At 33.3% G+C, this 72,089-nt stretch overlaps 1 protein-coding gene and 1 long non-coding RNA gene across 2 annotated transcripts; one reads left to right on the top strand and one right to left on the bottom strand.

Annotated features, from left to right (window-relative positions):
- The first annotated feature begins 24,142 nt into the window (after positions 1-24,142).
- LOC148782773 (uncharacterized) lies at positions 24,143-35,987 on the top strand. The gene is made up of 2 exons (XR_016050803.1): positions 24,143-25,495; positions 35,377-35,987. It is a non-coding gene; the product is annotated as an uncharacterized LOC148782773 (long non-coding RNA).
- Positions 35,988-42,816: 6,829 nt separating this feature from the next.
- LOC18430861 (putative F-box protein At4g22030) lies at positions 42,817-43,296 on the bottom strand. The gene has a single exon (XM_020665180.1). The coding sequence runs from the start codon at positions 43,294-43,296 to the stop codon at positions 42,817-42,819; it is 480 nt and encodes a 159-aa protein (XP_020520839.1).
- Positions 43,297-72,089: the final 28,793 nt, after the last annotated feature.

Raw genomic sequence — 72,089 nt, 5'->3', positions numbered from 1 at the left:
CTCCAGAACAAAGTCTAACTATTAAAGGAGTTAGTAAACAACTCTTCGAAAAAGATATAGAGGAATCAAGTACTTCTACTCAAATAGTTGTATATGAAACAACAACATTCCCATATAATCTAACTACTTCAGATGTCACAAGATTTGACTTACTTCCTCATATAATTGAACAAAACAATTATACGAAGCTTTACCTACAAACAATAGGCAAACAAACAGTATGAATTGAAAATCTTTTATCTTCAGCTCCATCCATTCCTGTATCAAAACAGTTACTATTCAAACCTCCTCTTGCGTTAAATAAAGAAAAATTTCTTATCGGAGATGATAATAAAACATTAATGGATCAATTAATATCAAAATTATCTAAACTTGATATTACAAATAAAGCCAAAGAAATGGTTCTTGAACATGAAACCTTAATGCTTCAGGAAGAATTTGATGAATCTATGAATGATACAATTGAAAATAGAGTACAAGCATTTAATCAGTCTATGACATCTAGTCCACATATAGATGAAATCCAAAGAATTGCATATTCCAAAAATTAGAAACCTGCAACAACCTTACCATATCATAGAAGACCAACACCTGTTGATATCCAATTTGAAGAGGCTTTCATATCCAATACTTCCTATTTAGGAAGAACTTTAGTAAACTGGAATATAAATGGAATATCTAAACATCAAATCTTAGATACCACGAGACATATGACTATGTATGCATCTGCATGCAAAATGGTAGGAACCCATGATCTAGAAATAGCAAAAGCTATAATCTGTGGTTTTACAGGATGGTTACGTGGATGGTGGGATTTTCACCTCCCAGAATCTATTAAAAAACAAATATTAAATAATACAAGACAATGGACTGCCAAAAATGAACAAAACCAAGATGTCCTTTATACAGAAAGTGATGCAGTCAATACATTAATTTATACTATTACCCTTCATTTTATAGGAAATACTGTTGTCTTAGCATCTAGATCTGAAGATCTTTTATCTAATTTAAGATGTCCAACTCAATCCCATTACAAATGGTACAAAGATGTATTCTTTTCCCGTTTATTACTAAGAGAAGATAGCCAGCTTGAACATTGGAAAGAAAAATTCATAGCTGGATTACCTTATTTATTAGTTGAGAAGGTAAAAAAACGTCTTAAAAACAAAAATGGTGGTATAATAAATTATTCTAAATATACGTTAGGAGAATTATCTGTTGAAATATGTGCTGAAGTATTAGCATTATGCACAGATATGAAATTAAAAAAACAACTTGATAAACAAAAAATGACTGGTATAAAAGAATTAGGTGATTTTTGTGAACAATTTGGCTACCATATAGGAAAAGATAAAATTCATAAATCTCATAAAAAAATACATAGATCTAACCAAAAAGAAAAATATCATTTTAAGAAATATAAACATAAAGAGAAAAGAGATAAATTTATCAAATGATTTGCTCATAAATATTCTGCTTTTAAGAAAAAGGGCAAAAGAAAATTACCTGTCTGTTATAAATGTGGTAAAATTGGCCATTATAAAGCCAATGTAAAGTCAAAAAGAAAATTGAAACTCTTATATTAGATGAATCCTTAAGAAATAATCTATTTGATCTAATACAAATATATAATTCCTATACTAGTTCTGATACGGATTCTCAATCCAGTAGCGATATGTCATTACTAGGAAATATACCAGATGAAAATCTTATTTGGTCAGATACATCAGATGAATCTGATAATGAGCAATGCGCACAATGCTCTGGCAAAACTCCAACTTAGTATGGAAAATTCCAACCCATAATCTTCATACCCTGACAAAAGAAGATAATTTTATTCTAGATCTGATAAAGAAAATATCTGATCCAGATGACATAAGGCAGGTTATTACACAATTTATTAATTTAACTAAAGAAAAACCTAAACCAGTTACGTGGATCAAACCTCCAGATGAATACAACTTCTTTACTATAATGAAAAGAATCTGTCAACATGAAGCTATTCATAAAAAACCCACTATTGCTGAACTCAAAACATAGGTGAATAATATTAAACTTGAAGTATCCCAATTAAAAAAGAGGATACAAATTTTAGAATTACAAAATAACATTTCGGATGCAGTAACTGAAAATGATGATATTGAATTTGATAATTTAGTCCATACTTATAATCTTAAAAATAAACCTGAAACTTCAGGAGTCAAAATAAAGGAAGACGATACTACATCTTTAAATTTAATTAATAAAGTAATTACTCAAAAATGGTTTGTATTAGTCAAAATTGTAGTCAATAATAAGTATGACTTCCAATCTTTAGCCTTAATAGACTCTTGAGCAGATTTAAATTGTCTCAATGAAAGATTAGTACCTACTAAATACTTTGATAAAACAATTCAAATATTAAACACTGCTGATGGTAGTAGATTATATATTAAATATAAATTATCAAATACTATGATCTGCAATAACGGAGATTGTTTTCCAACCCCTTTTATCATGGTTAAAGGGTTAAGTCAAGTTGTTATCCTTGGTGTACCCTTTCTGACTTTACTTTATCCCATGACAATTACTCATACAGGAATAGAAACACAAATAAATAATACTACAATCCAATTTGAATTCTTAAATAAACCTAAAATCAAAGAAATCAATACTGTCAAAACAATTATTAAACAAAAGGAACATTTTCTATGTTCTTTACAAACAGAAATCAAACATAAAATAATATGTGAAAAATTACAAACCTTTGAATTAATACAAAAAATACAGTCCTTTAAGACATTAACTGAAAAAGAAATATGTAATGATTTACCTAATGCATTCTGGAATAGGAAACAATATATATATTAGTGATTTCTATAAAAATCTATAATAATTCTCCGAGTATTGAGGTTAGAGACGTTAAGACACCCAGTCTAAAGACCGTTAAGGCCAAGAGAGCCGCTGAGGTCGAAACATACATAAGAGGTAGTCAAGGAGGACTATCCAGATAACACTCATCCGCAATCTAATAATGGAAAATTTTCTTAGATTTCCTATGATGAAGTTCTTAAAACTAGTGATTCTCTACTAAGATAGTGAACAGGTGTGAACTGGGGTGGCTCTGATACCATAAATGCGCCAAGATCTACCCTAATTAATTTTGTATAAATCTTAACTTTAATTGTTATTATTGTCTTAAAAACATGAATAAAGCATAATTATAGTTAATTAATTGTCGTAAAATTCCTATATAATAGAGGAATAAAAATATTATGAAGATAGTTGAAATAAAAGAAACATCTAAGATAATCCAAGAGGCATGAGTTGAATTTCTAATTTTAATACTGAAAACTAATTTTAATTGCATTTCATAACTATAATACAAACATCAATATAATGAAATAGTAAATGTTTACATGAAACTTACTGTTGACATATACAGTAGCTATTAAATAACTTCCATTCTGATGGACAATAAGTAGGGAGAAAAGAGAAATTACAATCACACATGAAGAAAAGTAAGAATAAAAATTATCGACTTTGTAGTAGACGGTGTATATAGGACTATGAGAAAGCTAACCTACTGTAGTAGAAAAGAAAGAGAGGATATCAAAGAAGAATAAGAGAGGGGTGACTCAGAGAGGAGTGATGAAGAAGGTCTTCTCGTATGGCTTCCTTGAAATTTGACCTGTGTTGTATATCTGGGGAAGATGTATTTATAGGCGTAGGTTTGTGTAGATGGTTGCCAAGTGGACGACTGCTGGCATGCTGCTGTTACTTATCTTTATCTCAAGGGATCTAGCTAAGATAGATGAATCATGCGGTTGGATAAGGTGATAATCGATGGAGGCGACTTGTCGATTGATGGAGCGTGGCGATTGGGCGACGTGGCAGTTGATGGTGCGGGAGGAGCAATCGTATAATGTACAAGGGAATAATGTTCACTGTAGTTGGGGTATCATCAAACACGTGGCAATGGTGCATTATGCAAGGGAATAATATGCACTGTAGTTGGGGTCTCGTCAAACAAAATAAATCTACTTTGGGTCATATCGGAATAAAGTAAAGATAAGGAATCTACTTTGAGTCATATCATAATAAAGGATAAGGATGAGTTTTTCCAATGGGCCGGGTCGTCAGTTTTCGGGCCTTTGGTTAAATTCTTCGAGGAGAGAATTACCAGATTGGACAGTTTCTTCTGATGTTGTAGGTAATGTCGAAGGGTCAGCAAATATTGCAAAAAGTTGGTTTTCTATTTCTTCTAGTGTAGCATGGGGATGAGCTTGTTTTATCTTTTTCATATAAGAAGAAAATGTATTAAGAGTAACAATATTATTCTCAGTAGTATTATGACAGAACTCCGAGGAAGGAGGAATCCTCTTGAGTGAAAAGGATTGTGGGTCAGTGCTATATATATCCCACCATTTAATTTTATCTTTTTCCCCAAACAGGGAATGTATTCATAAGTATTCGAAGTATTTTCATTAATAACATACTCCCATTTACAATCCATGGGATCTGATAAATGGCCATGAAGTACAGATGGTAGTCTATTTGGTCTGAACAAGTATTATATTCACAGAATTTTTGTTGGAAAGCTTGGAAGGAATCAGGTAGTATTTGGGTGTAGGATCCCCAAATAAGGAACCAATGACAAAACCAACTGGGAAATCTTTCAATTATAGGCATTTTAAACTGGATGTACCAAGAGTGAGAATTATTTGGATTTTGGTAGAAGAATATTTTATGCCAAGCTTCAAGATATTCAGTATATCTGTAATATTTGTATTGGTATTCTGTATTTAATAAATTTTTTCCCTGAGTGGAGTTATTACTTCAATCTTCATATGTCAACAACTTTTTTATTTGTAACTTTGAATAAGCATATAAATTGGTGTTGCCTTGGAAAAAGTGGACAATTGAAACTAATCCGGTTTCTATTAAAACAGACTCATACCATTAAGAGGGCTTAAATGGTTTTGAAGATATAGGGGAGCTAGTTTATTTGGGTTGATTTGGACATGTTTATCATCAAGGATTATGTCTACAATAAAAGCATTGTCAATATACACTGATTTGAAAGAAGAGGGTGATTTATATGGAGGGTGAGCACAGGAGGCTCAAATGAATTAAAAGGAACTAAGTCCATTGGGGTTTTTTGTTTCGATTTGTGAGATGTATTAGTATTCATATTCATATTTAGATGAAAAAGTTGTAATCTGTAAGGGAGTGGCTCTTCAGGTGGAAGAGGTGGTAACGTACGGCCCCCCTGCAAAAATTCACGGGTAAGAAAATCAGGCAAGAAGTTAGAGGTACCGTGAAGATGTTCAATAGAAAAATCAAAAGCAGATAAAATGGCTTGCCAGCGGGCAAAAATTTGTTTGGAAACAAGATTATGAACATCTTTTTGCAGAATATCTTTGGCAGCTTTGCAATCAGTACAGATTAAAAAGTGTTGGTTAAGAATATCACTTTGAAATTTAGTTACACAATGTATTATGGCTAATAATTCTTTTTTGACAGTGAAATAATTCATTTGAGTAGGATTCCAAGCTTTGGAAGTAAAACGAATGAGTTGTTCTTGAGAATCAATTTGTTGTTTTAATATTCCTCCTAAATCGAGTTCAGAGGCATCACATTCAATTATTTTGAATGCAGTAGGACTAGGTAAAGTTAAACAAGGTAATTCTTTAGCTTTTAGTTTGAGTCGTTGGACTGCATTAGTATGAAGATCCGTCCAAGGTGGAGGATTCTTTTTGAGTCTATCATATAAAGGTTTAGCATCGAGAGCAAGATTTTTATAGAAATCACTAATATAGTTTAAACATCCTAGAAATCTTTGAAGTTCGGTTTTATCTAGGATTTTATTAGGGAATTTATCAGCGAATATAATAGATCGATCAATAGGAATGATAGTGCCTTGGTTAATATTATGTCCTAAAAATCTTATTTTGGTTTGAAATAAATTAATTTTTTTAGCAGAAACAACTAATCCAGCATGTTTCACTGTTTTAATAAAAGTGTTAAGATGTTTAAATTGTTGATTAATAGAGTCAGAGAAGATTAAGACATCATCAATGTAGACTATCATAAATTTATAATAAGGATTGAATATATCATTCATTATCTTTTGAAATTCAGATGGACCATTTTTGAGACCAAAAGGGGTGACATTCCATTCGAATTGGCTAAATGGTACATTAAATGTCGTTTTATATTTGTCTTATTCTCTAATTTGTATTTGCCAAAAACCTAATTTCATATCAAATTTAGAAAAAATGATTGCATTGACAAGTCTGTCTAATACATATTTTTTTCTTAGGAATTGGATATCTAATCCATTGCAAAACTTTATTAAGAGGTTTATAATTGATCACTAATCGATGAGCTCCTCTTTCTTTTTCAGCATTCTTATTTACATAAAACGTTGAGCAACTCCAAGGGGATTGACTATGTCTTATTAGTTGTTTTTGGATTAGGTCATCTATTTTAGTTTTGCATGTTTGTAGTAATTCACTGTTCATTTGAATTGGTCTAGCCTTTGTTGGTATTTTCTTCTCATCAAAATCAGGCTCATAAGGTAGACTAATAATATGTTGTTTCCTATTCCAGAATGCATTAGGTAAATCATTACATATTTCTTTTTCAATTAATGTCTTAAGGGACTGTATTTATTGTATTAATTCAGAGGTTTGTAATTTTTCACATATTATTTTATGTTTGATTTCTATTTGTAAAGAACATAGAAAATGTTCATTTTGTTTAATAATTGTTTTGACAGTATTGATTTCTTTGATTTTAAGTTTATCTAAGAATTCAAAATGGATTGTAGTATTATTTATTTGTGTTTTTATTCCTGTATGAGTAATTGTCATGGGATAAAGTAAAGTCAGAAACGGTACACCAAGGATATTAGCTTGACTTAACTCTTTAACTATGATAAAAGGGGTTGGAAAACAATGTCTATTATTGTAGATCATAGTATTTGATAATTTATATTTAATATATAATCTACTTCCATCAGCAGTGTTTAATATTTGAGTTGTTTTATCAAAGTATTTAGTAGGTACTGATCCTTTATTGAGACAGTTTAAATTTGCTCTAGAGTCTATTAAGGCTAAAGATTGGGTGTCATACTCATTATTGACTACGATTTTGACTAATACAAACCATTTTTGAGTGATTACTTTATTAATTAAATTTAAGGATATAGTATCGTCTTCCTTTATTTTGACTCCTGAAGTTTCAGGTTTATTTTAAGATTATAAGTATGGACTAAATTATCAAATTCAATATCATCATTTTCAGTTACTGCATCCGAAATGTTATTTTGTAATTCTAAAATTTGTATCCTCTTTTTTAATTGGGATACTTCAAGTTTAATATTATTCACTTCTGTTTTGAGTTCAGCAATAGTGGGTTCTTTATGAATAGCTTCATGTTGATTGATTCTTTTTATTATAGTGGAGAAGTTGTATTCATCTGGAAGTTTGATCAACGTAACTGGTTTAGGTTTTTCTTTAGTTAAATTAATAAATTGTGTGATAACCTGCTTTTTGTCATCTGGATCAGATATTTTCTCTATCAGATCTAGAATAAGATTATCTTATTTTGTCAGGGTATGAAGATTATGGGTTAGAATTTTTCAAAATAAGTTGGAGTTTTGCCAGAGCATTGTTCGCATTGCTCATTATCAGATTCATCTGATGTATCTGACCAAATAAGATTTTCATCTTGTATATTTCCTAGTAATGACATATCGCTACTGGACAGAACTAGTAGAGGAATTATATGTTTGTACTAGGTCAAATAGATTATTTCTTAAGGATTCATATAATATAAGAGTTTCGATTTTCTTTTTAACTTTACATTGGCTTTTATAATGGCCAATTTATATATATATATATATATATATATATATATATATATATATATATATATATATATTAGTTCATATAGTTGTTGTTTGACAAAATCAATGGCTCTATCAACGAATTCCTATTGATAGAGCCATTGATTTTGTCAAACAACAACTATATGAACTATCGTTTTATATTAAAACATAAAAAGAATATAAAATTCTTTGATTGGTTAAGATGCATTCTCAAAGAGAAAGAGATCGAAGTTCCAGAGTTTGTTCTCAATACTGTTGAGAGTCAGTATCAAACCTTTTATACTACGCAAGGGGAAGAACTGAACTCCATTCATCCCCCTGAAAAAAGTCTTCAGATGAAGGGAAAATCAGTGGATAAACCTGATGCTAAAGCTTCACCTTATAAAATTACCCAAAAAAACAATGATCATCATACCCATAAAATAGATGCAATCCTAGATATAATTGAACAAAATAATTATACTAATATATGTTTACAACTATTGGAAGACAGACTACCAAGATTGAAAATATGATTAATAAACCTCAAGATAAAAAGACGGATCATAAGTCTGAAGATAGAAAGCTTTATTGTTCAAACCTCCTCTAACTATCAATAAAGAGCAGTTCAGTCTTCAAGGAATAAAGAAAAAAGATGACAATAAAGAATTGGTGGATGAGCTAGTAAAAAAATTAGCAAAGTTAAATATAAAAGAAAAAGGAGTAACTTTCAAGACTAGTTCTGATCAAGGAGTTATGGTTCTTCAAGAAGAATCCTTTTCCAATAACGAGCTTAATGAAATAGAACAAGCTTTCAAAACAGAAAGCCTTGAAATAAATAGAAAAGATTATGAGAAAAAGTTTAGGCCTACTTCACAGACAAAAATGTATTATCCTAGGCTTACTCCTGATATTGGTATTTTTATTTGTATGAACCATGTATGGGAATTATTAATATTTTGAAAAGCAAGTACCTCATGCCATGCTTTAATATATTGAAAATATTGATAATATTTATTGTTGAAACCTTCATTTTGTAATTTTCTAGGTTTCAAGGGGTCTGTCCCCCATTCTTTGTATGATATTGTTTTCCTTATTTGAAATTTGGAATATGCTATCATATTAGTATTTTTCTTATAAAAATGGACTATAGTAACAGCTTCGGTTTCAAGAAGAATGGTTTCATACCACTCTTGGTTTTTGTCTCCATTATTTGGGTGCGAATGGTTTTTCAAATATATAGTGGCTACTTCACAAGGGTCCTTCTCTTTATGAATGCCTTCTATTACTGTAGTGGTTATGAAAGAGGTTTCTATGAACTTGCTCTTTTCTCCAGTTGTATTTATAGCTATTGGTATTGGTTCAGGAGAAAAAGTTATTTCTTGAGCTTGTTGTTTGATTATTTGGTTTGGGGTTAATGGTGATGATGATGTTTCCAAGGCTTTACTTGGCATGGGAACTATTTCCATTTTCCCCCTTTTTGCTAAACTCCTCTTGTCCCCCCTGCAAAAACTCACGAGTTAAAAAATCGAGAATGTAATTAGTAGTGCTTTTAATATGTTCAATTTCAAATTCGAAAGAAGAGAGAATACCTTGCCATCGAGCAAAAATCTGTTTGGAGACAAGGTTTTTGACATCTTTAAGGAGTATGTCTTTTGCAGCTTTACAATCGGTTCGAATGAGGAATTTTTTATTAAGTAAATCACTCTGAAATTTTATGACACAGAGGACAATAGCAAAGAGTTCTTTTTTAATAGTGGAGTAATTTTGTTGGGTCGGATTCTAGGCTCGAGAAGTAAAACGAGCCAATTGTTCAGTATTAGAAATATTTTTATTTTGATATTCCTCCCAACCCTTTTTCTGAAGCATCACATTCAATTATTTTAAAAGCAGTAGGGTCGGAGAGCGTAAGGTAGGGTAATTTTTTAGCCTTTATTTTTATTTTTCTGACTGTTGAAGTATGCACATCCGTCCATTCAAGAGGATTCTTTTTTAATCTTTGAAATAATGGTTTAGCATCAATAGCTAAATCTTTATAAAAATCAGCAATGTAATTGAGACTACCCAGAAATCGTTGGAGCTCTGTTATTAAAAAACTCTAACACAATTTATAGTTTATGATTATCTTATTGCCATTTGCTGTGTTTAAGACTAGGGTGGTCTTACTAAAATATTTAGTAGGAACCAATCCTTCATTTATGCAATTCAAATCTGCTCCTGAGTCTATTAGAGTAAGAGTTTGAAAACTAGATTCTTTTTGAACTATTATTTTTATCATAGTGAACTATTTTTGAGTAATTACTTTGTCAAGAAGATTAATGTAATTACAATCTTGTGTTGTATTATAGGATTCTGGTTCATCCTTAACTATTTTAGGGAGAAATTCTTCTGTCGTAGGGGGCAGAGGATATTTATAATTATTTATAATATTATTAAATTCTATCTCATCATCTGTATTAACAGGGCTATCTTCAACAGGGTTAGAGGCTAACTCTATGATCTGTACTCTATTTTTTAGGCTTATTAGTTCATTACGGACTTCATTTATTTTCTGCCTCAATTCAGAGATAGAAGGTTCTTTGGGATCATTATTTTTTTCCTCAACCCTTTTAAGAATTTTGACAAAACTATAGTCCTCTTGAGTGTGAACTAGAGGAGGAGAGGGGTTTTTATTCATTTTGGCTATTTTAGCAAAAAAGGGAAAAATGGAAATAGTTCCATGTCAAGTAAAGCATTTATTTTCTTTCTGATTCTGCAGTTATTTTTATAATGTCCTACCTTACCACAATTATAGCAAACAGGGATTCTTCTTTTTCCCCTCGCCCTTTTAAAATTACTTTTGTGGGAAAATTTCTTAGAAAATTTTTCTTTAACAGTATTTCTATTGGATCCTGGCTTGCTGCTATATTTTCTATTTTTATATCTTTTTCTATCAGAATCTTTGGAAGAAGGCAGAGTATTAAATCCAAACTGTTCACAAAAATCTCCTAACTCTTTTCTTTCAGTCATTCTCTGTTTTTCTAGCTGTCTCTTCAGCTTTAGATCTGTTCAGAGGGCAAGGCCTTCTGCAGTAATTTCGGCTGATAACTCGCCCAATGTATTTAAAGAATATGAGATTATTCCTCCATGTTTATTCTTTAATCGTGTTTTCACCTTCTCGGCAAAAAGATGGGGTAAACCAGAAATGAAGTTTTCTTTCCAGTGATCAGATTTACTATCTTCTCTAGAAAGGAGTCTAGAGAATAACACGTCTTTATACCATTTATAATGGGATAGTGTTGGGCATCTGATATTAGAAAGTAGATCTTCTGATCTTGTATCAAGTAGTGCAGTACTTCCCACAAAGTGGAGAGTAATAATATACATTAAAATATTGGCTGCATCACTCTCATTATTTATTACATCTTGCCCAAACTCATTTTTAATTGCCCACTGTTTGGTGGCAGTTAATACTTCATTTTTTGTATTTTCATCCATATGGAAATCTCACCATCCCCTTAGCCATCCTGTAAACCAACAAATAATGGCTTTAGCTATTTCTTGGTCTTGATTCTACTTATTTTGCACGTAGTTGCGTACATGGTCATATGCTTCATTAAATCAAGAATCTGATTTTCAGACATTCCATCAATATTCCAATTTACAATGGTTCTTCCAGGTATAGAGCTGGTAATTAAATCTTCTTCGAACTGGAGATCTACAGAAGTAGGCCTAGGATAATACATTCTTATCTGTGAAGTAGGCCTAAACTTTTTCCCATAATCTATGCTATTTATTTCAAGGCTTTCTGTTTTGAAAGCTTGTTCTATTTCATTTAAGTTCGTTTTTGGAAAAGGATTCTTCTTGAAGAACCATAGCTCCTTGATCAGATAACTAGTCTTGAAAGTTACACCCTTTTCTTTTATATTTAACTTTGCTAATTTTTTTACTAACTCATCCACCAATTCTTTATTGTCATCTTTCTTCTTTATTTCGTGAGGACTGAACTGCTCTTTTTTTATAGTTGGAGGAGGTTTGAATAGTAAAACTTTCTTTCCTTTAGACTTATGATCCGTCTTTTTATCCTGAGGTTTATTCATCATATTTTCAATCCTGATAGTCTGTCTTTCAATAGTTTGTAAACAGAAATTTGTGCAGCAGGCCTTGCCCTCTGTACAGATCTAAAGCTGAAGAGAGCTAGAAAAACAGAGAATGACAGGAAGAAAAGAGTTAGGAGATTTTTGTAAACTTTTTGGATTTAATACTCTCCCTTCTTCGTAGGGGGCAGAAGATTTTTATAATTATTTATAATATTATTAAATTCTATCTCATCATCTGTATTAACAAGGCTATCTTCAACAAGGTTAGAGGCTAACTCTATAATCTGTACTCTATTTTTTAAACTCATCAGTTCATTACGGACTTCATTTATTTCCTACCTCAATTCAGAGATAGGAGGTTCTTTAGGGCTATTATTTTTGTCCTCAACCCTCCTAATAATTTTGGCAAAACTATAGTCCTCTTGAGTGCGAACTAGAGGAGGAGATGGGTTTTAAATCCAAACTGTTCAGAAAAATCTCCTAACTCGTTTCTTCTAGTCCTCCTCTGTTTTTGTAGCTGTCTCTTCAACTTTAGATATGTACAGAGGGCAAGGCCTTCTGTACAAATTTCTGTTTAAAAATATGATGAATAAACCTCAGGATAAAAAGACGGATCATAAGTCTGAAAGAAAGAAAGCTTTAGTGTTCAAACCTCCTCCAACTATCAATAAAGAGCAGTTTAGTCTTCAAGGAATAAAGAAGAAAGATGACAATAAAGAATTGGTGGATGAGCTAGTAAAAAATTAGCAAAGTTAAATATAAAAGAAAAGGGAGTAACTTTCAAGATTAGTTCTGATCAAGGAGCTATGGTTCTTCAAGAAGAATCCTTTTCCAATAACGAGCTTAATGAATTAGAACAAGCTTTCAAAATAGAAAGCCTTGAAATAAATAGAATAGATTATGGGAAAAAGTTTAGGCCTACTTCACATACAAGAATGTATTATCCTAGGCCTACTCCTGTAGATCTCCAGTTCGAAGAATATTTAATTACCAGCTCTATATCTGGAAGAACCATTGTAAATTGGAATATTGATGGAGTGTTTGAAAATCAGATTCTTGATTTAATGAAGCATATGACCATGTACGCAACTGCGTGCAAAATAAGTAGAATCAAGACCAAGAAATAGCTAAAGCCATTATTTGTTGGTTTACAAGATGGCTAAGGGGATGGTGGGATTTCCATATGGATGAAAATACAAAAAATAAAGTATTAACTGCCACCAAACAGTGGGCAATTAAAAATGAGTTTGGGCAAGATGTAATAAATAATGAGAGTGATGCAACCAATATTTTAATGTATACTATTACTCTCCACTTTGTGGGAAGTACTGCACTACTCGATGCAAGATCAGAAGATCTACTTTCTAATATCAGATGCCCAACACTATCCCATTATAAATGGTATAAAGATGTGTTATTCTCCAGACTCCTTTTTAGAGAAGATAGTAAATCTGATCACTGGAAAGAAAACTTCATTTCTGATTTACTCCATCTTTTTGCCGAGAAGGTGAAACACGATTAAAGAATAAACATGGAGGAATAATCCATATTCTTCAAATACATTGGGCGAGTTATCAGCCGAAATTACTGCAGAAGGCCTTGCCCTCTGAACAGATCTAAAGCTGAAGAGACAACTAGAAAAACAGAGAATGACTGAAAGAAAAGAGTTAGGAGATTTTTGTGAACAGTTTGGATTTAATACTCTGCCTTCTTCCAAAGATTCTGATAGAAAAAGATATAAAAATAGGAAATATAGCAGCAAGCCAGGATCCAATAGAAATACTGTTAAAGAAAAATTTTCTAAGAAATTTTCCCCCAAAAGTAATTTTAAAAGGGCTAGGGGAAAAAGAAGAATCCCTGTTTGTTATAATTGTGGTAAGGTAGGACATTATAAAAATAACTGCAGAATCAAAAAGAAAATAGATGCTTTACAATTAGATGATAATATTAAAGATCAACTGTTTAATATACTGCAGATTAATGAAGAATCTTCTAGTAATTCTTCTGATTCTGAATTAGAGATGCTAACTGGAGAGATAGAAAACGAAGATTAATCCTTAGCAGTTATGACTCAGATGATAATAATATTGATGCCTCTTGTTTTTGTAACACCCTTACCAAAGAAGAAAATTTGATTATAGATATAATTGATAAAATAACTGATCCTTAGACTAAGCGGGAAGCTTTAGTCCAATATATAACAATAGCCAAAATGAATAAAAACCCCTCTCCTCCGCTAGTTCGCACTCAAGAGGACTATAGTTTTGCCAAATTTCTTAGAAAGGTTGAGGACAAAAATAATGGTCCCAAAGAACCTTCTATCTCTGAATTGAGGCAGGAAATATATGAAGTATGTAATGAACTAATAAGCCTAAAAAATAAAGTACAGATTATAGAGTTAGCCTCTAACCCTTTCGAAGATAGCTCTGTTAATACAGATGATGAGATAGAATTTAATAATATTATAAATAATTATAAAAATCCTCTGCCCCCTACAACAGAAGAATTTCCCCCTAAAATAGTTAAGGATGAACCAGAATCCTCTAATACAACACAAGATTGTAATTACATTAGTCTTCTTGACAAAGTATTTACTCAAAAATAGTTCACTATGATAAAAATAATAGTTAAAAAAGAATATAGTTTTCAAACTCTTGCTCTAATAGATTCAGGAGCAGATTTGAATTGCATAAATGAAGGATTGGTCCCTACTAAATATTTTAGTAGGACCACTCAAGTCTTAAACACAGCAGATGGCAGTAAGATGATCATAAACTATAAACTGTCAAATGCTGTAGTATGCAATAATAGCAATTGCTTTGAGTTCCATAATAAGGATTAAACCAATCAGTAATTCTGGGAACTTTATTTCTAAATATACTTTACCCAATAAAAATCGATTATACTGGAATTGAAGCAAACATAGAAGGACATGATGTGAAATTTGAGTTTTTTGCAAAGCCAAAAACTCGAGAAATTAATAATATAAGAGAGTAAATTTCTAATAAAGAAAGGTTCTTTTATTTCCTTAAAGAAGAAATAAAATATAAAACAATAGAAACTAAACTTCTACTTCCTGAAAATAAAAGGGTACTAGAAACCCTCAGAAAAAATATTGAAACACAGATATGTGCTGAAATTCCAAATGCCTTTTGGAATAGGCAAAAACATATTGTTCATCTGCCCTATGAAGCCACTTTCCATGAAGAGAAAATTCCTTCCAAAGCTAGATCAATCCAAAAGAATCGCAGGCTTCTGGAAATATGTAAAAAAGAAATTGCTGATTTACTTCAGTAAAAGCTCATTAGGAAAAGCTCATCTTGTTGGAGCTGTTCGGCATTCTATGTGGAACAAGCTTTTGAAATAGAAAGGGGGGCTCCACGATTGGTTATAAATTATAAACCGGCTTTGATACCAGATGGCCCACGTAAGCAAAATAATAACAGAAAACACTTATACTAAAGAAACTTTAAAGGAAAGATAACAATTTTGTAAAAATAAATACTATTAGACAGAAAACACACAATGGAGTCGATATATTAACAATAATCCAACGAACATAAATAGCATGCCAAACTCTTATGTAGACAAATATTTTAAACTGCATGAAGAAAAATAGATAACTTACATATGACACTTGTAGAAACTGGAAAACAACTTCCACTCGTCAGGACAGTAGTTGGGTAACGAGTGGCAGTTACAATCACACATATAGCAAATCCTCTAATAGAAATGTGATCTGGTGGGCTGGATACACCACTAGATATACAATCAGGAGAGAGTAGAGTTGTATAGAGAGAGAGAGAAAGAGAGAGAGTACAGTTGCAGAAAGAGAGAGAGAGGAAAACTTGAGAACAAAGAGCAGAGGAAGAAAAACCTCTCGGATGCCTTCTTCAGCCCAGACCTCCTCCTTTTATAGCCCTCGTATCATCAAACAGATTTCAAAGTGTTTCAAGTCCGCCCAATTGGTGGCTGCCATCTGGTTACAGTGAAAAGGTGTCGGTAGAAAGGACAAGCTAGTGGCTACAGTAAAAGGTGTCGGCAGAAAGGACAGGCTAGTGGCTACAGTAAAAGGTGTCTGTGATGTTGATGTGAATAGGAAAAGGTGAAGGTTACTACTATTTTGATGGCTTTTACTATTCTATGGGCAGGACTCGTGTGCTTTTGGGTTGCAGTCGTTCCGTCCTTTGTATTGTTTTATCCTCTATTGTGATATTCTGAAGTCCATGTCTTCATTTTCTTGTTCGTAGTTCTCCTCATTTTGTGTTGATGTAGACACCGTCTCTTCTTCTTCATCGAATATTTGGAGCAGCTTCTTTTTGAGTTCTTCCCTAGTTGAAGTAGGGTTTTGTTGCCGAAGCTTATTTATATAATCTGCATTTTTACTTTTGTAACAGGGGGTGAAAATGGTACCTTTCACACTTTCATTTTATCAGGGTTTAGAGCTTCATTTTCGTACACATCCCACCACTTTATGTATATTTGCTTACCTATTTATGGGATATATTCCCAATTGTTTGTATAGTCATCAGATATGTGGTAGGACCATTTCATGATCCATGGTATTTGGCATAAAGCCATAAAGTATATATGAAGGTCTATTTTTGAATTATTATTGTTATATTCTAGATCCCCATAATTGGAACCAATTCTTGTACCAATTTGGAAATTCTCCTGGTATTGGTATTTTTATTTGTATGAACCATGTATGCGAATTATTAATATTTTGAAAAGCAAAGACCTCATGCCATGCTTTAATATATTGAAAATATTGATAATATTTATCGTTGAAACCTTCATTTTGTAATTTTCTAGGTTTCAAGGGGTCTGTCCCCCATTCTTTGTATGTAATTATTTTCCTTACTTGAAATTTGGAAAATGCTATCATATTAATATTTTTCTTATAAAAATGGACTATGGTAACATATCCGGTTTCAAGAAGAATGGTTTCATACCACTCTCGGCTTTTGTCTCTATTATGTGGGTGCGAATGGTTTTTCAAATATATAGTGGCTACTTCACAAGGGTCCTCGTCTTTATGAATGTCTTTTATTACGGTAGTGGTTATGAAAGAGGTTTTTAGAAACTTGCTCTTTTCTCCAATTGTATTTATAGCTATTGGTATTGGTTCAAGAGAAAAAGCAATTTCTTGAGCTTGTTTTTTGATTATTTGGTTTGGGGTTAATGGTGATGATGATGTTTCCAAGGGTTTACTTGGCACGGGAACTATTTCCATTTTACCCTTTTTTGCTAAACTCATCTTGTTCCCCTGTAAAAACTCACGAGTTAAAAAATCAGGAAGGTAATTAGTAGTGCCTTTAATATGCTCAATTTCAAATTCAAAGGAAGAGAGAATACCTTGCGATCGAGCAAAAATCTGTTTGGAGACGAGGTTTTTGACATATTTAAGGAGTATGTCTTTTGCAGCTTTACAATCGGTTCGAATGAGGAATTTTTTATTAAGTAAATCACTCTGAAATTTTGTGACACAGAGGAGAATAGCAAGGAGTTCTTTTTTAATAGTGGAGTAATTTTGTTGGGTCGGATTCCGGGCTCGAAAAGTAAAACAATCCAATTGTTCAGTATTAGAAATTTTTTGTTTTAATATTCCTCCCAACTCTTTTTCTGAAGCATCACATTCAATTATTTTAAAAGCAGTAGGGTCGGAGAGTGTAAGGCAAGGTAATTTTTTAGCATTTATTTTTATTTTCCTGACTGTTGAAGTATGCACATCTGTCTATTCAGGAGGATTCTTTTTTAATCTTTGAAATAATAGTTTAACATCAATAGTTAAATCTTTATAAAAATCAGCAATGTAATTGAGACTACTCAGAAATCGTTGGAGTTCAGTTTTGTCTTTAATCACATCCGGGAATTTATTGGCAAACTCAATGGCTCTATCAATAGGAATTATTCTTCCTTGGAAAATATTGTGTCCCAGAAATCTAATTGTTGTTTGACAAAGACTAATCTTTTTGGCAGAAACTACCAACTCAACTACTTTGATGGCTTTGACAAAAATGTTTAGATGTTTCTAATGTTGTTCTAGATTCTCAAAAAACACTAGGACATCATCAATATAGACAAGCATAAATTTAGTATAGGGATTGAAGATATTATTCATGATATTTTGAAATTCTGAAAGGGCATTTTTTAGCCCGAAGGGCATAACATTTCATTCATATTGTCCGAAAGGAACATTAAAAGCAGTTTTATAACAACCTTTTCTAAATTTGATCTAAAGTCTGGATATTGGCAGATCCAAATTGCTGAAGAAGATATATATATATATATATATATATATATATATATATATATATATATATATATATATATATATATATATATATGAGAAATGATCCTATAGGACCCTCCCCCAACCATGTTTGTAGGACTTCTCACGATTAAATTTGGCACAGATCTATAAAAAAGTCAAGTTCCATACCTATGTGATAAATTTTATAGAGATTCGTGTCAATTTTAATGGTGATCATTTGGGGTCCTACACATATGAAAGGGGGAAGGCCTATAGGATCATATAAGATCATTACTCTCTCTTTCTCTCTCTCTCTTTATATATATATATATATATATATATATATATATATATATATATATATATATATATATATATATATATATATATATATATATATATATATATATATATATATATATATACACTCCGCTACGCCTATAGGCAAAAATGAACAGTGATTTCGCTTACTCCGATACCGTCCAAAGTTCATCATGCAATCACGATTATTCGGTAGTGTTTTATTTTTCATTTTTTATCTACAAATCGGAATGACCTGAAATTTGGAGACTGTATTCATAAAAAATAGGGAAATTTTTAAAAAATATAAAAACAAATATTTTACATGAAAACATTGACCAAAATACCCCTGAAAGGATTTGGGGGTATTTTGGTTAATTTGTTTTTTCACTGATAATTGTTTTTATATTTTTATTGGATGCACCTTAGTAAGATGTACACAAAATCCAAATTTCAGGTCATTCCGATTTATAAAAAAAAAAATGAAAAATGAAACACTATCGGACAATCGTGACCGTGCGATGAAAGTTGGACGGTGATGAGGGTAGGCGAAATGACTATTCATTTTCACCTATAGGCGTTAGAAAGACTTTTCATATATATATATATATATATATATATATATATATATATATATATTTGTTCTACGTTTTTTGTTCCCCTTTCTTTCTACAATCGTTAAGAATATTTTGTTTACATGGATAATGTTTATAATTTTTAACCAAGTTGTAAGTTACTATTCGTTTTTTTTTTTTTGGCTTCGTATTCTTTCGTTTATTTAGAAAACTAAAATTGTACCCATGAGGATGTGATGCTGACCTATTATTTTTTAATGAGATGTAATTATCATTGACATCTTATCATGTTTTGTGTATATCCAAATATGTCATGACCCCGCTCCCTACCATCCCCGCCGGACCTACAAAGGGTTAGCCCCGGGCCAATAGGGCATGGGGTCACAATAGGGCATGGGGTCACAACCACACGTAGTGAGTGCCACTCGGGCTGGAGTGCTCTCAACACTTTGAAAAGAAGGAATTTCCAGTCTCAAAGCCAACCACAAAAGAAACGAAAATCGAAACACAATACATGTAACCATAGTCTGCTGGACAAACAAGTTCCAAAATACATATAACAGTCCAAGATAGTACATATAGGTCTAAGGCACAAAAGGCCCAACATCAAGACGTATATCAACTTAGAAATGACTATATAGCTAGCAGCCAACTAAAACTTATATTGTAAAATGGAGCTTCAACAGTAGGGGAGTAAGGGACCCCAAGCACGACCACCAGCACCTACCACTCCAAACACGTTGGCTATCACTCTATATAGAGGAAAAATTTAAAAGAGTTTGTTGTAAAGTCCACCTGTGCACTCATCCACCCACGCTCCACGCGCACTCGTCTACCCGCGCTCCACACGCACTCGTCTACCTGCGCCCAACTGCACATTCATCCATGCGTACTCATCTACCCGCGCTCCACGTGCACTCGTCTACATCCATTTCTCCGGAAAAGTCCCAGACCTTACAAAATGACATTAAAAATATTTAATGATGTATCATGTTAGATTGAATTATCATATTGGTGATAGATGTTCATTAGATAGTGGGAGTAAATCATCGCTTACCAAATTAGAATTGAATTTATTAGCTCAATAATGATCAATGTACATTAAAAAAGTGAGAGCAATTTTGTGTTATTATGATGACAACCGCATAGTAAGAATAATAGGTGATAACGTCATCGACTTGAAACTTATTGAACATGTGAACCATAAATGATATTATATTTCTTTCTTTTATTATTGTTAAGGTTGAGACCACTTAAAGATTTCTTTATGTATATAATAATACCAACAAATTCGTTAAATTAGTATTGCTTTTATTATTTTGACCTATGATCCGAATCTAAGCTTTGGACTTAAAAAACTAGTGGTGGATGACATGTTTAAGAAATAAGCAGAAGCCACGGGCTTTTTTTTTCTCTTGGCTAAAAGATAGATGTAAATAAAATTCAACAAGTTAGTGAATAATTGGTAAGGTATATGAGAAATCTCATACAGGTAGTATGAGGCAATGCTATGTACAAAACCATTGCGGCCATGAAATCTAAGTGTGGTGTTTGACCACATTGGCAGGGTACATGTGAAATCTCACGTAAGTAGCATGAGGCAATGCTATATACAAGGTTATTAACGCCAAAAAATCAAAGTGTAGTGTATGAACACTCTGGTAAGGTATATGAGAAATCTCATGTAGGTAGCATGAGGTAATGCTATATACAAAACCATTGAGGCTAAGAAATTCAAGTGTGGTGTTTGACCACATTGGCAGGGTATATGTGAAATCCTATACAAGTAGCATGAGGCAATGCCATATATAAGGTTATTGAGGCTAGGAAATTTAAGTGTAATGTATGACCATTTTGGCACGATATATGTGAAATCCCATGCAAGTAGCATGAGGCAATGCCATACACAAGATTGTCGAGGCCATGAAATCTGAGTATGGTGTATGACCACATTGGCAGGGTATATGTAAAATCTCATGCAAGTAGCATGAAACAATATTATATACAAAACCATTGAGGCCAAGAAATCCAAGTGTGCTGTTTGACCACATTGGCAGAGTATATGTGAAATCTCCTCCAAGTAGCATGAGACAATGCCATATACAAGGTTATTGAAGTCAAGAAATCTAAGTGTGGTGTATGACCACTCTGGTAAGGCATATGAAAAATCCCATGCAGATAGCATGAGGCACTACCATATATAAAACCATTGAGGCCAAGGAATCCAAGTGTGGTGTTTGACTACATTGGCAGAGTATATGTGAAAGCACATGCAAGTCGTATCAGATAATGCCATATACAAGGTTATTGAGGCTAAGAAATCTAAGTGTGACGTATGACCACTTTGGTACAGTATATGAGAAATCCCATACACTTAGCATGAGGCAATACCATATACAAAACTATTGAGGCTAAGAAATCCAAGTGTGGTGTCTGACCACATTGGTAGGATATATATGAAATCCCATGTAAGTAGCTTGAGGCAATGCCATATACAAGGTTATTGAGACCAGGAAATCTAAGTGTGGTGTATGACCACTTTGGTAAGGTATATGTGAAATCTCATACAAGTAGCATGAGGCAATGTCATATACAAGGTTGTTGAGGCCATTAAATTTGAGCGTGGTGTATGATCACATTGGCAGGGTATCTGTGAAATCCCATGTAGAAAGCATGAGGCAATGCCATGTAAGGTTGTTGAGGCCAAGAAATCTGAGTGTGGTGTATAACCACATTAATAGGGCATATGTGAAATCCCATGCAAGTAGCCTTAGGTAATACCATATATAAGGCAGTTAAGGTCAGGAAATCTAAAATTAGTGTGTGACTACACTAGCCGGGTATATGAAAATCCCATGTGAAAAACATGAGGCAATGGGATGTACAAGATGTTAAAAGGCCTTCAGGCCAAGTGGGAGTTGTTGGAAATGTGGCCTATCAAACCCTTTTTTCTCTCGAAAATTCATTTTTTACAATAATGGTACAAAAGCCATATTGAAGTATATGTGAAATACCATATGGTTAACATGAGGCAATCCCATATATATGGACCCATTTTTTAGTTTTAATAGGATGTATCATTGGAGGGAAAAACCCAGTAACAACTGAGGTAAAACCCAATGGTGTGTTTGGATTCCTTCTAAATTGTGGGAATGCTTAGAAGATATCCTATTATATGAGTCATTAGTGGACTAATGACAGATTTAGCTCATTACATAAGATTAACAGTTGGGCAACAATTTGTTAATCCTAATTAGCTGCATTTAAAGAAATTAAGGCATGAGTTACAATTGGATCTCAACTCCTATAGACTATGAATGTGAGAGTTACAAAATAAATGTGTTCTTTATAAAATGAGGTTAACCCCTCTAGAAAAGAAAGAGAAAATGATAGAAAAATAGTAATGGAAGGTGAAGGAGATTCACCAAGAGAACTCTCAAGGTAATTTGTCACTAGATGGCTTGGTTTATAGGTTTTAGTATAGAACCTTAGTCACTGGTGTGATTTAAGGACATATCCGAGTAAGTTGTTTTCAATTTTGTTTATTTATTATTATTATTATTGGGACTAACAATTTGATGGCGAGAGCAGAAAGCAGAGGTTCCTTGATGGAGAGAACAAAAACTGTGTTTTGGTAAAATTAGGGAAAAGAAACAATTTATGCTTTTGGGGGAAGGAGAGAGAGAGAGGGGGTAGGGCTTGCTGTTTGGTTTATGAGAGAAGGGGGAAGGGGGGAGAGAGAGAGGTGCAAGAGAGAGAAGGTAGGGCATCCTGTTTGGTTTCTGAGAGAAGGCAATTTTTAGTGGGAGATACAAAGGATTTTTTAGATAGAGATGCGCACGAAAGATTTCCCAAAGATTACTCGTCAAGGTGCGCAATAGATTTTTCAATCGTCACCACGAGTAATGGGTTTCGTGAGTTTTGGGAAAATTTTATGTAATATAATTTTTATTTATTTTTACTATTAAAATGTATCAAAACAGTGGAAGTGTCATATTTTTTTGTAATCTATTTTCATGTAATAAGTTTCTAGGTACCCAAACGCCTAAAAGTATTGGGGGTAGGATATCTATATAGTTCATTAAATAGTGTTAAAAATGCTACACTCACATGTTTTAACAAAGAAATAGAAACTTCATTAGAATATATTTTTCGTAAAGAAATAAAAGTTCTTGTACGTCAAACGAGGAACTTTTACCAAATAGGAAAGATTTCTTTTTGAAAGAATTCTTTTAATCAAACAAATACGCCCTTAGAGAGAGAAACTATCTTGAAATTTTTAGAGAAAGAAAGTACCTCAAAATTTTTAGAGAGAAACTATATCAAATTTTGTTTTAGATGGAGAAATTACTTGAAAATTTATAGAGAGAGAAGCTATCTCAAAAGATTTAGAGAGAAAAACTATATCAAATTTTAAGTTTTAAAGAGAAAAGTATCTTAAAATTTTTAAAAGAGAAACTATATCAATTTTAGAGAGAGAAAGTATCTCAAATTTTAAGTTTTAGAGAGATGAAGTAACTAAAATTTTTAGGGAGTAAAAACATCTCAAAATTTTTAGGGAGAGAAACTATCTCAAATTTTATGTTTTAGAGATAGAGTACTTGAAACTTTTTCAAAAATAGAAACTATCTCTAAATTTTTAGAGAGTCATATCTTAAAATTTTAGAAAGAGAAAAATTATATCGAATTTTATAGAGAGAAACTGTCTAAACTTTTTTAGAGGGAGAGAGTGTCTCAAAATTTTTAGAGAGAAAAACTATCTTATATTTTAAATTATGGGATTGTCTACAAAGAGACCATTTATTTTTTCGTACATGGAGGTCACAATCATTCTCACTCACTGGATGTCAAATTACATGCCTTGGGGTGCATCACGAAGTATGAGAATTTGGTTTTGGAGCAGTGTGTCTATTCAACAGTACTTTTACAACCACCTATTTTGAAATTTAAAGGACGGAAATAATTGTGACATTCATATACAAAAGATAAATGGTCTCTTTATAGACAATCCCTTAAATTTTAAAGAGAAAAGTATCTATAAGATTTTAAAGAGAAAGAGTACTTGAAATTTTTAAATAGAGAAACTATCTCAAAATTTTTAGAGAGAAAAACTATATCAAATTTTAAGTTTTAAAGAGAAAATATGATAGAATTTTAGAGAGAGATATTTTATCTAATTTTTGTAAAAGAAATTACTTGAAAATTTTTAGAGAGAAATTATCTCATTTTTTTAGAGAGAGAAACTATATCCAATTTAATGAAAAATGACATTATAAGTAATAATACACTAAAAAGCATTTAACAAAAACATAAAAAGGAAAAAAAAATGTATTCATGTACCATCCAAACAACATAAATCTATTTTATATAAAATACTTTTCTCAAAAAAATACATTTCGAAGTAAATAGATTTTTTCCACAATCTTTTTTCATGAATCCAACATGTACTCAACTACCGTCGTGAAATGCCATATATATAGAGGAATGGGCTCAAAACTAAGTAGTCAAGGTGGAGGGGTGCCATAATGTGGTCAAGGTGGCGGGGTGCCAAATGTGACATCTCCCGTTCCATTCAACCACGGGTAGGGGAACCCTTCTCCATTGAACTACCCAAAAAACAAGAGGTACAACATATAAGATATAAGGGGAAGGCCTATTCAATATCTTGTGCGATAAACATTCTCGTGTGGTTAGAATATCACCCATGGGTTGTTTGGCGATTGGAACCTGGAATCAGAATTGGAAATTTCCAATTCTGAATCTGGAAGGTTGGTTATTGAGTACTTTGTAATAAAAATTACTTTGTCTAGTTAACCCTCTGGAATGGGGATTTTGGAAAATATGTTTTGCTTATGATGAAATTTTTTAATCGGGAGATCTAAAAACTAGCCGATTTCAACTGTTCATTAGAGTTTTCATGATTGAGATTATAATCTATGTTAAATGAGTGAGATTTCAAAATCAGAGCTCATCCATGATGAGTCTAGGGAAATGGACATTTTGTTTCGCATAAAAGGAAAAAAAATTGGATAAGTTATTGCATGTCTAAGCATTTCAATTTTATTTTTTACTATAGCTAAAATTTTGAGCTTCTATTTAACACCCTCAAGCACCTATAAAAAATAGGGAAATGATTATATAGGACCCTGCCACAAATAATGGTATGATACCCCTATAGATCACCAAAGATCTTAAGACTCGTATCTTGAGGTAAAATTTAAATTTTTTTATACACACCTCTTTCTGTCTCTATCGCCATGACCTCTCTCCTCTCTCACTTTCTCATCCTTACGGCCTCCCTCTTCTCCCATCCTTACGGCCTTCTTCTTCTCTTTTCCTCACTGCTCCCCGGCACCTCTCTCTCTCGGCCCATTTGAATAAGCTGAGAACAACCACCTCAACAGGCACCACCTCCCCAGCCACGAACAAGGTGCAATCTTCTCTCACTTCTCTCTCTATTATAGCATAATTTTAGGGCTTAGGGTGGGTTAAATGTTAGGGCTTTTTTAAATTAACGATTTTAAAAAATATGTTGCTATGTAGGGTTTAGGGTGCTTTCTAAAACTAGGTTTTAGAGGTTTGAATCTGGGGGCTTTTTTAAATCAACTATTTAAAAAAATATATGTGGCTTTGTACATAATGAAATTGTTGCTCATAGTTGTAAAAACGCTGAAAGTATGCTTTATTGCCAAATTTCTCTGAGATATCTAATGATTTTTTTCCATTCAAATGGTTTTGTTCAAGACAAGATCTATGTAGCTTATCCTAAGATTTTGTTGAATAAATGTTATTCTCCATTTTAAAAATCTTGGTTTATTCTCAAGTTTCTAGGAATTGTTGAATAAATGTTATTCATTTTCTTCCATTTACCATCATGTTTTCTTCCATCACAACCTTCATTGGATTTCTTAACTCTTATTGTTTTTCTTATTTATATATGAAACAAATATCTTAATGCTTTAATAATGGTTTGAGTTGATAATAATAATAATAATAATAATAATAATAATAATACTAATAATAATAATAATAATAATAATAATAATAATAATAATAATAATAATGGTTCGAGTTTGTATAAAAATAAAGTAGTTTTTTTTTCTGCTAGTCAATGATATCAAAGAGTGTTCTTGACCTTATATATTGTAGATACCCATTTTTAAAACTGGCAAATTCTGTGATATTCTTGAACCCTTAGGACCACACTATCCAAGTAAACCCTCAAACCATAGACCACCTTAGTCAATAATGCCTACCCTGTGATCCAGAATCCTGCAAAATGTCATGTTTTAGTAAAAAAATCATTAAAAATAGCAAAACATCACATTTTGACCCAAATTTTGGCATGTCACATCATAAGAGCCCGTAGATCCCCCCAGAACTGGAATCTACCAATTTTGAGTAGATTTGGTTTGTGCGATGCTCCCAGTGTTGCCTAGACTTGACTGTCCCAAATTGGCAGTTTTTATATCCCAACATCTCCCAGATCATTTTTGGCCAGGTTCAATGAACATGGACCATTTTGGTCTGAGCAATGTTTCCAGTGTCATCCAAGCCTTGGACCACCAAAAGGCAGTCCAGGCCAAAAAATCCTCTGGTTATGGTATGTTATCCATTCCAGAGATTTTCTACTTATAAAATGGTCATTTTGGGATCATTTTATGTTAGAGACTTTTGAAACCTTATCAACTTGTGTGTGCCTAGAGAAAACTGAGAGATTGTGAGACTTGAGAAACCTAGACCTAGAAAAACCTTAGCTTTAGGTCACCTGCAGCCCATATATTCAGAGATCCATTCAACCAAGGCAAGGTCTGGTAAAAATCGTGAAGAGAAATAAAGAGGACGTACGACATAAAACTCATACGGTGTTGATACGGTGAGGCCTCAAAGCCTCAGGAGCTCCGGGCCAACTGGCCCGGTCTAGTACGTTTTTAGTCTTTCCTGTGTTTCTTTTCATTTTGTTTATTTATTAGAATTAAATTAGTTTTATTGCATTTTATATTGTATTTCCTATTTCGGATTAATGTTGGCTTTGCCATTGATCTAAAAGTAGATCTGCTCACTTATGAGTAGATCCGACTTCTCATCAGAATTTGATTGTCCCACTCTCAATCACTCTTTTAAAAAATGAGTGTTTAGTGCACGGATCTGAGGGATCTTCTACTGAAGATCTCTCTGATTTGTATCGTCAACAGTTTGGCGGCCACCGTTGGGCAGTTCAAGCTTGATCCAAGCTTCGAAGTACATGTTTTTCTTTACTGTTTTGCACTGATTTTGGTCCAAAATAGTCCCAAGTTCGACTGTAACCAGGACCCAGGGTTTCTGCGGCTGCGAAACCCTGTCTGTCTAGGGCGACGCTCCCTGTGTCGCCCAAAGCTATGCTACTTATGTTGCTCAGGCGACGCTCCCTGTGTCGCCCAGAATCTGAGGTCCCAGAAAAATCCCGAGACACCATAACCTTGTTCCAGGACTGTTTCTCTTGCTGCTCACCAATTTTGAGGTCAAAATAAATTTTTAAAAATACAAAAAAAATATTTTTCTACAAAGTAGTATCAGTGTTAACTGTGCAAGATTTTCATTTTATTTTAATTTATTTTTGCTTACAACAATGATTTACCGGCTTTTGTCATGTTTAGTTTAACCTTACTTAATTAAAATAAATAAATAAATAATAATAATAATATTATTATTAGTTTTTATGGTTGCCTTTACCCTCCTCGAACTGCAAACGGATCAAGCTGCACTCGACTAGGCACAGACTATGCCTGGTTTCACTATTTTGACTAAATACATTCTCATGGGTTGCTTACCCCTCCACCTTTATTTTGCTCTCGAGTGAGCTCTGCCTCGAAGCACACATCGCTTGGCCCGATTTGTGTCGAGCGCTCACATTATTTCTTCTACTTGGTTTTTGCTTGCTTGTCAATTCTTTTTGCTTGCATACTTCTTTGCACACTTTTGCACACATTGGACCAAGGAAGCCCAGGAAACCAACAATTTTTTTTGAAAACCCTCAAAATTCAGCATTAACTATTGTGAGGGGAACCTAGCATTGAGAATCGAGGTGGTTTGGATTCACGTAACTTTAACTGTGAGCGCCCCTTCGTAATCTTTAGCCTCAAAGAACCTCCGCACATAGTAAGACCTGGTTGATTCCTTTAACAGGTGACCAAAACCTACATGGGGACCTACTCAGCCTGGCCGCATTTCAATAGTTAGGAACTCACTCAAACCGAAGCTACCCATAGTTTAGGGCAAAAGTTTTCAAGTGTTTTGTTTGCTTATTGCCGTTGACTAGTCTTATATCTTAGTCCGGATCCGCTTCTGGTCCGAGCTGACACCTTCTGGGTCCAAGTCCAAGCTTGTACCCGGTCTAACCCAGATCCGAACCAGAGTTACACCCAGGTCCAAACTTAGGCCCCTTTTTTATTTGAGCCAAGGCTCACACCAAATCTTACTTAGACCTTAGTCTGGGTCCACACTTGGTCTAAATTTGAAACCTTATAGGTCCAAGTCCAGGCTTGTGCCCAGCTTAGCCCAGGTCCCAACCAGGTCACATCTAGGTCCGAACCAAGGCCCCCTTCTGGTCTGAGCCAAGGCTCGTGACTAACCCAACCTTGATCCAGTCAGGGTCAACACCCGATCTGATATTCAAAACACTCTAGGTTCAAGCCCATGCTTGTACCCAGCTCAGTCCAGGTCTAAACTAGGTTCACACCTAGGTCCGAACCTAGACCCCCTCTCAATCCGAGCCAAGACTCATACCTATCTAGTCTAGATCTCAGTCTAGGTCCGAGCCTAGGTCTTAGCACAGAATTGCCTCTAGAGCAAGACTAGGCTTATCTTAATTCAGGGTCTAACCCAAAACCCATCGAGTCTAACTAGATTCATCCGTTCTATTCCTAGCCTAGGTCATAGTTTAGGGTTTCGCCCCTAGAACCAGACTAGGTTCTATCCTAAGCAGTCGAGTCTAGATCTCACCCTAAGTCTAGATTCAAGAACAGGGTCAAAGAGAGTCACCATGTTTGTTACCCAAGGCGACCATGATGATTATTCTACAGCCGACTCCAAACCTAATCTTCTGAAACCTAGATACTAGTATGCCACAATCCCATGTGATTATTGCCAGAACCCGGGGCCATCCATTTTTCGGTGCCCAAGTCTTCAAGTAGAGGCAGTGTTCGCAAAATCTAACCTGAACGGTTAACCGATCATAAGCCTAGGAGCGGTTCGAACGAACTAGACTAACCGGTCAAGTAGATTTTTTTTTTAAAAAAAATGGGTCAATATCCCCCGAAGTATTTTAAAAAATAAAAAAATAGAAAAACTTAGATTAGACTATATATAAGTCCTTTTTCTTTTTTCTTTTCATCTTCAGACTATCATATATTAGTCATTTGGATCAAGTTGCATCATAAGGTGCAGACAATTCATGGCTTCAATAGAGCAATAGAAAATTTTTCCAAATTCACAAGACTTCTACAGTAATTCCATAGATTCTTATTGAATAACAGTCAGTAGTTTTGCAATAAATATATCGGTACGTATAAAGTCTAGCCTAATGAAATGTCATATAACGAGGTCGTTACTGTTCCAAAGTCCAAACTAGATGTGGCTGGAAATTTGTGATGAATGTACTCATGCCAACTTGCAAAAAAATACGATTTGAAAGATAAAATGTAGCATAGAATGGAGTACCTTTATCATGTGCTATGATTTCCTATCAAAAGCTCAAAGAATTCATTGTAAACTTAACCAAGAAACATGAATGTTTTGATACTATTCAGTCAACACAAACTCATTCCACATTTCCATACTAAAGAAGAAAGTAGAATAAAAAAGAATACTTTTATAAAAAGAATATATAACAATCCAAGCAAATCCAACAAACTCACCAAAAATATATATTATTAAAAGGAAAGAAATATTTTTTTTCACATATTCATCACAAAAAAAAAGCATATTTTTACAAAAAAAAATATAACATTAAAAACAACCCAAGAAGCACATCAAAAATATATAACATTAAAAAGAAAGAAATATTTTTCTCATATTCATCACAAAAAACATATTTTTGTAAATATATGTATATATATATATCATTAAAAACAATTCAACAAGCTCACCAAAAATATATAACATTTAAAATAAAGAAATATTTTTTTCTCATATTCATAAAAAAAAACATCTTTTTATAAAAAAAAATAAATATAACATTAAAAACAATCCAACAAGCTCACCAAAAATACATTACATTAAAAAGAAATTTTCTTTCTCATATTCATAAAAAAAACATATTTTTGTAATATATATATATATATATATATATATATATATATATATATATATATATATATATATATATATATATATATAACGTTAAAAACAATCCAACAATCTCACCAAAAAATATATAACATTAAAAAGAAAGAAATGTTTTTCTCATATTCATCACAAAAAGAAATATTTTTGTAAAAAAAAAAATATAACATTAAAAACATCACCAAAAATATATAAAATTAAAAAGAAAGAATCTATTTTTTCTCATATTCATCACAAATAATATAAATATTTTTTAAAAAAACGTAATTTATTAAGAAACAATTTTTTTTTTAAGAACCCTAAAATCGAGCCAAAGAACACATATTCTCTAGAGTCAAAATCAGCCCCAAATCTTTCATTTTTGAACAAATTGACAGGGGGATATGATAGATACTTCAATCACAATTAAAATGCCCCAAATATCATGAACATCATTTCACAATTGAGATCATTCTTCAAAAAATGGCTGATATTTCACTTCACGCAATTTTCAAAACAAAAACGCACCAAAAACAAATTCATATAAATAAATATATTGAATGATAAATCAACATACCTGATGTATTCGATATATGAAGCCTTGATGATCAAAATTAACTGATCAATTCATTAAAAAACGATCAATACATCGATCAAAAATCAATTTTTTTTTCATCAAACATAGTTCTTCAAGCAGCAGCATTTTCGGTTGAAATCAACCTCCAAAATTCATCTTTTTCGACAAATCCAAATAGAAAACAGTTTAAGGATTTAGTAATGAATCAAAGCCCTGCAGTTCCATGCATGTTCATTTATTGAAGCTCATATTGACAACATGGTAGAAATTTCATAGTTTCAGAAATCCGCCATTTCAATCCACCAAAAAATCGTTCTTTTTCAATTTTTGATTGAATAAACAGTTAATTATAGAAAATGTTAGGTGTGCAAGTGCAATAATTCACTGAAAAAAACAAAAAAAGCCAGAAAATCGAATAAAAAAAGGTTGCAAAACGTGAATCATAGGTTCTGTTTAAAATAATGGCCTCTGTGTGAAATAACGACCGTTATTTAATAGAACACCGTTATGTCCGATATATCGCCTGTTATATCAGAAAACCGGACCGGTTAGTAGAAATCGACCGGTTTTGAAGTAAAACCGCCGGTTCAAACTCGAACAGGCTGGTTTTGGTGCTCATTTTTTTTGAAGGTGCCCGAATTTTTACTAGTACCCCAAAACCGGCCTCAACCGAAATCGGTACCTTGTCGATACCGATCTAACTAGTCGGTTCAGGTTCAGAACAACCGGTTTTGCAAACACTGATTAGAGGTAGAGTCTCAAGGATAAGCTCCTAATCCTGAGATCTGTGTGGCTCGAAAAGCTAGCTTTGCCCGAAAGACTTTGAATAATCAAAGGGTTCGATCTGGGCTCATCCTGCAAGGGCTCTTAGGTAACCAAAATAGGAATCGAGTGAGGGACATTCACGCAGTGTCAAATGCTCATTCCCATAACTCAAATCTAGATAACCTCGATACACGATGGTCTAGGTGATCTGACCTAGCCTCAAGCCACCATAGCGCATCTCATGATAATTTGTTCTAAAAGGAACCCCTTCACCTCAAAGCCTCGACAACCCACCTAAGTAGGACCAATATGATGAGGATAACGTGTTATAAATTGATGTGGTCCAGATCAACGAGAAGGGATCATCCTCCAATCGAGGGGTCAACACCCCAAAGTACCCCATAACTCTCGCAAGGGCTGACCCTATCAAGCTTCAGGCAGGTGAAATGGACTCCTTGACCCGAAGAGGCTAAGTTTTCAAGCCCATCCATTTGATGGCCGATAGCCTTGAGGAAAGAATAGGGAAAACCCCCGTTCCCATGCCACCGACGATTACTGTAAATCAAGAACCCCAAAAGGAGTCACGAGAAAACTCGACCACTTACGATTTGCCTACTCATCTTAACAAGATCCACGCTCAGATCTCCATCTTGGAGCTGCTTAATAACTCACCGACGCATAGGGCCCAGATTAAGAAAATCCTCTCCAAGACGCACATCCCGAGCAACACATAACCAGATGAGTTGTGCAGAATGATCAACCAGCTGATGGCACCAACTCTGATTGTGTTCACAGATGACGATATCCCAGTCAGCTTCAACCGCTTTCACGTCTAACTATTGCACATTACATCACCGTTTTCATGCAAGGGTATGAGATACAGAGGGTACTCATTGACAACTGGGGATCGTTAAACATATGCCCTATGAAAATGGTGAAGCAGATAGGTAAGAGCTCTGATGACTTCGAGTCGTGTCAGCTCAATATCGCTGCATACGATGGGACCAAGAGACAAACTGAAGGCATATTGTCTCTCACTCTCAAGATAGGCCCTGTCGTCCAAGTGATAAAGTTTTATGTCTTCGACATAAAACCCTCATTCAATATGCTGCTAAGAAGGTCGCGGCTGCATGAGAATCTTGTGGTGGCCTCAACACTCCATCAGTACGTCAAATTTCCTACCAATAACGGCATCGCCAAGGTATGTGTTGAATTTTCTTCTCTTCTGAATCCTAATGTAGATAACGGGAAACTTGTCATAAGAGTCGAGCTAGGAGAAATCCCACTCATTTCCTTCAAGCAAGCTAATTGTGCCACCTTACGCCTAGAGGCCAGCGACCTGTTCGTCAAATTCTGCAAACTTCTGCATTGATGAAAGACATCATCCAATGTCAATATCGATATGGTTTTGGATCCCTCGAGGCTTGACACATGCTCTTCTCCCAAAGCTTGAGAAGTCAAGGCCAAGGCATAACGGAGGCAACCTCTTAATCACCCCAAGCCAAAACTGAAAATGGGGATCCAAGAGGACTCGGGTGTTCACTCACCCTATTTCAAAGGCGGATGAAGCTTTCATGCCATCCGAGCTTTGTATCGAGAGGCATTCAAAGCCTCGACCCTCTCGAAGACCTTTTCGCTAACCTGGAATTGAAAGTATACACAATTGGCTCTAACACAGCCAATCATGTTTATTCGTCTGTTCGAACTCAGGAATAGAATTGGTCAATCACTCCCCTATCTCGAGAATCGTTGGAAGCATACCAGCAGCACTTTCAAGTCCCAGTGCAAAAAAATGGATAGGCATAGGGTGGCCGCGTGGGCGTCTGATCCCCTACATATCTCTCACGAGTCCCATAAGGGGCACCTCTTATGACATTTCAAAAATTGGTGAAAATTCAAAACATGATAAAAATAATAATAAGGAAAGAATTTTCAAAAACGACAAACGCTCAAGATAGCCTATTAACGGTGCAAAACACCCAAGATGACGAATCAGGTAACCTGGATGAAGATAAAGAGAAACAAGAGTCCGAAGAAATCCCTCAACCTAAAGAACTCACTTCCCATGTTAAGCAGTTCAAGAAGAGATTTGATGGTGACCAAACAACTACCATCGAAGAGACAATCAACGTCAACCTAGGAACCAAAAAGGATCCAAGGTTAACCAAGATTGAAGCCTCTCTATCTCTTGAGAAGCCGAAAAACATGATTTTATTTCTCAAGGAATATTGTGATGTCTTCACCTAGTCATACGATGACATGTCAGGGTTAGATTCCACATTGGTGCAACATCACCTAGTATTCAACGAAGGGGCAAGGCCAGTAAAGCAGAAACTCTGACGTCAAAGGACCCACTTTAAGCTCAAAATCAAAGAAGAAATCGATAAACTGCTAAAGACAGAATTCATTACCCATGTCGATTACTCATAATGTTGGCCAACATAGTCGTTGTACCCAAGAAAGGTGGGAGGATCCGAGTGTGTGTCGACTATAGAGACCTCAATAAGGTATGTCCCAAAGGCAATTTCTCGTTACCAAATATAGATGCCTTGATCGACGACACTATAGGGCATGAGATGTTGTCATTCATGGACGTCTTCTCGGGTTACAACCAGATCCTAATGGCACAAGATGACCAGACCAAAACATCGTTCATAACACAATGAAAAACCTATTGTTACCGTGTCATGCCCTTTGACCTAAAAAATACGAGGACAACTTATCAACGGGCAATGACTAGCATCTTCCATGAATTAATGCACACTATCATGGAAGACTACGTTGATGACATCTTGGTCAAGTCAAAGGCCAGATTCGATCACCTCACTAACTTGCGAATTATTTTCGAAAAACTCTAGAAACATCAACTCAAACAATCTACAAAAATATGCTATATCGAGTTTGTAATGTTCTTACTCTTGTTAAACCTGCGTTAGCCATGTATAAGAATGGAGGTTTGTCTCTTCCTCTCTACATAAGACTTTACTTTACAAATTTATCATAGATTTCTAATCATTTTTGCTTAATCTTTTGAATAATAATAGGCACCATTGAAAAGTTTACGTGCACCAATCGAGTCACATGTAAGAGAGAACAATAAAGATGGTTCTAAGGAGATCAATGTTAATATTTTTTGTACAGTATGATCACAATCATCCCTAGCATTAGATACAAAATTGGGTGACTAGAAGGCGTACATTTAACTCAAAGTCAAAAAACAAGTTTCTTTAACATTGCGGCATGCCCTTAGCCTACTGATTTCTCATCTAATGGCTAGGGATGATGATAATATTCTTATATCAAAGACTGATGGTCTTGCATATAAATAGCTTGTGTCAATCATGTTATCATATTTATTTTATCAATTCAATTGTTAGTATCTTCATTCGGGATTCAATTGTTAGTATCTTCATTCGGGATTCAATTTCTATTAGTATGCGACCATTGCTTTGAAATTGTCCAACCTTTTTTTTTGGTTGAATAAATAGGTTAATCCATTTTCTTTTTTATTTGGTAGTTCAACAGTAGGTATCAAACTTGAGATGTAGCACTTCTAAATGGCAACTGCTAACTAATCAAGCCCAAACCCAATTTTTACATTGATATGGAGTGCACTATCATGAGAGACTGTATTATAACTTTATATATGTTTTTTACATTTTGCCTAGCTGTCACAAACCGTTAGATGCCAACAATGGATGGTTGGTTGGTGCTCTTTCTCTGCTCAAAGTTGATGTCAATGAGGGCATCGTTGAGGACGATGACGGTGATGATGGGGAAATGCAAGATGATTGGCTTGAGACAACAGTTGTAGCGTGTGAAGTGCCGCAACGTACTAGGACCTCCACTGCAAAAGAAGAGGGACTTCGGTTAGTTCGGCAAGAAGTCGAGAGAGCCAAGTATAATAGGTACACCCCTGGACAAATGCGTACAAGTCGTGGGTGCCTTAGGCTAATTATTCGAAATGATGACAATGATGATGAGGGACAAAACACGGGCCAAGGAGGCGAAGAGCATAAGTATAGGTGACTATGGCCTAGGAACTTTACAAGGTAGTATTCCTACTTGGCAAGAAGGTACTGCTGCTATCCTACAGACTCCACCAGGCTTCACCACAATTTTTCTTCTTGTCAACCTTGATATCAAGACTCAAAAAAATCCTGAACCCCGTCATTGATCTTACTACTTTTGAGCAGTGTTTTGTTTTTTATTGTGTAATATTATGTAATCTCTTTCAATTACTAGTTCACTGAAAAAAGTATTGATTCAGGTGCCTAAATTTTTTCTTGGAAACCTAATTATGGCTATAATATTTGTTTGGTTTTCATATTTTATGTGACAATATAAAAAAATAAAACATGTAAATATTAAACATTTTTTACAATTTTTTTGGGATTTTTTACCCAAATTATATTTTTCAATAAAAATCAAAGCACTAATCAACTGATTTAGTCGGAATCGGTCCAACTAATAGGATCAGGCAAGGATCAACTAGTCGGCCTGATTCGTTCTTTTGAACACTGGTTTAAAGCCTTGGCTCTATATAAAGTACAAACCACACCCTTTAAGAAAAAACAACAATTATTTAAAATAAGGGAAATTGTTTCATGTGGGCTAGATCGGATTTCTATATATGCAGTCCATAAAATATAAAGCATCCATCTTAAAGATGGATGCAAGCAAGTGTTCTATCTAAAAACAATGGAAACTAACGGTGTATTCTATCTAAAAACAATGGAAACTAACGGTGTGTTCTATCTAAAAACAATAGAAATTAACGGTCTAAATGTTTCCTTACTAAAATTATTATTTTTATTTTTTATTTTCATGATCTCCATGCTAGAGATTACATGTCCTCTAAACTTAAGCCTTAAAATCCATTTTAAAAATAGATATATTAAGAAGCCTATATTTCTACATATGCGAGCTTGGCCACACGAAAATGGGGTCTTAAAAAAAACAGGTCTTTTTTGAGTGACAGGCGGTCCCAGATGGGAATCCCCAAAACACATGACCAATGCCTTTATTTCACTTCGTTTCAACTTTCTAAAAGTAAAGCCCTCCAAATTTCAAAAAGGGCAAAAGCTTTTCTTTGAGTCTACGAAGAAAAGGGCCCATCATTCAGTCGTGGGCCCATGCATCAAGCATTGTTTTCTATTATTTAATGGAAAAAAGTTATATAAGGTTGCAACATTATATTGTTGAAGTACGGTACACAAAAGAAATCCTATAATGGAGAGTGTTATGGGTATAGGAGAACCCTCCAACTGATCATCTCAACATTGAGATGAATGGACATGAATAAAAAAAAAAATTTAAATTTAAAAAATAATGCACTATGTAACAAGTTATATGGATCATCTTCAAGACTTTCAACTATTTCTTGATCTGTCAGATCTATATCATGTTTAAAATTTTAAATTTTATAACTGGGGATAGAAAGAGATTTTAAAGCCGTCGTAAGGTTTTCGACGTCAAAACAACATCTTTAAGTAAAATTTTATAAGTGTGCCTTACTTATAAAGTATAAAGAGGTAACCTTATAGAAACCTCACCCTTATTTATAGTTAATGATCGCGTCTCTAAGGGCTACAACTTCCACATTTTTCAATAAGTTTTGGCGACACTAATAAAATAAAAAAAAGTTTGTATAAGGGCGAGGCCTGTACCTAAAAAATTTCACTAGAAGAGTTTATTTCGATCCTAAAAAATCTTCAAATTGATCATCTTGACCTCAAGATATATAGATATGAGAAAAACTGGATTTCAAGTATTGAAAATAGTGCATATTGGTCTTCTCCCTAAAAACTGATCAAACATTAGTTTTTACCAGTTTTTTAACCATATCTAGTCTTGAACTAGATCAGCTAAAACACCGGTTGAAGATCAGACCAGTAATACCACCAGTTTGGTCTAGTCTTGATTACTATAATTTTGACTATAAGCTCATCCTTAGCACTGCTGATGGTCTGGCTAAAAATGGTATTTCTCTTCACTTCCTTCATGTCTTTTGACACTTTGATGTAACTCTTTGGTAACCCATGCTCTTAAAGCATTTCTTAAGTAAAAGCTCATAACATTTGTCAAAAAAAAATTCTATAAGCTCATCCTTAGATCCCAAAATTTCCTGAATGGTCATTAGCGGTTCAAATCTTCCTAAGTGGGCGAGAGAAGTGTATTGCACCCATTACTCATTGTTATCATTCTTGGTGGTTCACATAAGCATAGATGCTTTGCTTGTGCTGCGGCCAAGAGCTCCATATTTTCCCTCTAGTTTGTTACGGGATCCATATTATTTACATATACTAGATAACCCTGCATAGTATATTTACGTAAGGGTGCAGTTTGCATAGAGCCGATGCTCTAAACAATCAAAGTAAAACGTATATTCAAATAGTATCAAGAAATGTCGTTTCAATACTGAAAATCTTTGTGATAGCCTTAAAATATATTTTCATCTCTAATTATAACATTTCAATCTTAAAAAATAGTGTAGATCAAGCAGATCTACGAAAACTTGAAAATCTTAAAAATTGATGATCCAAAATGCATTAGATGATGCACTATTTCCAAAATTGAAATCTATTTTTTACTCATGTGCATGTATCTTGATCTCGATATGATCAATTTGAGGATATTTGGACATCAAAACAACCTCTACTAATGAAATTTTTGAGGTGGGCTCTAATTTGATTGTTTAGAGCCTCAGCTCTATATAAAGTTTTCATTTATGTAATGTATTAGTGTGGTTTGTATAAGGTTGCAACCTTAAACAAACCAATTAAGACGAACCTCCAAATTTTATCATACATATAATTTTAATGTAAAAAATTCTTAGGATTATTTGAAAATCTATTTTTATCCCTAATTATAAAATTTAAACTCCAAAAATGGCTAAAATCAAGTAAATCTATAAACATATGAAAATCTTGAAAATTGATGGTCTAAAACATGTGTTGCAAGATGCACTATTTCTGGTACTCAAAATCTATTAGAAATTTTTTCAACATTAAAAGAACCTTTCTTGATAGATTTTTGAGGTGCATCTGTAATTCTATATTTTAAAGTTGTAACCTTATATAAACTTTTTCCTTAATGTATACATAGATTACACAAGCTAAAAGATTTCCTACTCCCACAATAGTGTACATCTATTTACTCCCACGTGCAAAATACATATTAGGTATACTTTTTTTATCTCAAATATTGGAGATATAATCTCTACAATCTATAGAATAATCTAAGGCAAAAAAGTTTAAGAAGTAAACTCTCTCTATGTCCTGGAATAAAAAACTAATGCCTTGGTATTGAATAGAAGCCATCCAAAATTTGAAAGGCTAGATTTAAGTGTCACAAACTCAAAATTTAAAATTTTCTTTCGAAAATAATCATCTATTAGTTTTATATGGTTTCCAATTGTTAGTCTAAAAAAATCAACCTAGGTATGTATTTTGACCGAGGGAAAATACTCCCCCAAAGGCATAGTATATGCACTCAATACATAATGTAGGGAGAGAGTTCGTCATTTGGTGAAGAGGAGAACTTGAGGGGCAACGAAATGGTCAGCCAGGCCTGAGGGTCTCGAGCTGGGCTGGGGCATAATAGTCTCGAATTATTTTTGGACTGGCAAAGGTCAGGAGCCCTGCACAAAAATACTATACACTATAGTTTATATTATATTGAAAGTCTATTATTGATGGATTGTATATTATAGACCACGCCCTCTATATAAAACTCATTTAATCCAGCTTATAACCACTAACATCTTATGTTTTAAAGATTATGATATATAACTTCTGAATTTGCTGTCCGACAAAGGGAAAAAAAATAGAAGAGAAAAATAAAAAAACCAAAATATGTTTTTTGTTTTTATCTTCATTGTGTTTTGATTGAGCTTTGAATGAATTAGTTCTGGCCATAAATTGATACCAAAATAAGAGAGCCATCATCTCTCTTTTGCTCAAGATGAATATGTTTTGGTTTTTTTTACAAGCATTTATGTATTCTAATATTTTGTTGAATTTATATTCATTCTATATTTATGAGAATATTTGGTCCCAACAATTATTTTTTAGAAAAAGTAAAGAGAGAGACATTTACTTTTAGTACAATGAAGTCGCAACCATTATTGTCCATCAAATTTGATTTAGTACAATGAAGTCGCAACCATTCTTGTCCATTAAATTTCAAATCAAATGGTTGTAAATGTACTTGTGACTATACTAAAAATCAAAAATTCCCTAACTTTGTGATACACTCCAAACCATACAATTGATCATCTAATGGTTAAGAATAATTTTGACCTCCTTGTATACTAAAGATAAATGATCTCATAGTATACAATCCCTATTTTTTAAGTGGAGAAAAGAACTACTATAGATATTTAAATCGGATAAAATGGAGGGTAATTTACGGGCCACGCTCAAGCGTCAATGATATAAATCGGTTCCAAACTCGAGCGCAGCCTAAGTGCCTAACTACATATTGAGCCTAAGACTGGCACCGGGCCGGGGCCCGAGAAGCTCGAAACTTACATCAGCTCGCCTCGGCCCATTAAGAAACCCCTTTTTTTTATCTCACTCTGCAAAGTTTTTGTTGTTTGTAGTATCCAAAAACATAAAACATATGCTAAAATATTTTTTAGAGATAGATTGTGTTTTAGAGAGAGAAAGAGATATTGGATTTCTAAAAAGAGTAGATTTTTAGAGAGAGAGAGAGATTGAGTTTTTAGAGAGAATGAGTTTTTAGAGAGAGAAAGAGCAATTGGGTTCCTAAAGAGAGAGAATGTGTTTTTAGAGAGAGAAAGAGAGATTCGGTTTCTGGAGAGAATAAAAGGATGAGTCCTTAGATAGAATCAGAGATATTAGGGTTTTAGGGAGACATTAAGTTTCTCGTATGTGTGTGAGAGAGAATAGGTTTTTAGAGAGATAGATTTAGAGAGAGTTATTGGGTTTTTAGAGAGAGATAATGAGTTTTTAGACAGAAAAAGAAAAGTTAGGTTTTTAGATAGAGAGAGAGATATTGGGTTTCTAGAGAGAAAACGGATTTTTAGAGAGAGCAAATGAGATTGGGTTTTTAGAAAGAGAATGAGATATTGAGTTTCTAGAGAGGAAATAGGTTTTTAGAGAGAGAATGAGTTTTTTAAGAGATAATAGGTTTTTAGAGAAACAGAAAAAGAGGTTGGATTTTTAGAGAGGGAAACATAGATTGGGGTTCTAAAGAGAATGGGTTTTAGAAAGAGAAAGAAAGATGAGATTTTTAGAGAGAGAGATTGGGTTTCTAGAGAGAATGGGTTTTTAGAAAGAGAAAGGGATTGGGTTTTAGAGTAAGAAAGAGATATTAGGTTTTTCGAGAGAGAAGAGAGATTGGGGTTTTACAGAGAGAGATTGGGTTCTAGAGAGAAAATGTATTTTTAGAGAGAGAAAGAGATATTGAGTTTTAGAGAGAGAATGGGTTTCTAGAGAGATAATGAGTTTTTAGAGAGAAAAAGAGCGAATGGGTTTACAGAGAGAGAATGTGTCTTTAAAGAGAAAAAAGAGATTGGGTTTCTAGAGAGAGAGAATGTGTTTTAGAGAGAAAAAAAAGAGATTGGGTTTCTAGATAGAGAATGGGCTTTAAATTTTTTTTACAAAATATTTTAGCATCTATTTATTTTTATCTTTTTGGCTTACTACAAACAAGGAAAATTTGAAAAGTGAAGATCTAAAAAAACGAAAAAAAGGCTTTCTAAATAGGTCGGGCCAGCATAAACTATTTCAGGCTATTTAGGGTCAGCCCGTTACCGATAAAAGGGTGCCTTTCTTGTGGCCTAGGCCGGGCCCGACCTGAACGACACAACATGCCTAGATTAAGCGTGAAAATGACTTGAAATCCTGAGGCAGCTTGAAAGCTTGAACCCTTTGCAGCCCTAATTGAGCCAAGCCCAGTCCTAGCCAAAAGGATTTGGTCTAGGGGTGGTAATGGACTAGGGACCCGATGCATAGCCCAACCCGGGTCCAATTAGGGGTCTAAAAATTGGACCCAGTGGGTTGGGTCCGGCTCTGGGTCCCACATTTTTTGAAATATAGATTATTTTTATTTTTAGTTTGGATATGATCAGGTCCGAATCTGATGACTTTGGGTCTGGTCCGGGTCTACGGCCCACAATATTTTTTTGGGTTTGGACCCAACCCTACTAGGTGCCTCCCCTAATTCGGTCTGATCCCAACCCATTGGCAACTCCGCATAACATTTCTTCTAGGAAAGTATGCTATAATCTACCGTTAAGGTTGAAAATTGATAGTGTAGGGAAAACCAGCTATTTAGAATCGGAACCGGCCAGTTAGATCGTAATCGATAGGGTGCCGACTCTGGTGACCCCGGTTTTGGGCGTATAGTATATCCTAGAACATCTCTCTAAAATGTTCAGCCCAAAACTACTCGGTTAATACATGAACTAGCCAGATGTTTAACTAACTGGCTGGTTTTCTACTAATTGGACCAGTTAGGCAATATATCGAACATTTGTTTTTAGAAAAATATCTCCATGCCCCCTATTTTTTGCTTCCATTTCTCGAAGAGACTTAAGAAATTAAACTATTTATTGTAGCATAAAGTCCCTATCTTTTTTATCTTCCTACCCTCTAGACTCCTTTGACTATACGTTATTGATCTAAACATTTTGTAAAATGACTATCTATCTCTCTCAAAACTCCGTATCCCTCTCCCTCCTCTCTCTCTCTCTCAAAACTGTGTCTGTCACCTCTCTCATCCTCTCTTTCAATTTTTTGAGCTTGTAAAAGACTACTCTCTTTCAATTTTTTCACGGTTTTCATAGCTGATTCCTCAACTGATAAGGCATATCCTTCACATGAGAAACAAATTTCTCATCCCTAATTCTGTTAGACCTCTCATCAGACTTTGAGGTTCTATTGTTTGAGTTTTTTGGCATGGAAGGGTTTCATGGTCTTCTTGTTCATTACTGAAAGGGTTTCTGGAGAGAGAAGAGGTCTTAGAATTAGAGGATGAAGATCCACAACCTTTGAAATGAGCAGCATCATCAAATGGGTTGTTAGAGATTTTGTCAAGAATATGTGCGCAGGAGGTCTCTTTGACGATGGGGATTAGGCTTAGTTGCGCAGTGATGAGATACTCCTTCCCGATTGAAGGGCGAGTCTCATCACCACCAACTCTGCGTGTTCTCTCTCCACTGGACGCTTGTCTAGGGAAGACGACAATGATTTGTCGAGCAACTGGTAGAATCGAGCGTTGTTCTTGTACATCTTGAACACCATCGAGACTTGCCCACCATGGCTGAAGCTGTTGACAACACATGCCAATGCACCAGCCATGATGCCACCCACTGTTGTTGAGCCCCCAAGTGCCGATCCCACCGTCACAGCGGCCATCAAGATGGGCCCAACCACAACCATCTCCCTTTTGCAGTTCAAAACCAGCTTGCTAAGCATCATGTACTCCACTGTGTCCCTCTCCCGTACCACCCCTACCACATCTGCCATCTCCCTCTCCATCTCAGCGCTCCACCCATTATCAGTCGGCTCCTCCTCAGTCTTGGAAGGAGTAGCAACAGCTCTCTTGGACCACCACATTGCTGGCTTCATTTAAGAGGGGAACTTTTCGAGCATGCCAGGGAGCCAGGGCAGGGGGTAGGCTTTGGCATCATCCAGAAATTGAGAAAGCTCTGGGCGGAGAGAGGAGTGAAGGCGCAATGTGGATTGGATATGCAAGTGGAGGCTCTTGAAGAGTCCCGCCGCTTTCCTCTGCTCCTCTACTAAGTGAGAGGGCTGGATCTTGCTCATCACGCACACCATGGCAGTGGCCGCTGAGTAGAGGAAGGTGGAGGAAACGGTGAGGGAAAGGTCGGCAACATTAGAGCTCGGAAATGATGCGAGGGCCACCATGGTTGTAGCCGCGAGTGTGATTGAATAGGTGGAGTTGAGAATAAAGGTGTTTTTCAATAGAGTTATCTTTGAGGAGGTCTCTAATGAGTTTGAGTTTTTTTGACTGTTTATCTTTGTTCTTTTGAAACTCTTTCCATTGATGCAGAGTTTTGAGTGAGAGAGAGAGAGAAAGTAGAGAAATACAGAGGTTTGAGAGAGATAGAGATGGAGTCATTTTACACAATCTCTAGGTCAATAAATGTATGGTCAAAGGGGTCTAAGGGGTAAGAAGATAGAAAAGATAGAGATTTTATACGGCAAAAATAGTTTAAATTCTTGGATCTCTTGATAAATGGAAGCAAAAAATAAAGGGTACAGAAATATTTTCCTTTTTTTTTTTTTTTCCTTTAATAACTTGTATTTGCAAATAACATAGCGTTATTTCCCAATGGTGACTATTATATTTAGGAGGAACTTGTGATCCACGTTTTTTACCTTTTTTTATTCATTTTCCTGCCATTTTTTGGCTTTTTTCATTGCATTATTATTGAAAATCATTATGTAATGTCTATAAAACAAGGAATTTGGAATCAAATATCCAAAAAGAAATAGTTTTTGTGGATTAAAATGACGAATTTTCATAGGTTTTGAAATTTCTGCCATTTTTGCAGTGCCTCTTCAATGCCGAATGAATCTTGATGAAATTTGGGGGATTTGATAGATAATTGAAGCATTTATCAGATATGTGTCTCAATTTATTCAAACTACAAAAAATAGTAGGTCGGTTTTGGCCCGAAATGCTACTGCTAAAAAAACCAGTATTTGGTCCAAAAAGCAAATTTTTATCAATTTATTACTCATTGTTTTATCAAATTGAGTTGTGTATTTTGATCATCAAGTCTTCATTTCTCAAATAAAATAGATATATTTATTTATGATGGAGTAAAAAATTTTATATGAATTTTTTCTTGCTTGATGTTATGAAAATTTTATAGATCTGAAATTTCTGTCTTTTTTCAATTAAATAAAAAATACAAAATATTTTTTAATGAGATTTGGTCCGTTTGAAAGATGATCGAAGCATTTAATGTATGTTGATTTTTTCGATTATCCGAACATTGAGAGTTGTTTCTTGCTCGAAATGTTGCTCGATTTTGGGGATTTTTGGGAAGTGTTTTTCTATTTTTCTTAATAAAATCATGTTTTTTGATAAAATTATATTTTTTAATGAATATGACAAAAAATTGATTCTTCTTTTTTTAATGTTATATTTTTTCTAACAAAAAAATAAGTAAGTGCATGATAATGTTGCTCGATTTTTTTTAAAATTATATTTTTTTAAGTGCATGATATAGTTTTATTTGAATAATGGAAATGAGACATTTTATCTTTTTAAGTGCATGAAATTTTTTGTTCAATGAAACACTGCACCATTGTATTGTATATGTTTGGTTCTTCTCTCTTTTCATTTTTTTTTTTTTTTTCTTCCTTGTCTTGTTGAACTTCCATCTTTCTTGGTTTCTATTTTCTTGGTTATTACGTGTGTGCTGGGTTCTTTTGCTAAAAAAAACTACCTTCATTCCCTTTTTTGGGGGGAAATTCATAAGAGTTCAATGCCTCTCCAGTGGATTGATTTATGGAAAATTATTTCATATAGGTTGGACCGCGTTTTTACATTTGCAGTCCCAGAAAGTGTAAAGCATCCATCTTAAAGGTAGATGCAAGTAGGTTTTTTGCCTAAAAAAAATGAAATGGACTGCTCTAAATGTTTTCTGACTCAAATTATTATTTTTAGCTTTTAAAATTTATTTATTTATTTATTTCATATTCATGATCTCCATGTTAAAAATTACATGTACTTAAAAATTAAATCTTAAAATCCATTTCAAAAATATATTTCTTAAGAGGCCCGCATTTCTACATATGCGGGCGGCTTGGCCGCGTAGAAACGGGGTCCTTGATGTATTTCATCGTTAAGTAAAGCATTGCAAAGCATAGCGTCTTTAGTTCTTAAGCTTGCTTGGTACGAATACTATTTTGTCTTCCTTGTGATATTTTAACTTTCCGCTTATTTCCAAATGTCTGTGACGTAAGAGACTATCTTGATTAATCTTCTTTCTATAACTTTTGACTTCAACTGGGGTTAGTATTCTCCATAATATTCATATATTAATTTATCTAAAGTTGTTTTAATTTTTTTAAGATAAATTTATATAATAAGATAATATACACTTAATCTATGTTTTTTTTTTTTTGGTGGGTTCTTGACTCATTTAAAATAATAATAATAATAAATCTACCAGACCAAAAGGTTCGGTTAACCGCTCGATTAGTTCAATTCCAATTGTAACTATTCCCGACCCATATCCGGGCCCATGTCCAGTTAATTGTTTCGGTTCGATTTTGAAAACAGAAGCCATGATCCTATGATCCTATAATTGGGACCCTCTACCTGATTCATCTCATGTTGTGGCATGATTCACACCTCTCCCTATACGGTTTTAAAATAGTTTAAAGTTTATAGTGTACTTTACCCCAAGGTTTAAAAAATCAACGAACCAGATCGGAACCGACCGGCTCATACTAGGAATCCTCGAGAGTGGTCTAGTTCTATCTAAATATCAAAAAACTGGTCCCATTTTATTTTTAATTTTTTTAGTTTTTTATTCGTCAATTCACTAGGCCAGATTGTCGATTTGGATCGCCGATCCTAACTGGTTTTGCAAAGGGGTGACTATCGATCCAAACGAGCTTGTTCTGATTCTTAAAACCTTGCCTTATCATATTTTTGCCTGAAAATTTTGAGCAAATATCAATTAAAGGGGTAAACTACCTTATAAAATGATTTAAAGGAGTCAAATCAACATATTTAACATTACTAATATGGCTCGTTAATTTTCGTTCCACTCATGTACCTCTTAAAAATATCTAGCTAAATAACTAAATTGCCCCTCTTTGATATTGGTAGCCCTAAATAAGCAGGAGCATTTTAGTTTTTTATTTCTGTTGAGTGGCATGAGAAAATGATGATATACCTCTAATTGTTCGAGGTTAGCAACATAGTACATGAGTTAAAATGAAAAGAAGTGAGTTTCTAGACGCTAATCGTGAATTATCACTAGTGTTTTCATCATTCGATAGTTCCACGTTGCTAACCCTAAATAACCAATGGTATTTATGTTATTTGGTTCGAACAGCTTAAATAAAGCTAAGTGACTAAAATATTCCTGCTTGTTCAGGATTTCCAATCGAGAACAAAACTAATTTTGTTATTTTACTATGTATTTGAAGGGAACTTGAGTAAAATAAAACTAAAAAAAGCACCTCTTATAGAGTAGGATAGTTTTAAATTTAACTATTTAATTAAGAGTAATGATCCTATCAGACCCTCCCACACTCATGTGTGTAGGACTTCAAAGGATCACCATTAAATATGACATAGATCTCTTGAAAAGTTATCACATGAGTTTGAGACTTGAATTTTTAAAAAATCGTGATCTTTGGAGGTCATGCACACGTGGGTGTGGAAAGGTATCATAAGATCATTACTCTTTAATTAATAATATCCTAAAATTTAGTAGTCAAACGACCTGAAATTGAAGCAAGTGAGGAATCCTGATTCCCATGTCGCTTTCATTCCCAGTATCATTTTAAAAATTTCAATGAATACGTTACCTCACTCTTATAACTTTTGACCATATGCAAGATTCATTTCCAAATACGATCTAAATTTTCAACGAACTCATGAGTTGCATCTGTCAACACCATGCCCATCTCAATGGCAATAAATTTAGATCATGGTAAGAATTTGTAATTTTAAAAGTATATTTTCATCGACAACGATTTAATGCGGTTATGAAACACGAGTTTTTCCAAGATTTTGAAAATCATGCCTTTAAAAATGCTTTTTATAAAATGAATCGCTTAAAAATTTGTGTTTAAGCGGAATATTCCTAACTATGGTGTCCACATTTACGGCCATAAAAAAACACATAGCTCACTTGGCCTTGTTTGGGAAAAAGGCTGGCCCACAATAGCAGTACCCACACACCTTAATCACCATGATTTTATTCCCACTTATACCATCCCATTAATATTTTAAAAAAACCAACTCTTAAACTATTTGAAAAAATAGGTAACTAACAAAGTTGTTTTCTTGGAGAATCTTTGAAAAATTAGAATCGTGAGAAAAAAATAAAAGAAGAAAACTCATTCTGGAAAATTGAGAACCCTTATGGGGTAACTTGTTGGCCAGAAAAAGCGCGGACCAAAGCTTGGGCAAAGAGAGAAACAGATTGTGAGGTTTAGAGAAATAAAATGGGACAAGGGGTTCTCACGTTTCCCCCTTTTTTGGGAAATCGTTAGCGCACATTTTAGGCTGCACTGCAGTTCCAAAATTAGAGAAAAATGTGGGCTTTGTGTTTCCACGTTTTCCTTATTCCCAAACAAGAAAAAATGTGGTAACCGAGAAAATAGGTTATTCTCTTCCATTTTCAAATGGAATCCCAAACATGACAAATTTGTTGGAGGGCATGGTAGAAATGGGTGCTGCAAACTTGAGGAAGAAGGATTGGAAAAAATAAGTAGCATCACTCATGAGTGAGGAGTATGAACACGTATTTCACATAGATAAACTAAAAAACAGAGTCAAATATTTGAAGTCTAAACATAAGAGTGTTAAAGAGCTCCTTCTAAAACATGGTTTCCATTTTAATGAATATTCTACGAGAATATCTGGGCCAGTTGGGATGAGTATGTACAAGTAAATTTCAAATACAGGTGCAATTTTTACTTTTAAAAAACCCACATGCTGGGACAATTATTGAACTTTTTCAATTTGTATGTGCTCGGGCTAATGAAGCTGAAGGGAAATGGATCAGCGTTGTTCTACCTCATATGGAGCTCATGGATCAAGTTTTCATATAGGGCATTGGCATAGCATCGCCTATGGAATAATTTAGTTTCATTAATATGATTGCATTGTTGTGATCAGAGCCCATGCAAAGTTTACTTTTCGACTTTTTCTAAGGGAAATTACATTTAACTTTTCATTATGTAACTTAGAAATCTTTTTTTTTTTTTAATCTAATGAGATGCAGTGTTACGGATATGATGTAATCAGGTCGTGTACATAGAGAGTGTGAGAGCTAGAGAATGAATCATAATTCGACCTAAAAAATTATCGGAAAATATGATTTGAATCGTCTAATTTATTTATTACATTATGGATAACTTATTTTCAAAAAATATTTTTAATTGGCCATGTATTTAGCATGGAATCATCAACTTATAGAATCAACGGCAAACTTGCATTAACAGTAAATAACCAAAATATGGTTTTCATCTTCATGTTGCCAAACAGGGTAAAATACCAGCTTATATATATATTGGGTTCAACGTTGCGCTCAAAACCGAGTTTTTTATATACAAGGTATTGAGATAAACCCAGTATTTTTGTATACAAGGTTCCAAGTAAGTCGTAATAGAGGACGAAAGAAGATGGAAGGAAAGATTACATATCTAAATTATTATTATTATTATTATTATTATTATTATATATATATATATATATATATATATATATATATATATAGATATCGGAAAAAGTTTATATAAGGATGCTACCTTGTAATGTAGAATTACAAATGCCCTTCAAAAATCCATCGGAAAAAGTAGTTTACATGTTGAAACACTTTGATTGATCATCTCGACATCGAGATGTATCACTATGAAAAATAAAAAGATTTTAAGCCTTAGAAATAATGTATTTTACAACATATTATCTACACCGTCCATTTTCAAGATTTTCATATGTTTATAGATCTATTGATTTTAACCATTTTTGACATTTAAAATCTTATAATTAGATATAAAAATAGATTTTGAGATAATTCTAAGGACATTTATATCAAAATTATATACCATGATAAAATTTGAAGGAGCACATTACCTGTACACCTACGGATGTATCTGTATGCCAATTGTACCCATATATATATATATATATATATATATATATATATATATATATATATACACGAAGATACTACAAAACACCTATAGGTGAAAATGAATAGTGATTTCGCCTACCATCATCACCATCCAAAGTTCATCGCATGGTCACGATTGTATATATACAAATATACTACAAAACACCTATAGGCGAGAATGAATAGTGATTTCGCCTACCATCATCACCATCCAAAGTTCATCGCATGGTCACGATTGTCTAGTAGTGTTCATTTTTCATTTGTTTTCTACAAATAAGAATGATCTAAAATTTGTAGCATGTGTTTATCAAAAATATAAAAATCTACAAAAAATATCAAAAAAATATTTTACATAAAAAATTTGACGAAAATACCCCCGAAGAATTTCGGGAGTATTCTGATCAATTTTTTTTGCTAAATTTTTTTTATATATTTTTATTAGGTGAGCATCACTAAGATGTACACACTCTCCAAATTTCAAGTCATTCCAATTTGTAAAAAAAATGAAAAAATGAAACACTATTGGACAAATCGTGAACGTGCGATGATGAACTTTGGATGGTGATGAAAGTAGACAAAATCACTGTTTACTTTCACCTATAGGCGTTGGGAGGACTTTTTCTATATACTAATATATATTATATGAATATATATGATCTAGCGTTATGCCCGGAGACATGGTTGTGTTAGATAGACAGCCAACGTAAAATTTTACCAAAACTCATCATCATGAATCCTCTCTCTTAAATATATGACCTCGAATTTTGTTTGAATTGTGTTGATGCATATACATCTACCTCTGAATCTCAAATTTTCATTGTTTGGCATTTTTGCTTCAAGGATGTGAGCAATAAAATCCTTTTGATGCAATAGCAGTAAATGCCCGTGGATAGGAAAATCACATTAAATTACATAGATATCTAGGTTTGTTTGTATAATCTAGCACTCTCTTGAATCTTTAAGAATTAAAATATTCACTCTTTTAAAGCAACCCGAAGTGAAAATTTTGTGCAGGCAAGGCTTTCTTATCCTCGTCATCAAGTCAGTCTTGCATTCAGTGTGCAAAATCCTATCATTTGATGCAAACTAATTATAGTTACTACCCAAAATAACACACAATTTGATTTTCTATGCTTTACCATAGTTAGCAAATCGCCATTTAATCGGCGATTTTTTAAAAACTCGGTGTTTTTGTGGAAACATTTTAAATGACGACTTTTTGAAAAGGTCGGCAAAAAATCACGTAATTTTCATAAACCCGTTTAAAACAGGTTTTTTTCATAATACGATTTAAATCAAGGAAAAAATCGTATCCTTTTTTACCTATATATTTTTTTTGAAAATATTATTTCTCATGTTTTGTCTATTGCGGCCATTGCTACTTTCATGCTTCAAAAAAAAGAAAATTACTTAAAAAAAAAACAAACTGAAATAGAAACTTTTATTCCCACTGTGTTCTTCAAAGCCAGAGTTGCAGATTGATGGTATAAATTTTTTTAAAAAAACTTAATCAAATAGATGCAAATTTCAGTTACCTTTCTGGAAAATTATTGTGAAAATGAAATATTGTTTACAGCAAATCATTGTGTAAAGAAATCATATACAAGCAAATTGCTATGATTATTTGTGATAATTGTTTTTATGAAAATACTGTTAATGACCCAAATTAAAGCTCAAAGCATAATTTTTTACTGATGAATGAGAAGCAGAGAGTGTGACTACATGACCAAATAATCAATATTTTGTTTTTGATTGTATAAACTGTAAATATACAGGAGCAAGCAATTGTACATATAGGATTAGTTCCCCAAACTTAATCCTTCAACTCTGTTTCCTCAAGAAAAAAAAAAGTTATCTTCAAACTATGCCAAATTAGAGAAAAAAGCCATCTTCAAACTATCACAAATCAACATCCCATCTTCTTAAATGAGCATCCTATCTTCCTTTTCTCTCTCTGAAAATCAATTAGGGCCTCTTCCATTAGAGTTCTTCCTTCTCTCTCTAAAAATCAATTAGGGCCCCTTCCATTAGGGTTTGTGAAAACTATTTTCTTCTTCCTTCTTCTCTCTATAAACCCTAATGGCTATGAGCCGAGCCCTATTTTCTTCTCTTCCTTCTTCCTTCTTCTCTCTTCTCTCTTCTCTCTTTTTTTCTTCTTCCTTCTTCCTTAGTCATTCTTCCTTCTTCTCTCTTCTCTCTTTTTCTCTTCTTCCTTCTTCCTTCGTCATTCTTCCTTCTTCTCTCTTACACAGTAAACTTCTTCCTTCTTCCTTCGTCGTTCTTCCTTCTTCTCTCTCTACACAATAAACCCAGATGTAAAAACCAAATTTCTATGAACTTCTTTTCAACTAAAGAAATTTATAAAACTTTAACTATAGTTATGGAGTGACCATAGTCACCATACCATAGTTAAATAATTCGTGTATTTATTTTTTGGTACCTGCTAAGTAGGAGTTATGTTTAAGTATTTAATGAATAAATTTATGGTATAATTGTCACCATACCATATTTAAAGTATTTTAATGAATAAATTTATATAGTATATTTGTTTTTGTTTGTAATAAGTAGGTGTGATGTTTCTTAAAGCATTTAATGGGTAGATTTATATGGTACTTTTTTTTGGTATATATTAATTAATTATATATTTAATATTGGATGATTGGATGAGAGTTATGAGACATCTAAATTAATTGACTTAATTATATTACTCTAGTAAAGTTTTTATAGATGAATTAGTAATTGATGGCATTGACATATTTTTTATTTTTTAGAATTTCAAAATTTCTAATATTATATATTTATCTGATTTCTTGACTCCGATTTTTTGAGCATAATCCGATATATTAGTGATATCTTTATATGAAGCATTTTTGCCTATCGTATTTTGTATCAAATTTTTTAAAATAAAAACGATTTATTTCCGATTTTATGGTGAGCCGATTTATTGATAGTCCCCGGCTTGCTAACTATGTGCTTTACTGGCATTGATGGCATACAATGCTATTACAGAAATTGTATATAAAAACGTTTAAGCCCAAAACTAGGGTTATAAGAAGCGTAATCAACAGATGGGACCTTTACAAGTGCGTTCTAATTCTTAGCTACCCTAAAAACATATATTATATTTGTCAAAATGACCCGTTTTCTATGTGGCCAAGCCCGTATATGTAGAAATGCGGGCCTCTTAATAAATCTATTTTTTAGATGGATTTTAGAATGTAATTTTTAAGGATATGTAATTTCTAACATGGAGATCATGAATATGAATAAATAAATCAATTTTGAAAACTATAAATAACAATTCTAGTAAGAAAATATTTGGACCGATAGTTTCCATTGTTTTTAAATGAAGCACCTACTAGCATCTATATTTAAGATGGATGCTTTACGCTTTCTGGACCATATATATAGATGTGCGGTCCAGCCTGCATGAAACAATTTTCCTTGTCGAAAACAGACACTCCAATGGAAAGTTATGCCCTTCAATAGTTTGACTTCTAATTTGCTTTTCAAAACCCACAAATAGTTTGTGTAAGCCCATCCCAACATGATCTTTCTAAGTAAGTGCATGGCAGTGTCGTTGCATTAAAAAGAGGAAAAAGTTTTTTTTATAAGTGCAAGGCTGTAAACAATAAAAATACGGTGTATCTCAAAAATTTCACTAGAAGAGGTTGTTTTGAAGCTCAAATATCTTCAAATTGATTATTTCAACCTCGATACATAAATAGATTTCAAATTTAAAAAATATTACATCTTAAAAAGAACACATGACCTTTGATTCATGACCTACAAGAGACTTACACATTTATCTTGCAAGTGTGTTGTACACACGTGTTAATCCACACATGTGGCCATCTCAATGTGCCACTCCACGCTGTGATCCAACTCCACACTTGCCATATCACATATGTATACCACATGTTGTTTTCAAATTTATTTTTATTTTTTTATAGTGGTAGACCATGGCTCTGTGTTTCAGGGGGACCACCTCCTTGGAGAGGTCCGCGTCCTTGGAGTGGTCTGCAAGACGACCAAATAGCCATATGGTTGTGCTACACCACAACAAAAAGTGGTAGTGGTTCACTAGTTGGGTTCACCCCACGGGACCACATGTCGCAAAGCGGGTGAACACACACCCAGCACATGTTTACCACCTTACTTTGGTCTGCAACAGCACATAGAACCACGACGAGGGACGACACTGTGCAAGATGGATCTATGCCTGCGTGCTTAGCGTGTGTGTGCATCTCCCAACTTCCCCAAGGTGGATACCTTGCCTTTAGGGGCCAGTATTCGTTGGAAAAATATAAAAATTGGCAAAAAAAATCTAAAAATGAAAAACTATGGGTTTTCATATTTTCACATACCAACTAAACAATATCAAATGCGAGATCGAACCTCAATTGAAAAGGCCTTTGATACCATTGTTGTATTCATCGGAGGAATCCCATTATAGTGGAAAGGGACATAAGGATCTGAGATTACATATTTTTTTGAAATCTGATTGCCCTTTTTGTATAGTTGGTGATCTTTTTCTTCTTTTAGGTGTGCGGTTCATCCGAGTTGAGAGTTTGATACCTGCAATCTTAGGGCAACTTTTAATTATGAGAACTAAAAATACAATATAGTCATTGATAAATGTCGAGCCTTTAATAGAAGGCCTGAGAGTTCTTCAAACAACAATATATTTTTTATTATTCTAGGGTTTTAGATAGAGAAAATTAGGAGGAGAGAGAGGGGATTTTGGTATGGAGAGAAGTTATTTTTTAGAGGCACCTATGGGAGGCCTAACCTTTTCTCTAACTTGACCCCTTTTATATGAATATCTCATGAGGCGGGGAATCATATTCAAAATAAGAGTTATATTTAATACTATAGCGAACTTTAATCCCAAAAAAAATCTTTGTATGATTCCCTTCCTTTTTTTTGTTTTACCATGAACAAATCCAGCAATATGTTTTATATCTTTCTCATAATGAACCATATAGAACACCAAAAGTTCATAGAGAAGTCCCTATACCGACAAAGGGTACACACCAAATCCGATCCAAAACCTAATTCCAAATTTTAGAAGTTAAATCGATGATGATATGAATGGTGAGCAAAAGAGGTTTCGGAAATCTCTGCTCCCGACCGCCCTGGCCCTTGAGAGAGGAGGCTCTTGGACCAGTGAAAGAGGCAAAACTCCTAGAGAGAGAGAGAGAGAGAGAGCTATGGGTCCTTCTTAGGAGGCTCTTGGACCAGTGAACGAGGCAAATCTCCTAGAGAGAGAGTTATGGGTCCTTCTTCCTTGATAGAGAGACGGTGAAGAGAGAGAGAGAGAGAGAGAGGTGTGTTATTCCTCCTTACAAGGTTCCCAAGGCTAACGACAATGATTTTGTCTGGTTTTCTCCCAGCCTGGAACGGAGTACTCTTCAACCAAACCTAACCCTCTCTTTATCTAACACTAAAAGATGGGGAGCCACGATCCCCAACGTCTACTAATTTTGTAAACACAAGAGCCGAGAGAATTTTTTGATTCATACCTTTTTATATTATTTATTATTAAATTTTAATTTTTTTTTTGTTTCTAAAGTAAAACCCTATCTAGAATCCTATCTATAATTAAATTAAAGACCTCAAATTTTGAAGGTCCTCTTCAACCTACAGATTAACCTTAATAATTTTTTTTTCTTCTAATTGTACTTTCTATGTACTTAAAATAATGACATCTCAATATGAATAGAGACCATCTACGTTTTAGATGGTGCAATCTAAGTGATCGAAAACTCAATTGTTTGTTTTTTTTTTTAGAATGATCATCTAGTATTTTAAGTGGTTCCAAAAATTTCAGATTAAAAAAAAATTCTTCAAAATAGGTCTTTTAACCGTGGGAATAGAGGTAACCTATGCTCCCGAGGGAGCATAGTCTATGTGCTCGAGATATAATAATGATCAAAATAAACTTATTAGATAGAGATTATATACAAGACCAAAAATAAATATTAATGTTTTCTTTATTTGAAGAGAAGATTACAAGGCATTACTTAAAATTATAAAGAGAAGGAGACATGGGCGCTTTGAGTCCCAAGGATTGATTAGGTGGTCCTTGTTTTTTTTTATTTTAACATCGAATCTTAGGAAAATGACTAAAATACCTTTGCTTTCCCAACACGACCAAAATACCTCCAAGAGAACATCGAGAAAGCATACAAAAACAATGATTCTCCTAATGCCATTGGTGCCCCCTCATTTTACTTTTAAAGTAGTTGTTGTGTATGCCAAAAAATTCCATACTTTTTTTTTAATGAAATATTTCCTGAAATTTTAGATAAAACCTCCTTATTTTATTTGCAATATGAAGAGAAATTATTTGTTAGATCTGCACGGGATTCGAACCTCATAAAACAAACAAAAAAGGATTTGTTATTCCCATACATGGTAGGTTGGTATTATGTCCATATGTTGTCGATTGTTTAAAGGTGCACAAGCACTTTTTTTTTTTTTGTAGGGTTGTCAGGACCCTCTCGCTTGCGGAATCAAGAATCTCAAATACCGGGTTCCATCCAATATTATGTACATAATTGGTTAAATACGAAGTAGATGAATACAACTATAAATCGAATGCGAGAAATAAATAAAACATAAAAAAAATACACCACCACAACACACGATTTACGTGGCTCACCCTGGGGGCTACATCCACGATCTCGACAAGTAGAAATCAACTACCTTAATGAAGATTACAATTTTGGGTTACAAGAGATAATATATCTCTCTAAACATCGGTAAAAGACTCACCGATCTTCCCTTCTAAACTCGCTCTCCCGACCAAGCAACATTGTTGAACCACATCTTTCCCACCACTATACCACTACCGAAAAAAGTATCTTAAGAGTAAACAAGAGACTCTTTTTCTAGAAATGAAAACATTTAACAACCCAAAACCCATGGGGATACCGCTTCTCTCTCAAACCCCATGTCTCTCTCTCTCTCGTGGAGATCTATCTCTATCTTGGAGATCCCTTCCCATAACGCCCAAAGATGTAACCCTAAAAAAGATGGGTATTATGTCTTCTTTGACTCTCTTTTATAGATATCACTTTTCTGCTCCTTAATAAAGTTTATTTTCTTTTTATCATAATACCATTATTCTTTAGAAGAAAATATAAGTATAGAAATTTGGCTATCACCAAAATCAAACACTTTTTAATAATTCTTATTAAACCAGCCTCATACAAGGATCACAACAAAATTTTATTTTTTTATTTTTAAATATTTATTTAAAAATAATATTAATATGAAATTTGGGTTTTAGCTTCATTTTCATAATTAGAATTAAATAATAATAATAAAATATTTTGAATAGAATATATTGATTAAATTAAAGAGTAATGATACTATGAGACCCTCCTACACCCATGTGAGTGGCACCCCAAAGGATCACCATTAAATTTTGACACAGATCTATAGAAAAGTTATCAATAAACCTATTCACCCAAGTCCCACACCTATGTCGTAACTTTTCTAGAGATCTGTATCAAAATTTAATGGTGATCATTTGGGGTCTTACTCACATGGGTGTGGGAGGGTCTCATAGTGTTATTACTCTAAAATAAATATAGGGGTATTTTTGTTATTTTTATTTTATATTCATAAAGATACACTTACACCCCAAAATTAGATAAATATCTTATCTAAATAGAAAATAGAAATAAAATATGTGACTAATTTTGAGTCGTTGGACATGTGAGAATATTGTTTCTCTATATTGATCAAATTGATATTACAATGGTAGATTTACACAAAATGAATTTGCATGTACAACCAATATATAGTAAATACTTGCTAAATATTTAGGATACAGTTTCCATTTAATTCTAAGGTATAAACGTGCACTTGCAGGTTGCTATATATGTTCACATGCACTGGCAGCCTACTATATATGTTCACACTCCCCTCACACTCAAGATAATTTGAAAGGAATCATAGATAATTTAGAAACAAACTGCGAGAAGTGATGTGGACGATGAGATTTGGTAAAGAAGTCTTGCGAGTTGAGCAGAAGAGGGCACATATGGCAGTGAAATTGTGCTAGTCAAATCTTCTTGTCGAACATAGTGGCAATCGACTTCAATATGTTTGGTGCTTTCATGAAACTTCAGATTTTTTGAAATATAAATTGCACTCTTGTTGTGACAATAAAGTGGAGTAGGAGTAGAAATGATGATACCCATATCTTCAAGCAGCCAACGTAGCCAAACAATCTTAGTGGTATTTGGTGTCATAGCCTTGTATTCAGCTTCTATAGTAGATTGAATAATTCGTTTTTGTTTCTTACTTTTCCATGATACAAGTGAGTCAGCTAGAAAAATACAAAACCTTGTGGTAGATTTGCAGTCACTTGGATTCCTTACAAATCGGAGTCTGTGTAGGCCTGGAGTTCAAGTAATGAAGAAGAGGAGAAAAATAAAGCATGGTGAACGGTATCCTTGATATAACGAATAGTGCATAAGATGGTAGCTAGATGAACAGAACACGGAGCACCCAAAAATTGACTAACCATATGAACTGCATAAGCAATATCTGGGTGTGAAATGGTTAGATATATCAGTTTTCCAACCAGTTGTCTATAAAAGGTTGGATCAGAAAAAACGTAACCATCTGTAGCCTGAAATTTAGCATTTACTTTACTAAGGGTATCAACTCTCTTTATATATTCCTTTGGTCGAGCTTGGGAAACATTCTTTGAAGTATACTTTAGTTCTGAAAGCAAATAGCCACAATGGGAATAAGTGACCTCTAATTCTAGGAAATAGCGTAAGACACCCACATCTTTCATTTCAAATGTTCGATTGAGCTTTTGTTTGATTTTGTGAATTGTGCCTATATCATTACTAGTGATAATTATGTCATCCACGTATAATAACAAGAGGACTCGCCCTTCAGAAGTTTCAGACACGAATAGGGCTAGAACGTGTTGACTCTGTCGAAATCCAAAAGAAAGGACTTCATTGTAAAATTCTCAAACCTAGCATGAGGTGCTTGTTTGAGTCCATATAGGGCCCGCCGAACTTTTCACACCCTTTTTTTGACAATCCATTACTCTAAAAGGTAACTTCATATACACTTCTTCATCAAGATCACCATTGAGAAAAACATTTTTAATAGCTAATTGATAGAAGAGCCATTGCTGAATGGAAGCTATTAAAATCAGTGTACAAACATTAATCATATAGGCCACTAAGGCAAAGGTTTCTGCAAAGTCGATGCCTTATTGCTATTTGTATCGTTCAAGGCTGCCATCTGCTTTTGCTTTAACTATATATATACCCATCGACATCCAACAATAGTCTTTTATTTCAGAAGAGGTATAAGGTCCTAAGCATGCATGCGATCAAGAGCATTTAACTCACATATCATTGTTTGTTGCCACACAAGTTGACTTGCAGCTTATTCATAGGTCTAGGGTTCAGAATATGAATGAACAGAAGCAAGAAAGGCTTGGTGCTGAGGTAAAAATGTTTCATATTCAGCAAGCCGGACAGGTGGGACAAATACACTGGTGTTTCATCTAAGAGCAGGAGGCGGCATAAGATCAGCAGGTACAAGATTCTGATCAGAACTGTTAGCAAGAGTTGGTTGAGTTTCTTCCTGGTCTCCAAGAGAATGAACAAAAGTGGAATATTAAGAAGAATTTGGAACATAATAAGAAAAGGGGACCAAAAAGAAAGCTGAGATGATGGGTTATCATTTTTATTTTCAAAAAATGAAATGTGCTCAGAAAACACAACATGTCAGGATACATAAAGTCTTTTGGTCACAGTATCATAGCATCTGTATCTTTTTTTGTGATCAAGGTAACCTATGAAATAACATTTGACATTTTTAGGAGACAACTTGTCTCTCTCAATTGAGGGTAACAATATAAAACAAGTACAACCAAACACACTCAGGAGAGAATAATTGGGTGATCGAGTGAACAATTTTTTGAAGGGTGACTCTCTAGATAAGATGGAGGATGGCATGATGTTAATAAGATAAATTGATGTACGGATAACTTTTGCTCAAAATTCTTTTGGGACAGGTGCAACTAGAAGAAGGGCACCTGCAGTTTATAAGATATGATGATTTTTATGCTCTACAACACCATTTTGTTCTGGAGTGTAAGGACATGATTTTTGGTGTTGAATGTTTTTATCAACAAAAACTCACTGATGTATTCCCCTCTAGAATTTGATCGTAGGGCTTTAATTTTGGTTAAAAATTGGGTTTCTATATATGAATAAAATTGAGTGAAAATGTTTTAAAATTTAATGCGATTATCCATAAAGAAAACCCACATATCGTGAGTGTAATAATTAATACATGTTACAAAGTGTCCTAATCCCCCTTTAGATACAATAGGTGCAAGGCCCCACACATCAGTATGAACAAGATTAAATATAGAAGATGAAATGAAATTACTGCAAGAAAAGGGTAAAGCATGAGATTTAGCAAATTTGCAAGTTTCACAATGTTGGACATCAGTAAAATTATTATTTGCAACAGTACCATGCACATTACAAGAAAATAAAAATTGTAATCAAGAACTAGATATGTGACCGAAACGTTGATGCCATACATATGTGTTATCAATCGTAGAAACAACGCATGCAAAAGAAGTTGGCATAAGAAAGTAATCCAGGTAGTATAAATTTCCAACTTTACGTCCAGTCCCAATCAATTGCCCTGACTGCCGATCTTATATGTAACAACAAGATGAAGAATAAGCCCTTAATTTACGAGAAAGGGTCAGAGGTAAGAGGTATGAAGCCAATTATTGAAACTTTCATAGTGGTTCCATCAGCAGTATAAATAGTATCAGAAAAGACTTGCAGTGTACTAGGATTGACTCATTAGAATTCATATGATCAGAGGCTCCTTAGACGATTAGCCAAGAAGTAGAAGTAGAGTTACCTGAGAAGAATGGTATGGGTTCAAAGGTCAGATGAGACTGGGAAATCATACTCTGCACTTGTTCAAGTGTACGTGTCACTGTGGGTAGAGCAATAGTAGGGGTGTGAGGTGCAGCTTGAATTGGAGTGCAATTGTCCAATGATTGACTTGTATCGGCGACCACAGCGAAGATGAGTTTCATCTTCTTTGGGCATGTCTACTTTATATGTCCAAGTCCTTTACAATAATTACATTTGATAGATGACATATTCCTTTGAGGGATATAGTACGGATAGCACAGATGATGCTTAGTCTCATTTGATCTCTGATGTAGAGTTGCAACGAAAATTATTTCTCTTTTAAAAGCTAAGCTAGGAGATTTGATCTTCGTTTCTTCTGCAATTATCGTAGAAAGAGCTTGATTCAGAGTAGGGAGGGAGTTCTGTAGACCAGGGTATTTTTGACACTTTCAAAATTTGGATGGAGTGCCATTAAAAATTTAATAACTTGATATTCCTCTCGAGAATTTGCAACTATTTATATACTAGGATAATCTTCAATATCAGGTTCCATGAGTGCTAGAGCATCTCAATGCATCTTCATGGAAGAATAGAAGTCCTGAATGGACTACTCTCCATGTCTGAGGGAGCGGAGTTCTTGTACTAGCTGGTACATTTGTGCCCAGTTAATCTGATTATAAATCTCCTCAAGAATGGTCCATGCTTCTCGGGCACTTTTGAAGTTAGTCAGATTGATCCCTATGTTACTCTCTGATGAGCCCATCAGCGATGCCATAATCCTAGCATTATTTATTCTATTTTTCCTAGCTCGTCAGGTTTCTTTTGAGTTATATCTACGTATTCGAGTAGACATTTTTCATGAATTACATTTCGCATAAATGATGCCCAAAAAGTGTAATCATTGCGATTGAGATTAATAGGTACAAACTGATAAGACTCATATTTTTCCATTTGGATAGGAAAAGGACAAACATTGATAATCACGTGACGAAGAAAACAAAAGAAATCAAATAAAATAACTATTGGCTTAAGTAGGTGCAAGTTCAAAGGCATGAGTAATCAGAAATCTAGATAGAGAAACACTTATCAAGTGCACTTAACAAATGCAAGTCCAAAGTAATATAGTGAGTAAGACAAAAGTAACATAATGAACCACAAAGGTGCACCCCACCTTTTTAAAAGTATTTCTCAAATTAGGTCTCATTCTCTCTCTTCCTCTCCAAGATAACAACGTTGAAATCAAAACAGAAGATAAAACGAGAAGAATATAGAGAACGAGAGGGGTGTTCCAAAGGTTTAAGGAAAGCAAAAAAAAGAAAAGAAAGAGAAGAATACAGAGACAATAAAAGACTCGTTAGGCACAAGAAAGAGCTAAACGGATCACAGTCAAATGGAAGAAAGTTCAACAGATCACAAACAAATAGAGAGAAACCCAATATAGTGAAGAAATCGTCAGGCACAAGGAAAAGCTCAATAGCTCATAGATGAGGAAATGCTCAACTGATCACAGACAAATGGAAACTCAATTGATCATAAACAAATAGAAAGAACCCCAACAGATCACAGAAGAAGAAGCCCCAAAATACAAATAACAGAAGGCCCAATACCGATCACAGAGTTCCTAAACATAATTATTAGGCCCCTAACTTAGATTACAAACAAATGGAAAGAACCCCAGCAGATCACGGAAGAAGAAGCCCCAAGATACAAATAACAGAAGGCCCAAAATAAAGAATTGAAACTCTAACAGACTAAAAGAACTAAACCCCAACAGATTCTTGATAGTGCAGAGATAGAAAGATAGATAAATTAGCAAGAAACATGGGTCAATCATGCAACATAAATATAATTGGAAGCAAGAAAGAAGATTTCAGCTGTACTAACCACCGAAAAAGTGTCTGAGCCTGCCAGATTTTAACAAGATGGCCTAAAATTCTTTGTTGGATTTTACAAATAGATAGCCCCCAATCATAAAAACAACAAAACTATTTATCTTGAAAAATATAGTTGCTTAACGTCGCTGTGATTCCATGTGAGACTATTGTTTTTCTATATTGATCAAATTGATATTACAATGGTAGATTCATATAGAAGGAATTTGCATGTACAACCAATATACATTAAATACTTGCTAAATATTTAGGATACGGTTTCCATATAATTCTAGGGTACAAACATGCACTTGCAGGTTGCTATATCTGTTCACATGCATTGGTAGGTTGCTATTTCTATTCACAGGATATGGCCTAGCAAAATCTCAACCATTGGAAGGGTGTGCAAGCGCCCTTCCACCCTTGGACGGGGTAACAGGTCGCAACCTTGATGGCAATCATCCTCAATAAATTCAATTTATTTTTGTTCTATGTAAATAATAACTCTTAATAAATTTATCTCAATATTTTTTTAATATTAAAGCTTCATGCTATTCTCTAATCATTATCATCCAAGCCCTAAGCCTTATCCCAATTATTTGGTGTCGACTACATGAATCATGTTCTTTCATTCTTCTCTAAGGCTATACTTTCAATAAAGCCAAAAGTCATCGGTTCAAAATTCATGATAAGATGTAGTAAAATTATACGCTCGTTGCCCAGCTAACGTAACCCACCTCTTTTACTTGGACGTTTTATTAGACGTTCTAGTTATTATCTAAATCTAAAAGCAAAATTGTCCATGTAAATTTGATATAAAACATGTCCCTCCCTAAAAACAGCTTTAAAATATCAAAGTAATTTGCAACAAATCGATAAAAATTACATAAGTTAAAGCCACTAAGTTTAATGGTGATTTTTATATTATAATCTGGAAAATGTATCAAATTATCCACAAATTACCTATATTTTTTGTTTTAATTTGAAAATACCCAAAAAAAAAACATTTATCCAGTTGGAATAGTTCAAATAAGTAAATGTTGAATAATTAATTTGTTATGTCTATTTAATAAACTCCTGTTTTGGTAATTTAGACCCATTCAAGTTGTCAAGTGAAATGAGAATAATACTAGTTGTTTATTCATGTCATTTTCTTTATACCGCTGAAATCGGGCCAAGTTATTGAAATACTTGTATTTCAAGATTATCAAATATTAAGAAGGGTCTATTTGTTATTTTTAAACATATTTTTAAAGAGGAACTTAAGTGATGTGACATTTAAAAACTAACCATCATAATGTTAAATGAGAACATTGCACTGTCAAAAAAATATCTTTAAAACAATGGGTGGCAGAATTATATATGCCTCATGGTACTTTTTTTGAGAAATCTACTGGAAAACACCCAACATTAAACAACTCACTATTTTAGTTTAGTTTCAAAAAGGCCATCAAAAGACACATAATAATGAGTTAGAATGGTTGAAATTTAAGTATGTTTTGGTAAATGGATGTAATATTAGGTAATTGATATTTTGGTTTCATTTAATAACGGAAAATGGTTTGATCGGGCTCCAACCTTATCAAAATGAGTAAATCCTCATCTCATAACTTATAAAAAATTACAAGTCAAGCATTGGAAAAACCTTTATATCAATCATCTCGACTTAAACATTATGATTGTGAAAAAATTTAGAATTTTAAGATCTAAAAATAATGTATATTATAACAAATTATCTAGACCGTCCATTTTGCTTAAAAATAAGTGTTCACAGATCCGCAAGATCTACACCATTTTTTGAGTTTTAAATTTTATTGTCGGTGTTGGTAATTGATTTTGGAGACATCATAGAGATGTACGTCGTTGTTTGGGCGAGGATTTGAGGTGATGTTTTATTTTGTTTCATAAACCCTATGCCTTATAGAAACTTATCCTTAACAAAGTTCCTTATACTTAACATCTCACCATTTTAATTTAATTTTAAAAGACCCACCAAAAGAAACATAATAATGAGTTGGAAGAGTTGAACAATAAGCATGGTTTGGTAAATGGATAAAATATTAAGTAGTGATTTTAAGGTAATTTAATAAAATTCCCTAACTTTTGTCCAGTAAAATTTTTTTCTCAAATCCACTAAGAATTAAACTATTCAATATTTCTCCCACTTATTTTGATCTCATTTTAATGTCTTATCATTCTTTTGAACCAATTCATGCCATTATAGGTGTAAAATTTATCGAAACAAAATATATAAAATGTTAATTAATTTAACTTTTGATTTTGAATTTCTACTACTTTCAAGAATAACAATATCAGGCTCATAAGGAGAACTAGTATATCTATGGGTACGTTTGAGAACTTTTTCTACAGGTTTTCTGGGATTCTCCTCGCTACCAATTTTCCTATATTCTAAGTAGCAGATGAAAATTGGTAGCTTGAAAGCAAAGGACTTTTTTTGATAAATTGTGGTGCTAATATTTTCACTTGTTTGCCATTGAGAAAGCTAGTATATAAGATTATATATAATACTATTGTGTATTATTATAATATTATATTATATATAAGAAAATTATAATATATAATATAATAATATACATAATATAATAACATATTATAATATGTAATGGGTGCGGTCTCTATAAGGTTGCAACCTTAAACAATCCAATTAAGACGCACCTCCAGATTTTATTATAACATGAAATTTTGTTGTAAAAAATTCTTAGGATTATCTTAAAATCTATTTTCATATCTAATTAGAAAATTTTAAATTTCAAAAATGGTTAAAATCAAGTAGATCTATAAATATAGGAAAATCTTGAAAATGGGCGGTCTAGATAATGTGTTGCAAGATGCACTATTTATGGTACTTAAAAATTTTGTCTTTTCATATTCATACATCTTGTTGTGGAGATAATCAATTAGAGGGTTTTTCAACATTAAAATAACATTTCTAATAAAATTTTGAGGTGCATATGTGATTCTACATTTTAAGGTTGTGACCTTATATAAACTTTCCCCTATGTACTATTCTCATATTATATTGTATTAATATATTATAAAATATTATATATAATATGATAATATTGTATATAATATAATAATTTATGTAATATTATAATATAATACAAATATAATATTATTATATTCGTTTATGGTCGTAACTTTCTTTGAAAAGGGCAACACATGGGTACCTATGGTATGCTACTTTTTTCAAGAGAATAATAAGATGGGGAACAATAAGTTCTAACTTTATCCAATTTTAATGTTTTCAAACACTTGAAAACTACACTACAGGAGAAAGTTTAATACAAAAGTCTTGTTTCAGACTTTCCCATGTTTTATCAATTATCAAATGTGTCTTATCAGAAACAAATTGGTCCGACTGATTCCTGATCCAGATCCACCGACTCCAATTCAAATTACCAATTTTTTAAAACCTATAGCCAAGCAAGCCAATTGGGTGTACATCACCGGTCATTGAGGAACCCTGGCAACATAATGGTACTCTAGTGGCCTTTTTTTTTCTTGAAAGCTATTGAGTACTCCTTTAGGTGTGTACCTTCAGGACTTGGACTTAGGGTACCTTCTGGCTTTTTAGAAAAGTCGAGGAGCACACTCGCGGTGAAAGAAAAAGGAGGGCGTGTGTGTTGTTATAATTCCATTTGGTCAGGTCAGGCTCAGAGAAGGGGCACGGCATGAAAAAAAAAAAAGGGGCAGTCTTGAAAAGAAGTGACTTTGTCTTGAATCCAGTAAAAAGTGTTCCTAGGGATAAGTGCCCTATACTAGGGTTATAGCTTTAGTGTTATCTAGCCCTAAACACCCCCAAAGAGGAAAACATACGCAAAGAATAACCTTTTCTTCTTTTTTTATACTTTTGATATTCCCCAACTTCCATCATGTGCTAACTACCACACTGCGTATCTCCAATTCCATTCGTTATACAATTAGATGAGGACAATTTTTTTGGGTTTTAACTGAGATAAAGGGTAATTAACGTGAAAGTATTTTTTATAAGTAAATTTTTTTTTTATATATTTTAGTTTTTTTTATCAAATTTTTATCGAAAAAATTTATATAAGATTACAACCTTAAAATATAGAATTATATGTACACTTCAAAAATCTATGAAAAATAATGTTGAAAAACCATCTAATTGATCATCTCGACATCCAGATGTATGAATATGAAAAAAAAAAAATTAAAGATTTTGAGTCCAAAAAATAATGCATCTTGCAACATAAAATCTAGACCGTCTATTTTCAAAATTTTCATATATTCATAGATCCACTTGATTTTAATTATTTTTGGAGTTTTAAATTTTAAAATTAGATATAAAAATAGCTTTTTAGATAATCCTAAGAATTTTTAACACTAAAATTACATGTTATAATAAAATTTGGAAGTGAACCTTAATTGGATTGTTCAAGGTTGCAACCTAAAACCATACCTATTTTTTATTTTTTCCAATATATAGTAGGCATCAGATTGCATCAAAAATTCTTTTTGAGAAGTCAGTTTGAGGCTTTTGCTACTTGACTCATTTCTCTATAATAATATGGTTTGGCACTTTAAGTGCCAAACTGAATTCATCATCATCATCGAAGTTTTTTTCAATTAATTGGAGTCAATTACATGAATATTGATATATCATTCTGCTCTATTAAGAGACATGGATTCATAAGAAGTTTTAACAAAATTTTACTTTGATTGCCTGCCTAATACAATCCACCTTTGAGACGGGTTAAAGAAAACTCTAAGATCATCACCAATATATGAAAAACTCTTCCCAACGTCTATAGGCGAAAATAAACAGTGATTTCTCCTACCCCTCATCACCATCCAAACTTCATCGCACGGTCACAGTTGTCCGGTAGTGTTTCCATTTTCATTTTCTTTCTACAAATCCAAATTACTTGAAATTTGGAGCTGTGTAAATTTTAATGAGGCGCACTTAATAAAAATATGAAAAAATAATTTACAAAATATAAATTAACCAAAATACCTCTCAAATTTATGGAGGTATTTCGGTCAATTTATATTTTACGAATTATTTTTTTCATATTTTTATTAAGTGCGCCTCACTAAGATGTACATATGCTATAAATTTCAGATCATTTCGAATACTAAAAAAAAAATGAAAATTGAAATACTATTAGACAACTGTAATCGTACGATGAAGTTTTGATGGTGATAAGGGTAAATAAAATCGCTATTTATTTTTGCCTATAAGCGTATTGTAGTATCTTCCTCTCTCTTTCTCTATATATATGGGTGCGGTTTGTATAGAGCCTAGGCTCGAAACAATCAAATCAAAGCCTACCTTCAAATGGTGTCGAAAAATGTGGTTTCAATACTGAAAATATTTGTGATAGCCTTAAAATATATGTTCATATTTATTTATAAAGTTTAAAGCTTCAAAAATAATGTAGATCGATAGATCTTTGAAAGCTTGAAAATATTAAAAATTGACGGTCTAAAAATGCCTTACAAAATACAATATTTCCAAAACTTGAAATCCATTTTTTTCTCATGTCCATGCATCTTGAAGTCAAGATGATCAATTTGAGTATATTTGAGCATCAAAACAACCTCTTCTAATGTAATTTTTTAGGTAGGTTCAAATTTGATTGTTTAGAGCCTCGGCTCTATATACACTTTTTCATATATATATATATATATATATATATATATATATATATATATATATATATATATATATATATATATATATATATTAGATGTCCCTTATTATGGAAACGTTAACTCATACTTCAAGTGCTACTGACTTCTCAAAAAAAAGTTGAACCCACTTCAACACTTCAAGTATTGGCAAGGGTGTTTTGGAAAAGCAATAGCCCAAAAGGAATGTAGCATAAATTATGAAAATTTGTTAGAGATTATATTATATTACTCACCCATACGATGACGATAAAAAGCAAAACTCACAAAAAGATCCTTAGAGAAGCACCACAATGCCCATTAATTTTACCAGGAGAAACCAATTATTAGCTTCATAAAAAGCACCCATATAGATTCAAAATACCACAGTAATCTTCAAAACCATGAAAGATAGAATCAAACTTAAAAAATAACAAAGTTGCCAATCCTCAAAGCTGAAAAATGAAATTACTCAAAATTAAATAAAATTTCCATGATGAAACACATTTAGATGGCGAGCTAGGGTGTAGCTAGTCAAAGTTCATGACCAAAGACCTAATGTTGAAAGTTCAAAACCATTGAATGAAGAAAAAGTTTATATAAGGTTGCAACATTAAGATATTGAATTAAAGATACACCTCAAAATTTCATCGAAAAATATTGTTTTAATATTTAAAAACCATTTAATTGATCATCTCGATATCGAGATGTATGAATATGAACAAAAAAAAAATGGATTTTGAATCCCAAAAATAATATATATTGTGACATATTATTTAGACCATCTATTTTCAAAATTTTTATATGTTTATAGAACTACTTGATTCTAACTATTTTTAGAGTTTAAAATTTTATAATTAAAAATAAAAATAAATTTTAAGATAATTCTAAAAAAATTTTATATGATAAAATTTGAAAGTACGTATTCATTAGATTGTTCAAGGTTCCAACCTTATAGAAACCACACCCTTAATTTAAACCAGTGTTTTAAAAAACGCCGAGTCGAACCAAACTCGCCCGGTTCGACTCGAAAATCATGAAAAGGGGACCGGATCGCCTAAAAAATCGGAAATCGTCCGGTTCTAGAGAGAATCGGACGATTCTGTACAGTGAATCGCCGATTCACTGTACGGAATCGGGGAGTCCGAACAGTGAATCGGCGAGTCCCGTAGGGAATTTTTTATTTTTATTTATTTATTTATTTATTTTTATTGTAATCCATGATAGATTTTTTTGTAATACTTAATCGATTTTTTTGTAATCCATGATCGAATTGTTTTTGTTTTTTTGTAATCCATGATCGAATTCTTTGGTTTTTTGTAACCCATAATAGAATTTTTTGTAATCCATGATCGAAATGTTTGTTTTCTTTTCTTGTAATCCATGATCGATTTTTTTGTTTTTTTTTTTTTTTTGTAGCCCATGATAGAATTTTTTGTAATCCATGATCGAATGTTTTGTAATACATGATCGAAATGTTTGTTTTTTTTTTGTAATCCATGATCGAAATGTTTGTTTTTTTTTTTGTAATCCATGATTGAATTTTTTGTTTTTTGCTTTTTTTGTAACCCATGATAGAGTTTTTTGTAATCCATGATTGAATTTTTTGTAATCCATGATCGAACTGTTTTTTTCTTTTTTTGTAATCCACGATTGAATTTTTTGTTTTTTTTTGTAATCCATGATCGAATTTTATGTAATCCATGATCGAATTTTATGTAATCCATTATCGAATTTTATGTAATCCATGATTGAATTTTTTGAAAATTTGTGATTTTTTTTTTTTAATCCATGATCGAATTTTTTTTTGTAATCCATGATAGAATTTTTTGAAAATTTGTGATTTTTTTTTTAATCCATGATCGATTTTTTTGAAAATTTGTTATTTTTTTTTTTTAATCCATATTATTCAAAGAGAAAATGAGAGAGATGATGATTCTGAGGCCACCCTATCCCAGCCATATTATTCACATATCGAGTCCCAACAGTAACAGTGTAGGGATGAGCACAAAATACTGTAAATTAAATGCTGAATGGCGGTTCATGCAGGGAAAGAACATATCAATATTCGCATATTCGTTCAAAAACATGAAAATTCTTAATGGAGTACCCTCATTTTTTATTGAATTCCTAAAAAATAATATTTATAATGAATTTTAATAATTTTTTTGAATTTTTTTTAAGTTTTATTACGACAGATTCACCCGATTCTCGATCCGGATCTCCGATTCGTCGATCCGGATAGGTTTTTTGGAAACCCTATCCGGATCACCGATCCTTTTTTTAAACCATTGATTTAAACCAATAAAAAAAGGTTAACAATAAAGAAAGAGTTCATGATCAAGGGTACTTTTGTCATATTCGAAAATATCTTAATGTGTGGTCACCTTTAGAAATTGTGTCCCTTTGTCTGAAAAATTGCATATTTTATTAGTTTTTTCCCTACACTTTTTTAGGTAGGAAATATTTCGACACGGCTGCAACGTTATCTAAGGGTGCGGTTGGTATAGATCCGAAGCTCTAAACAATCAAAGTAAAGCCCACCTTCAAATAGTATCTGGAAATATGGTTTAAGTGTTGAAAATTTTTGTGATAGCCTTAAATTATATTTTTATTTTTAATTATAAAATTTAGAGCTTCAAAAATACTGTAGATCAAACAAATCTATGGAAATTTAAAAACCTTGAAAAATGACGGTCCAAAAATGTGTTACAAGATGCATTATTCCAAAACTTGAAAATTGACGTCCAAAAATGTATTATAGATACACTACTCCAAAACTTGAAATTCATTTTTTTTTCATGTCCATGCATCTTAATATCGAAATGGTCAATTTGAGGATATTTGAGCATCAAAACAATCTCTTCTAATAAAATTTTTGAAGTAAGTTCTAATTAGAATGTTTAGATCCTTGACTCTAGATAAACCTTTTCATATAAGGAAAGCCACACACCTCAAAGTATTGAAAATTATAGTTGTGGTCTCAAAAAACTTTCAAATAAATCATTTCGGCTTTGACTATTATGGTTTTAAAAAAATATTAGAATTTCAATATTTAAAAATAATATATATTATAACATATTATCTAAAACTTTTATTGTGAAAAACCTTTACATCAATCATCCAGGTTTGAATATTATGGTTGTGAAAAAAATTTAGAATTTTAAGATCTAAAATAGTGTATATTGTAACAAATTATCTAGACGCGTCTATTTCACCTTAAACAATAAGTGTACTAAGATATTCAAAATCATTACTATTTTTTGAGTTTCAAAATTTATTGGAAGTATTAAAAATTGATTTTGAAGACATCATGGAGCTTTTCGATGCGGAAAGGGCTTTTCGATGCGGAAAGGGTTTTTTGACAAGGATTTGAAGTGAGGCTTTATTATGTTTTCATAAGGCCTAGGCCTTATCAAACTTGATCCTTTATTTCGTTAAGGAGTAAGAAATTAAAAATAAAAGAATTTGTTATGGGTGTGTGAGATTCATCAGCAAGGTCATGTGACCTGACCCAAAAATTTACCTGCCTTTCCATCCCTCTCTCATCACTTTTGTTCTCTCTGATCATCCCTGTCTTTCAGTCCAATCAAATGGAAAAAACCCACTTTTTCTTAATTTAAAATCTCCATTTTACATCTGTATCTGTGTCTTCTTTGGCCTTTTTCCTTGGCGTATATGTACCTTGTTCTGTATTTTTTTTGGTAAAGTGAATGCTGGAATGTGGAATCAAAGAACAAATTAAAGAGAAAGAGGTGGCTTAGAGAGAGAGACACATTCATTCTAGAGAGAGAGGGATCAAATTTATGAGTGATTCGGGAGGGAGACACATTCTAGAGAGAGAAAAGGAGGTAGAGAGAGAGTGTGTTCTGAGCTCTACGATTCAACTTCAGTTTTTGAATGGGTGAGAGAGAGAGACAAAGGAACATTCCCATATGGAAAATGCGGGGATTGGGTTGATTGCTCCACAAGAAACAGAGGAAGAGAAAGGATTGAGTAGGCATTGTTCAGTGTTATAGCTAGTTCAGAATGTTTGGTTTTCAGCA

Source organism: Amborella trichopoda, chromosome 3 (assembly GCF_054954075.1).
Source record: "Amborella trichopoda isolate Santa Cruz 75 chromosome 3, AtrichopodaSantaCruz75HAP2 v2.0, whole genome shotgun sequence".
NCBI classification, from domain to species: domain Eukaryota; kingdom Viridiplantae; phylum Streptophyta; class Magnoliopsida; order Amborellales; family Amborellaceae; genus Amborella; species Amborella trichopoda.
This window is presented reverse-complemented; position numbering and strand designations above follow the sequence as displayed.

Bases quoted from the DNA above. Each gene is read 5' to 3' on its own strand.
- LOC18430861 (XM_020665180.1), bottom strand. From the start codon at position 43,296: ATGTGGTGGTCCAAGAGAGCTGTTGCTACTCCTTCCAAGACTGAGGAG.